This window comes from Pipistrellus hanaki (genome assembly GCF_964339955.1).
Source record: "Pipistrellus hanaki genome assembly, chromosome: 18".
NCBI lineage: Eukaryota > Metazoa > Chordata > Mammalia > Chiroptera > Vespertilionidae > Pipistrellus > Pipistrellus hanaki.
In genome coordinates this window covers 31,875,090-31,944,207 of record NC_140520.1, presented here as the reverse complement: position 1 = coordinate 31,944,207, position 69,118 = coordinate 31,875,090, and the positions used below count along the sequence as shown (strand labels likewise).

The window sequence follows — 69,118 nt, the reverse complement described above, 5'->3', positions numbered from 1 at the left end:
TGGGTGCAGGCTGGGACGGGGCTTCGTTCGGGAGGTTGTCTCTTGTTTGCACCCTGCACCCAGGTCTCCAGCTGCTCCCGGAGGTGAAGAAGGGAAGCTGACCCCCACCCTCCTCAGAGCACCTCTGGGCTGTGCGGGCGTCTGTGAGGGGTGTCTGAGGAGCTTTCCAGGGGGCCCCTTTCCAGGCACATCTTCACGTCTGAGCGGGAAAGGGGAGGAGAGCTGACCTTTTTCTGGGCGTCTCCCCGGGGCAGGTGCCATGTCGTGCAGCTCACGCAGCGTCTCCACGCACATGTCCTCTGGCCATCGGACACCTGCCCAAATCCCACTCCTCCCCGAGCCAGGCAAGCCCTGCTCCCAGCATTCCTCACGCCCATCCTCCCGGCTGCTCTGGCCCGAAGCCTCCGAGCCCTGCTTGGCCCCTGTCTCTCAGCCCAGGGGCAGCCCTTCTGCGCGGGCCTTTGGCTCCCCACCTTGCAGATGCCTCCAGAACCCCCCCCTCCCCTCCCCACCCCGCTGCTCCCACACTGACCCAGACTCCGCCATCTCTCTCTCTGGACCTCTGACAGCCTCCTGCCCACAGTCTGTTCTCAACCCTACAGCCAGAGGGAGCTCTTAAAACCTAAGTGGCTCGGCCATAATCCGTTTGACTCAGTGGATAGAGCGTTGGCCTGCAGACTCAAGGGTCCAGGGTTCGATTCCCATCTGGGGCATGTGCCTTGGTTACGGGCACATCCCCAGTTGGGGGTGTGCAGGAGGCATCTGATCGGTGTTTCTCTCTCGTCGATGTTTCTAACTCTCTATCCCTCTCCCTTCCTATCTGTAAATATATATATAAAATAAAATAAAATCTAAGTGGCTCGACTGGTGGGCTTCAATGGTTGAGCATCAACCAGAAGGTCATGGTTCGATTCCTGGTCAGGGCACATGCCCAGGTTGTGGGCTCGATCCCCGGTCGGGGGCGTGCAGGAGGCAGCCAATCGTTGATTCTCATCATTGATGTTTCTATCTCTTTCTCCCTCTCCCTTCTTCTCTAAAATCCGTAAGAATATATAGATATACTTTAAAAAGCAATATATCGTTGTAAAAAATTAAATAACATCTGAGTGGGATCATATCTCTCATCCGCTTGCACCCTCCCAAGTCCTGAGGGGCCCCAACGCGATCTGCTCTGCTCGGTGCTCCCCTCTGGCCTCCTCTCCAGCCAGGCCCCCACTTCTGCCTCAGGACCTTTGCCCCTGCTGTTCCCTCGCTCACCTGCTTCCCCAGATTCCACACCACCAGCCTCCTTCCCTGGCCTACTTGGAATTTTCCCAAGAAGACGCCACCGTCTCCGGGAGGCCTCCCAGCGGCCCCGCGTCAGGTCGCCACGCCCCAGCCGCTCTCACCTCCCTGCCCTGTCTCCTCCATCACCCCGACCACCACCCAACGTGCCCTGGTGGTGACTTTATTTACGTTTCTGCCCGCGCCCACCCTCCCTGCCTGGACTAGGACGCAATGAAGGGGGGGGAATGCATGTCTGTTTTGCTCACAAGACTCCTGGTGTCAACCACCGTTTCTGGCATGTAGTAGTAGTTGTTCGGTACGTAATCATAAAACGAGTGCCCAGAGCCAAAGCGAAGAATTCTATAACGTGACCGCCATCCTGCAGCCTGCTGGCGGTGGCACCCGATTTTAAGCCCGGGCAGGCTTCTCGTTCAGGGCGGGAGTGGGGCAGGCTGGAGGAGGAGAGAGCCACACAGCCTCGGGCACAGGGAGGGGGCTCGGGGACGGGTGGTGGGGAGCACGCCAGGTCAGAGACCACGTGGCTCCTTTCTCCTCCTCACGTGGCGACACCAGGAGGTTCTGAGCGAGTCCGTTCCCCTCTGTGAGCCTGGGGTCCCCGTGGCCAGCGAGGGGTCGGGACGGTGCCTGGTGCCCAGGTCCCAGGACTCCAGCCCTGGCTCCTGGATAGGCAGTGGCCTCCGGGTGAGTGTCCGTTTCCTCCTGGCCCCCCGCCTCCTTCCTCCTGTGCTGTCCACGCCTCCGGCAGCGGCAGGACGTTCAGGGCTGGCCGGTGTGTGCCCAGGAGGAAGCAGGAGACAGGCTGGGAGCTTTTCAGACGTACCTGGGCATGGGGCACAGGAAGGAAGGCCTGTGCAGGGCGCTCTGCCTGCCCCGCCCCACAGCTCCCCGCTCCGGAGGGGGCTGTGCCCCGTCCCCATCCCCCACCCCGGCCAGCACCCCTGGGCGCCCGTCTCCCTCTTGCCCTGGCACCAGTTGCGCGGGGACAGCCCCAGCTGGCTCCCTGGCCTGGGGACAAAGGCCACCCTGTGCCCGGCCCCGGGCTGGCCTCGGGCAGGGTCACACTGAGCCCTTCTGTCCCCATATGGGGGAGGGGGCGGACGCCACAAGGTGACAGGCCATTTTCCTGTCCCCCTCCCCCCCCCCGTGACCCCCACATCGGAGGAGCGGACGCTCCCCAGGGAAAAGCGACAGAGGCATCTTGTGTCTTGACCTAAGAAACAACAGACCATTCACTGCCCAGTCTGCCCTGTCACACCCAAGACCCTGCTGGGTTCAATGCCCCGATTGTGCCCCGCGGAGAGAGGCAGCCCCTCTCTGCCCTGGTCACCACCCTGCCACCTGCTCCCCTGCCGCCCTCCGGAAGTCCATCCCTGCCTCCAACCGCCATGGCGCCTGCCGCCGCGACAGCCACTTCCCCTCGGTCTCTCCGCAGGCCGGGGGCCACAGCCGGTCCCCATCCCTCCGCCTCGCCTGGGCCCACGTTCCTGCTCCAGTCAGCTGTCCCGGTCCCACCCGCCTCGGCTCCCCGTCCCAACCCCCCCAACCCAAGCGGGTGGCTCCTTGCTTTTGAGGGAACATGGGGAGGGTAGGTGCCATTCAGGCCTGGGCCTCCTTTGTCCTGTAGAAGTTGGGGGCCTCTCTTCCCGTGGCTTTCTTTTTTTTTATTTTTATTTTTTTTAAAATATATTTTATTGATTTTTTACAGAGAGGAGAAGAGAGGGATAGAGAGCTAGAAATGTCGATGAGAGAGAAACATCGACCAGCTGCCTCCTGCACACCCCCCACCAGGGATGTGCCCGCAAAACCAATGTACATGCCCTTGACCGGAATCGAACCTAGGACCTTTCAATCTGCAGACCGACGCTCTATCCACTGAGCCAAACCGGTTTCGGCTCCCCCCGTGGCTTTCAATGAGCCTCCCGCCCTCCTACACAGTGAGAGCAAGGACATGAGGGTCATGGTGGCGGATTCCTGAGCACACACGGCTTTATAGGGGGAGGGGGATTCCCTGTTTTCAGAAGGGGGCGTGGCTGGCCCTCTTGGCAGAGCTCAAACCTCAGGGAGCTCAGTGCCTGGCTCCCCCGACCCCTCGGGTAACGGTGATCGAGTCTGATCAGTTGTGCCTGGCAGACATTCCCTCCCTTTCTCCGGGGTCCTCCTGCTCCAATCCATGTGCTCTCCTCCCTCAGCTCCTCCCCAGATCTGAGGATACTCCATTGCGGCCAGGCGGGCAGGCGGGACCCGGGTTCGTCACCTACCCTTCCCTGGGCCTCGCGCTTCCACCGTGGCTCCTGTCAGATCCCGGGGAGGCTTTTTATTAAGATGCATTTTCCCGGTGCCATCCTCAGATCCTCAGTTCCAGAATCAGAGTGAGACCCAAGAATCTGAATTTTAAAAATATATATATTTTTTATTGATTTTTTACAGAGAGGAAGGGAGAGGGATAGAGAGTTAGAAACATCAATGAGAGAGAAACATCGATCAGCTGCCTCCTGCATATCCGCTACTGGGGATGTACCCGCAACCAAGGTACATGCCCTTGACCGGAATCGAACCTGGGACCTTCCAGTCCGCAGGCTGATGCTCAATCCACTGAGCCAAACCGGTTAGGGCTAGAATCTGAAAATTTTTTTAAAAAAACATATTTTTATTGCATTCCTAGAGGAAGGGAGAGGTAGGGAGAAACAGGAACATTAATGTTGAGAGAGAATCGTTGATCAGCTGCCTCCCGCATGCCTGCAACCGGAGCGTGTGCCCTGACCAGGAATTGAACCGTGACCTCCTGGTTCATAGATCGACGCTCCACCACCGAGCCACGCCAGCCGGGCGGGAATCTGAACTTTTTACAAAGCTTCCTGGTGATGCCCATGTCCTGCCAGCCTTGTAAGCCACTGACCCTTATCATGGAGCTGTCTCCATGCTCCCGTCATGCTGGGCAGTGAGTGAGAGGCAGGGTATGCCCAGGCCCCCTGTCACTGGGCCCCTAGGCCCCTCTAGCACAATGCCTGGCACATAGTAGGTACTCAGTCCTCGTTTGTTGAGCAGAACTGAGCGAGCTTCAGGGCCCACTGACCGAGGGAGGCTTAGCTGGCGGTGCGGACCCAAGGCCTGGGTTCTGGGAGGCACAAGCCCGAGGAAGGAAGCTTGGCCATGCCCAGGGTAGTGTCGGGGCTCCGGGGAGTTGGGGGGCCCAACCTTAAGTGCATTTGGGGGCAGCCAGGAACGTTCAGGCCCAGGGAAGGGAGGCACCCTTGGCAGGGTTCTTTCCGGCCGAGGACAGGAGGATGTGATCATTAGGCCAAGCAAACATGTTACTGACCCATAATCCCTTAAACCAGGAGGATTCGGGAGGGGCCTGGTTGCCTTGGCAACTGGGTAGTAGCCAGTGACAGGGCTGAGAGCATCCTCTGGGGACGGGCAGTGTCTGGTGCGTGGGTAAAGCTGGGAGGGGGTGCAGGACCGGCCCCCAGGCCTTCCTGGCAGATGTGTGGGTGGGGGGCCCTTGCGAGAGTCCTTGGCCCCGGCCCCACTGCAGCCGGGGGAGCGTGGGCAGCGCAGGATGAGGGGGCGGCCGCAGAGGGAGCTTATGAAACGGTGGCGGGAGGAGGGACTGCCCCGCTCTGGCTTTTCCGGGCAGGACGCGGAAGGAAGGGTCTGCAGGAGGAAGCAGTGCACAAGTCCCCTCGCCCGGAGGCAAGAGGGCTGAGGGGCTGCAGGGGGAACCCCTCCGGCTGGGGAAAGGGCCCCCAAAAGCCAGCAGAGCGGCCCACCCCTCCCCTGCTGCCCTCTGCAGTGGACGCCCTTCCCACTTGGGGCTCCTCGGGGGGCCTCTCTGAGTTTCCCCCGAGACCTTCAGCGGCTCCTGCCCTTCCCCGTTTCAGCTGCAGAGACGGGGCTGGGCCAGCTCAGGGGCACCCACCTCCTCCCTCACTTCCCAGGACAAGCCAGCCAGACCCTCCGGGATGAACGGGGTTTGGACCAGACTCTGTCGTGAGGGTGTAAGCCAGGCTGATACTTAGCGTGTAGGCATCCGTCCATGAGGCTGCAGACAGGTCCAAGCTCACACACACGTTGGTGAAGAGCTGGTGCCCTCCCTGCCACTCAGCCTTCCCTCCAGGACTCTCCAGACCTCCAGCCGCTAAAAGGTCCCCTCTGGCCCCGGGGAGGCCTCCAGGACCCCCTGGGCCTGTCCTGCTGCGGTGATGAGCGGTGCCGCCCGTTCTGCCGGGTCCTCCTTGTGCGTGTTTCCGGGGAGCAGGCCCGCGTCGGCCCCCAGGGAGGAGAGGCCTGGGAGCTGGAGCCTGTGCAGAGGCTCAGCCCCGCTCCCCGGGCCGGGCCACAGAGCCTGACGGAGAGACGGAGACACCCGTCCCCTGGGGCCTCCTTCTCACGCTGGCCCTCCGCCCGCTGCCTCAGGACCGCTGCCTCCTGCCTGCCTGCCCGGCCGATCATGAATAAGATGAAGAACTTCAAGCGCCGCTTCTCCCTGTCCGTGCCCCGCACCGAGACCATCGAGGAGTCCCTGACGGAGTTCGCAGAGCAGTTCAGCCAGCTGCACAGCCGGGACCAGGAGGGTGAGGCCACTCCCCAAAACCCTCCTGGCCCTGGACCCCGGGGGCTACACCCCACACCCCACACCGCACACCCCACACCCCACACCGCACACCCCACACCGCACACCCCACACCCCACACCCCACACCCCACACCGCACACCCCACACCCCACACCCCACACCCCACACCGCACACCCCACACCCCACACCCCACACCGCACACCCCACACCCCACACCCCACACCGCACACCCCACACCCCACACCCCACACCGCACACCCCACACCCCACACCGCAAACCCCACACCCCACACCCCACACCGCACACCCACCGCACACCCCACACCCCACACCGCACACCCACCGCACACCCCACACCCCACACCCCACACCCCACACCGAACATCCCACACCGCACACCCCACACCCCACACCGCACACCCCACACCGCACACCCCACACCCCACACCCCACACCCCACACCCCACACCGCACACCCCACACCCCACACCGCACACCCCACACCGCACACCCCACACCCCACACCGCACACCCCACACCCCACACCCCACACCCCACACCGCACACCCCACACCCCACACCGCACACCCCACACCCCACACCCCACACCCCACACCGCACACCCCACACCCCACACTCCACACCCCACACCGCACACCCCACACCCCACACCCCACACCCCACACCGCACACCCCACACCCCACACCCCACACCCCACACCGCACACCCCACACCGCACACCCCACACCCCACACCGCACACCCCACACCCCACACCGCACACCCCACACCCCACACCCCACACCGCACACCCCACACCGCACACCCCACACCCCACACCGCACACCCACCGCACACCCCACACCCCACACCGCACACCCCACACCCCACACCCCACACCGCACACCCCACACCGCACACCCCACACCCCACACCGCACACCCCACACCGCACACCCCACACCCCACACCCCACACCCCACACCGCACACCCCACACCGCACACCCCACACCGCACACCCCACACCCCACAACCCACACCGCACACCCCACACCGCACACCCCACACCCCACACCGCACACCCACCGCACACCCCACACCCCACACCCCACACCGCACACCGAACATCCCACACCGCACACCCCACACCCCACACCGCACACCCCACACCGCACACCCCACACCGCACACCCCACACCCCACACCGCACACCCCACACCGCACACCCCACACCCCACACCCCACACCGCACACCGAACATCCCACACCGCACACCCCACACCCCACACCGCACACCCCACACCGCACACCCCACACCGCACACCCCACACCCCACACCGCACACCCCACACCGCACACCCCACACCCCACACCCCACACCCCACACCACACACCCCACACCCCACACCCCACACCCCACACCGCACACCGCACACCCCACACCCCACACCCCACACCGCACACCGAACATCCCACACCCCACACCCCACACCGCACACCCCACACCCCACACCGCACACCCCACACCCCACACCGCACACCCCACACCGCACACCCCACACCCCACACCCCACACCGCACACCCCACACCGCACACCCCACACCCCACACCCCACACCGCACACCCCACACCCCACACCGCACACCCCACACCCCACACCCCACACCCCACACCCACCCCACACCCCACACCCCACACCCCACACCCCACACCGCACACCCCACACCCCACACCCCACACCCCACACCCCACCCCACACCGCACACCCCACACCCCACACCCCACACCCCACACCCCACACCCCACACCGCACACCCCACACCCCACACCCCACACCCCACACCGCACACCCCACACCCCACACCCCACACCCCACACCGCACACCCCACACCCCACACCCCACACCCCACACCCCACACCCCACACCGCACACCCCACACCCCACACCTGCACACCCCACACCCCACACCCCACACCGCACACCCCACACCCCACACCCCACACCCCACACCGCACACCCCACACCCCACACCCCACACCCCACACCCCACACCCCACACCCCACACCGCACACCCCACACCCCACACCCCACACCCCACACCGCACACCCCACACCCCACACCCCACACCCCACACCCCACACCCCACACCCCACACCGCACACCCCACACCCCACACCGCACACCCCACACCCCACACCCCACACCCCACACCCCACACCCCACACCCCACACCCCACACCGCACACCGCACACCCCACACCCCACACCCCACACCCCACACCCCACACCCCACACCGCACACCCCACACCCCACACCGCACACCCCACACCCCACACCCCACACCCCACACCGCACACCCCACACCCCACACCCCACACCCCACACCCCACACCCCACACCCCACACCCCACACCCCACACCCCACACCCCACACCCCACACCGCACACCCCACACCCCACACCCCACACCCCACACCCCACACCCCACACCCCACACCGCACACCCCACACCCCACACCCCACACCCCACACCCCACACCCCACACCCCACACCCCACACCGCACACCCCACACCGCACACCCCACACCCCACACCTGCACTGCTGGCCGTGGGGGAGGACAGAGGGAGGACGGGGACTCCCCCCGGGGCAGAGGGGCAGGGAGGGCAGCTGATGCCTCTCCTCTCAGATCTGCAGCTTGGTCCTCTTGGCAGAGACGCCCCGCCAGAGCCCAGCACCCTCTCCCCCACAGACGGCGGGGAGGAGCCCAGGCCGCCGTCTCCCGGCACGCAGTTCCGGCGGCCGAGCCAGCGCCGCTTCTCCATGGAGGTGAGGGCTCGGGCCGTCCCCGGGGGCCTGGCAGGACGCAGCCGCTCACGCGTGCCCAGCAGGGCGGCGGCCCTGGAGCCAGACCTCACGGGCTCTGATGCCAGCTCGGCCATCGATTAGCGCGGTGACCTTGAGCAAGCTCCTCCGCCTCTGTGCGCTGCGGTCACCTTGTGCTCACATGGGCACCCCGAAGATTAGATGAGCTCACGCATGCCACGCGCTTGGGACATTCCTGGTACATAGCAAGGGTTTGACAACCGGACTATTGTTCTTGTGAGCCAGGGACCCGAGTGTATGAATTACAGTGTCCGCAGGAGCCCCAGTGCACAGGTGGGGACACTGGCCAGAGAGGGGTCAGGCCTCCAGAGGACACACAGCCACCGGACTGGGTGTTCGCGGAGGCAGTTGGGAGCCTGGGTCGCAGCCGGGGGCTTGGCCCCGCTGAGTTGCTCTACAGGGAAGGCCAGGCCCAGGGTGTGAGGCACGGCTCTCACAGCATCAACTGCCCTGGAGCAAACACTGCCCACGTCTCGTCCCGGCCCCTGCAGGACATCAGCAAGAGGCTCTCCCTGCCCGTGGACATCCGCCTGCCCCAGGAATTCCTGCAGAAGCTGCAGCTGGAGAGCCCGGAGCTGCCCAAACCGCTGAGCCGCATGTCCCGCCGAGCGTCCCTGGTGACACCATCTCCCAAACATGGACACGCACATGGTTTGGCCTGTGCTGAGGCCGCAGCAGTTTCTAGGGACGGTCCTGGGCCTCTGGCGCCACCTGCTGGTCATAGCGGATTCCTACAGACCTACATCCTTGGTCAGCATTCACTCTGTGGGTGGGTCCCACCAGGGCTGGGGGTGAGCCTCTGGGCCCCAGGGTCTCCACTGGAGTGACATCAATAGACCAGCTGGTGCCTGCTCTCCAGTCCTGGCTGCTCTCGTATTTCCTTGGGAGCATTTTCCTCAACACCGACTCTGGTTCCCACCCTAGGTACCCACAGAACCAGACTCTGGCCCGGAGTCTGTATTGTGGAGGGTTGGGTATCACTGAGCTGGAGGAAGTGAGCTGACGAGAGAGGCTCCTGGGGTGGAGGGTTCTGAACTGGGCATTCGAGGTGCCGGGGAGGGAAAGATAGAGTCTCTGCATGACCTCACACAGACCGGGATAGACAGGGGACGGGGTGCTGAGGCAGTCAGTCCCAGGTCTGCACCCGGGGCTCCAGCCCTCCGCTGCCGGGAGGAGGGACCTCGCACTCCCACGGCCTTCCTCCTTTAGCCCAGGGGGAGAGGGGAGAGGAGAAGAGGGGGGGTCTGTGGCCTCCGTTGTCCTCTCTTCCCCATGGGGGCCTTGTTACCTTTCCTCCTGGGGAGGTGGCATGGGGGAGGGGTGGTGAGGCCTTCAGCTCACAGGACCCCACGTCTCTTCCTCTCAGTCAGACATCGGCTTTGGGAAACTGGAAACGTACGTGAAACTGGACAAACTGGGGGAGGTAAGAGGCTGGGTCCGGCCTTCTCAGGGCAGCCAGCAGGATGGTGAGGAGTGACAGGGTCTTCCCCCGCCCGCCCTGACCTATCCCCTCGCTGCCCCTGCCCACAGCGGCACACGGTCCCAGCTAGGCAGCTGGGCTCAGCCTTTGGCAGGTGCTGAGGGGCGTCCAGGTGCTGGAGGAGGGTGTGGGGATGGAGTGGCCCGTGGGCTCTGGGGCAGGATCCAGTGTATTTTTTAAAAAATATATTTTTTTTATTGATTTTTTTACAGAGAGGAAGGGAGAGGGATAGAGAGTTAGAAACATCTATGAGAGAGAAACATAGATCAGCTGCCTCCTGTACATCCCCCTCTGGGGATGTGCCCACAACCCAGGTACATACCCTTGCCCGGAATCAAACCTGGGACCTTTCAGTCCGCAGGCTGACGCTCTATCCGCTGAGCCAAACCGGTTAGGGCTCCGGTGTATTTTTTTTTTTTTATGCAAGTATTTCTCGTCTGAGTTCGAACCTGAACCTGACCAGGTACCGGCTCTGTGGCCTTGGGCCCGCCCTGCGCCCGCTCTGTGCCTCGGGTTCCTCCGCTGTCAGACGGGGACCTGACTGGCCGCCCGCACAGGCCTGCTGGGGGTTGACGCGGTGACTGTGGTCAGCACTCAGTGCCTGGCATGCAGCTAAGGGCTGTCAGCTGCTCCTGGGACCACAGGCTTCATGTGTGAGGCTGCGGGCGGGCGGAGGGGTGCAGAGAGGAGGAAGACGGCCCTATCCCTGCAGAAACCCAGGGACCTACGCAAACAGCAGCCACAGGAAGAACACACGGGCGTTAGGATGGGGGGCCCTGTGCGGCCGGCTGGGGGCTGGGGAGGACAGTCACTCTGAGCGGGAGGAGCTGGGGATGCTTCACAGAGAGGTGAAGGGAGAAGGGGGCAGGGTGCTCCCACTGGAGTCAGAGCCCCGGCCGGGGCACAAGTGGGGAGGAGGGCCCTGGGCAGAGGAGAGCAGCACCCGAGCGTTGCCGGGGCCACCGGGTGCTTCTCCCCAGGGCACCTACGCCACCGTCTTCAAAGGGCGCAGCAAGCTGACGGAGAACCTCGTGGCCCTGAAGGAGATCCGGCTGGAGCACGAGGAGGGCGCGCCCTGCACCGCCATCCGAGAGGGTACAGCGCCCCCTGGGGTCCTGAGCCCCCGGGGTCTCCGGGGAGGGGTCTGGGGGTGAGGTGGGAAGAGGGGGTCTGAGCGGCAGGCGGGGTGCTGGGACCCAGGTGGCCTGTCTCCCCAGTGTCTCTGCTGAAGAACCTGAAGCACGCCAACATCGTCACCCTGCACGACCTCATCCACACGGAGCGGTCCCTCACGCTGGTGTTCGAGTACCTGGTGAGCGGAGCCTCTCCCCCTTAGGGTGGGGGCGGGGGCGGGGGAGGGGGGGAGAGGGGATGTCCCAGGTCTTGTTCTAGAATCAGTTCTGCGATGTTCCAGGCCCAAGGGCGGCTTGGAGCAGGGACCTGTCCCACTCCTGGGCTTCGGCCTACACGGAGAAGGTGGGGTGGGGGACGGATGGGGGGTAGGGGGCTTCCAGCCGGTGACAGGACGGGGCATGGCTGAGGCGCTGAGCGGCTCTGTCTTCCAGGACAGTGACCTGAAGCAGTACCTGGACCACTGTGGGAACCTCATGAGCATGCACAACGTCAAGGTGAGCGCCTCTGGCAGGGGCCCCGCACGCACGCACGCACGCAGGCCCCACCCACCTCGGCGCCCGCCTGTCCTCAAGCCCAGCGTGGGAGCTCCTCCCCCCAAGGGCCCTGGCTGCCGAGGCTGCCGAGGCCGCTCAGAGCTTCCGAGGAGGATGGAGGGAGGGGCAGTGCCCTTCAGAGAGGACCAGGCACTGCGCTGAGCGCCTCAGCCCACCACCCAGACACACCCTCTGCCGCCATCTTCCTGTTGATATTCTCCGCCGCCCCCCCTCCCCCCATGAGTGCTCCCGCCTGTCAGATGGAGCAGGAGTCTCCTGGCAGGATGGGGCAGCTCAGAGGGACGAAGGACCTCCTCTGGTGTCTGTCAGAGAACCAGGCGCATCCCCCCATCCCCCCAAGCTGGGCTTCCTGGCCTAGGACTGTCCGCCTGCCCTCCCTGTCCTGCCTCCCCGTGTTCCTGTTCTCTTCCCCTAGTTGGGTTCCCTGGGGTGCATGGAGCCCAGGGGTGGGTGGTGCAGTGTGGGCAGGAGAGCCAGCCCCTCGCCCTGCCCAGTCCCTGTCCCCATCCGAGGCCCAGCCATGGTACACTCACTCCCTTTCACTGACACACACACACACACACACACACACACACCCGTCTCTCCCCTCCGCCCCAGATCTTCATGTTCCAGCTGCTCCGGGGCCTCGCCTACTGCCACCGCCGCAAGATCCTGCACCGGGACCTGAAGCCCCAGAACCTGCTCATCAACGGGCGGGGGGAGCTGAAGCTGGCGGACTTCGGTGAGGACGGATGGCAGCCCGGGGCGGCCGGGAGCCCGACAGCCCCCTCCGGCCGCGGGCGCCCTGGGGGAGGACAGGCTGCGGCCCCGTGACACGTGTGTCCCTAGGCCTGGCCCGGGCCAAGTCCGTGCCCACGAAGACCTACTCCAACGAGGTGGTGACACTGTGGTACAGGCCCCCCGACGTGCTGCTGGGCTCCACGGAGTACTCCACCCCCATCGACATGTGGTGAGTGAGTGTCACGGGGCCCGGGGTGTGTGTGGGGGGGGGCCTTCCACACCCCCAGACCCCCTCGGCCGCCCCACATGGTGGCATCCTGGCGGACGGGATGCTCAGGGGTGGAGCCCGCACCACATTGGGGTTCCCGGCCTCTGGGCAGACCCCTCCGAGCGGTGCTTCTGAAATATTTTCCTGGGGGTCCCCTGGCTCACCAAAGGGTACCCCCGGTGAAGATGATGATTTGCCCAAGCATCCGTTCTGCTGGATGTTTTGGAAAGAATATATCCCTTTAAACATTGACACGGATCTTATTTGCTATCGTATGAATTCAAAAGCCAAAACGGAAACACAGGCTTCCGATGATAGGCCACTGTGCCCAGGGCCTTGGGGGTCTGCAAGGGAACAGGGTGTGGACAGGGTTTGAGGCAACACAGCTTAAGGAACGGTCAGGGGGTGCTGGCCGTGCAGAGCAACCCCTACAGAGGGAAAGGGGCGCAGGCAGCGCGTCCTAGAGCCCGGGGACACCCCCATGGAGGCTGTAGTTGGGGCTGGGCCAGCCACCCCAGCGCCAGGAGGTACCTGAGCTCCCCCCTCCCCCCCGGGTAGGGCATCGCGGGGGAGCAGCCGTCCCTGACGCCCCCTGCCCGTTGCTCCCCGCAGGGGCGTGGGCTGCATTCACTACGAGATGGCCACGGGGCGGCCCCTCTTCCCCGGCTCCACGGTGAAGGAGGAGCTGCACCTCATCTTCCGACTCCTCGGTCAGTCTCCTGCGCTCCCCCCATGTGACCACCAGGGGGCGACAGAACTCTGTCCAGCCCATGCGCACCAAGGGGCCTGCTCCCCGCAGGGCGAGGACCCAGGGCACTTGGCCATTTTCCATCTCCTCCCTTGCAGTGCACCCCTCCCTGGCCCCTCACCACGCCCCCCCACCCCTTTTGTGTCTCCCTAGGGACCCCCACAGAAGAGACGTGGCCTGGAGTGGTGGACCAGCCTGAGTTCCGTGCCTACAACTTCCCCCGGTACCTCCCCCAGCCACTCATCAGCCACGTTCCCAGGTAGCCTGTCTCCCCCCCCCCTCTCCTGCTTGTGGTCCTGGCTGTCCCTCCTGGGGGTGCCCTCCTCCCACCCCCGCCCCCCAGGCCAGGCCTGTGCCAGCTCCTTCCTCCTGCAGGTTGGACTCCGAAGGCATCCACCTCCTCACCAGCCTCCTCTTGGTGAGTGTGCCCGCCGGGGCCAGGCACGGGCACCCAGAGACAGCCGCAGCCCACGACCCCGCCCGGGCCCTGCACCCGCCTCTGTGCTCACCTGCTCACACTCAGGACTGCCCCTTCCCCGCCACTGTCCACCCCACCCCACCCCACTCCACCCCACCCCCTGGCCCCAGAGAAGCACCATTTCCCCGCTGACTCGGAGTGGGCGCACTCAGAACCGAAAGCCATTTCAGACCCCCTGAGTGGCCGTGCAGCCTGGGCCGGCGGCGGCGGGACGGCCCTGTGCCTGTGTCCGCCATGCAGAGTGGAACCAGTCGGTCCTCCGTGCAGTGCACGCTGGCCCCGAGGCCAAACCGAGAGGATGGCACGCACACACTTAGCCCGGGGCGCGCCTGGACGGAAGCGCAGTGGGAGGAGAGGGTACTGGTCGGAGTGGCATACGCGCTGCCGTTGCTGTGAACGCTGCGATCGCGGTGGCTTTAGCTAAAGGCTGCATTCCCATCCCGAGAGGAGGCCACACTCCCCAAGTCCCGTTCCTGGTTTGCCTGCGGGTGGGACCTGAGCTGAGGCTGCCTTCGGCTGGGCTGAGCTGGGAGCTGGCCATGGACCCAGGGCCTCTCGGTTTAGACTTGGCCCCCTCTAGCTTAGTCGAGGGGGCATCTAGCTTAGCCGAGCGGGACCGCGCCCCAAAGGGGTCCCCGCAGCCCGCCAGCCCGGCCCCAACCGGCCCCTGTGCTTTCAGTACGAGTCGAAAAGCCGCATATCCGCAGAGGCAGCCCTGAGCCACCCCTACTTCCGGTCTCTGGGGGAGCGCGTGCACCAGCTTCCAGACAGTGAGTGGCGGAGGGGACGGGGATGGGGTGGGGGGGGTGAGGGGCACCCCGGAACCAGGAAAGGGGGCAGCAGGTGTGGGCAGAGGAGCTGTAACGCAAAGGCCAGGGGCCCTCTGTCCAGCTGCTCAGCCTGGGCCCAGGGCTTCCCCTCCTTCGGTTCTCATTGGTGAGCCAAGGGTCAGACTGTGGGCCTGAGACTGCCCGAGAGGCACAGTCCTAACGGAGGGGTTCCCCAGCCAGGGGGCGCTCCCAGCCCCATGCACTCTGGGGGTGGGACGCAGGGCCTGCTCCACCCAGCTCTCTCCCTGTCCTCCCCTCCAGCCGCCTCCATCTTCTCCCTGAAGGAGATCCAGCTCCAGAAGGACCCAGGCTGCCGGGGCCTGGCCTTCCAGCAGCCAGGTAGGGCCTTGCACCCCTAACCCCCTCACCCCCTTTAGGAGAGGAGGCAGGACAGGCTGCTCCTCCCCCTCGGGGGACAGGGATGGGGCCCCGCAGCCCCTCTGGTGATGGGAAACCAGCATGGCCTCCTGGACGTTGGCCTCCATTCCGGGGGCCTCTGGGGACAGGGAAGGACTGGTTTCCCTATCTCCAGCCCAGGCTTCCTCCTCTGCTGTCTCCCTCCCCACCCCCACCCCCACCCAGACAGACTGGCTCCTCTCACAGCCCTGAAGGCACACGCCCTGTGCATTCTCTGCTCGCTCCGAGCTCTCCGACTAGCCTGCCCCTTGGAGAGCCGTACTTGGTCTCGGAAACAGAAACAGCTGGCAGCACTCCCCAGGCATTTTCTCATTTAATCCTGAAAACACCTGCGGTTGGTGCTAGTCCTGCTCCCCGGTCCGGGAAACGGAGGCTGTGAAGAGGTTAGGTCTCGACTGCGTGCGGCTCCTAAGCCGCAGAGACAGGATTTGAACCCAGGATTGACTGGCCCCCACGTGCGTGGTGCCCTTGCTCGCTCTCCCCCCAGTTCTGGAGCACGCGCCTCCCTCCGGCCCGGCCTGGCTGCCTCACTGCACCCCCTCTTCCCCTCTGTGCTCCAGGGCGAGGGAAGGGCCGGCGACAGAGCATCTTCTGAGCTGCGGCCGGAGGGAGAGGGCGCGCGGAGCAGCTGTGGGCCGGTGGCTCAGGCGGCCTCGGAGGACGGAGGACGGAGGATTGAGGGGGAGGCCGGCCCGGAAGACCTCTGGCAGCCCTGCTGGCCACAGCCGGGTCCTGACCTGCTCCCCACGTCTCCCCCGTGGCCGCGGCCCAGACACCAACCCCTCCATCAGCTGCCCGGGAGGAGGGGAGAGGCACGGGAGGACCTCGGAGGCTTTTCCGTCCCAAAGCCCAGAGCCCACGCGGACAGGAGGACCCAGCGGCCGGTGGAGCCTGTGCCCCGGACACACCTCCCCCGGGGCCGGCCTGTCTCCCCCGTTCGGTAGATCCCCCTCATGGGCCCCTCGTTCACCGTCTCCCCCTCTGAGAGCAGGAAGCGACGTGGCGCCTTTTCCGGGACCTTTGTGAGCCAAAGCCCCTGAGGGGCAGGTGCCCCCTTCCCCCCAGGAACAAGACGGGAAATAGCAGGCCTTACCCCACTCCATTACCCCCGGTTCCCATTCCCCCTCCTCGCCAGAGGCCCCGTATGCTGCTGGCTGCCCGCTGAGTCCGGAGGCCTGGCACTGCCCCTGGCACTGCCCCTGGCACTCCTGCGCCTCCGCCCGCCCGTCTCCCTAGTCTGAGGGGCTGATTGCCTTAAGCTGGTGGGCGGGGAGCACACACTGCCCTTGAGCTCCGACCCGAGCTCTGACCTGCCCGGCCTTTCCCAGGAGCCGCTCCTGCTGGTCACCCCCCTCGTGCTGATAAGCCAGCCCGGGGCCAGGGCCCTGGGGCAGCGCCGAGATAGGCAGGGTCACCCTGGCGCCGGTGCCAGGCTGGCCTTGGCTCCATGGGCCTGGTACAGCCTCCCCGTGCCCTCCTCCCCAGCCCCCGTGGCCCTGTCCTTGCTCCGCCCGGTCCTGGCACCAGCCACCCCGAAGGGTGGTCATGAGAAGGACAGTCTGAGGCAGAGGACGGCGGGGTGGGCAGCACGGGGGGTGGCAGTCTGAGGGGCCTGGGCCCCTGGAGAAGGCCCTCCCCAGCCCCCCTCCCCCCGGAGCGTGCCCGCTGTGTCCCTGAGGGCATCTCCATGCGTGGCTGAACCTTGAATGCCAAGGCTAAGGGGAGGCTGGCCCGGCCTTGCTCTACCAGCCCCTGCCCCGCCCCGCCCCCGCCTGAGGGGCCGCCCTGGAGGGTCTCCGCCTCCCCTCCCCCACGGTACTGTGAACTGTGAACGGCCTGGGACTCAGCACAGAGACAGACGCCATATTTAATTCATGTGCAGAGAGGAGCCGCAGACTTGCAGAAAAGCTGAGTTGGACAGATGGATGCCAAAGACGGAGGCCTCCTGGGCCTCGGGAGTGGGTGTATGTGTGAGTGTGTGTGTGTTTGTGCATAAAGTGGAGAGAGCGTTCGGCTGTGTGTCTCTCTGAAACCCCGGGGCTGTGGGAGGATGGCCTGGGCCCTCCCTGCCCTATTCCCGGCGCCGCCGTGTTCAGGGCCAGGCCGGTGCCTGTGGGCGTGGAGGCCGGCGTCCAGCCTGGGCCCAGGCCGGTGCCCGAGGAGCGGGTCAGCCAGGGAGCCAGGAGCAGGCCCGGGGAGGGCTCTGCAGTTCAGGGTGCTGTGTAGCCTACCCGGTGCTCCCCCAACCCGCCGGCTCCCTGGCTCCCTGGGAGGGAGGATGACTCCAGAGGGCTGGCATGGGGAATGGCCTGGGCCAGGGAAGCAGAAACGAGGGTCCAAGGCTCTGTGACTCTGGCCCAGCTGTGACGGCCGCCCCCTCGGCTCCCTCCGCTGCCCGGTGGCCTCGGGCCTGGGGTCTGTCTACACCCTCTTTCACACACGTTGTCGTCCAAAGCTCCCTGCATTGTGTCTGTTTTCCAATTCCTAGATCAGGTGTGTTCTCCCCATGACCTCTGGGAGACTGTGAGGCCCCCTCAGCAACGCCCCGACCTCCCGGTCCAGGGGGCTCAGCGCAGGCAAGGACTTTCCGGGGTGCGGGCTGCTTTCCAGGGGAGGAAGCTGATGTGGGAGGTGGGGTGATGTCTCCCGGAGCCCCGGAAGGAAGGAAGGGTGGACCAGGGCTTGATTCTCCAGGTCAGCAGCCTGGACCCCCTCACCCCTTTGTAGACAGCCAGCCATCCAACGGCAGGGTGACTGCAGGAGGCGTCTCTCTCTTTCTCTCTCTCTCTCTCTCTCTCTCTCTCTCTCTCTCTCTCTCTTTTTTAATATATTTTATTTATTTTTTACAGAGAGGAAGGGAGAGGGATAGAGAGTTAGAAACATCGATGAGAGAGAAACATGGATCAGCTGCTGCTTGCACACTCCCTACTGGGGATGTGCCTGCAACCAAGGTATGACCGGAATCGAACCTGGGACCTTTCAGTCCGCAGGCCGAGGCTCTATCCACTGAGCCAAACTGGTTTCAACAGGAGGCGTCTCTTGATCTCCGTGTATCCCCGCTTTGCGGGGTGACAAGGCTTGTCTGGGGTCACGTAGCAAATCAGAATCCCGGTCTTCCTGCCACCCCAGCCCTTGGCCTCGAGGACAGCTAGGAGAGGAGAAGGGGGCGAGATAGACAGTGCGGAGCCCCAGGAACGAGGGAAACAGGCAGGGCGCCGGGCAGACGGCAGATGCTGGAGCACCTGGCAGGACCACCACGGAGGCTGGCCCCGGCCCCTCCGGGTCAGAGGCTCCTGCTCCTCTAAGAGTCTTCCCGGGGGCAGGGGCAGCTGGTCCTGGGGCCGCAGGTCCAGGTCTTTTGTGCAGGCTCCTGGGACTTTGCGCCTCGGCCCCAGAAAGCCCGGGGGTCCCGTGGACAGGCTCACGCTCTGTGGTTGGTGGAGAAACGATGGCCTCTGGGAAGGAAGCTGGAGGGACCACGTGCCAGAATTGCCAGGGCTGGTTACCCGGTGACCAGACGGCCACAGCCCAGGGCCTGTGGCCTGGCGCCCTCTTTCCTGGGCACCCCGCCACCCTCTCCTGCCTCCCGATGGCTCTTACAGGCAGGAGCCCGCCCCGTCCCGCTGGGCTATGGGCCAGAGCACCTTCAGGCGGCCGTCTCCCCCTCCGGCCTCCTGGCCGCTGCTCCTGGGACAGGTCAGGAATGCCCAGGGCCTCAACTGGCCGCTTCTTTCCTGTGCCCACAGCTGGGAGCCCTGCAGGGCCTGGCGGAAGGTCCTATTTGCAAGGGTGGTGGTGATGCCAGCTCACATGCCAGACCCTGCCCTGGAAGATGGGACCTGGCGCTGGCCCCCCTGCCCACCCTTGCCTTTCTGTGGGCTCCCAGTCACCCTGTCTCTACCGTCCGGTCTGGTCTGGGCCCTGCCATCACCTCCTTCCTTCTCGAAGCAGCTCGGCCCCTTGGGCCCATCGTTGCCCCGCCCCCTGCTCCCAGTCTTGGCCCCCACAGCACCCCGTGAGCCCCTCCGTCTCCAGAGAACAGGTCACAGCCAGGCCCTGTGCAGGACTCCACCCCCGCCGTCCAGAAGCTCAGCCCTGCTGTGAAACGGCCTTCCTCAGAGCAGGTGCTCATCCAGCGCCCCCCGTGTGCCAGGCACGGTGCTGGGCACCGAGGGCGGGGCAGGAATAAGTCCGCGGTGTCGCTCTCTTAGAGCTCAGAAAGGCCCCTCCCACAGACAGGCACGGCCCTTCCAGGGGTCCGATGGGCCGAAGCCGATGGAGCAGGGCCCGGGAGATGTGACGGCACGGGTCGGGGGGAGCCGTGGGGGCCCAGGGACAGCCAGTCCCAGCGAAGGCCCCAAGGGAGCGTGTGTGAGGACAAGCAAGGAGGCCGCGAGGCCGGGCACAGAGGCGGGCAGAGCGGCAGGTGGCTGGCTGCCGTCTCCCTCGGACAGTATTCTGCAGGCCCCCTGTGGGAGTGGGGGCCCAGGAAGCACCCACAGCCGGCTCAGGGATCCTGGCAGCAGGGGGTTTGCAGCTCCCGCTGGCCCTGATGGCAGGCCGGGGCGAGAACCGCTCAGGTGGGGCTGTCGGGCAGCGGGGGCTCCAGACTTCTTTCTGAGAAGGAGAGACACTGACCTCTGTCGTGAATGGCGCAGAGAGGCTGACAGATGTCAGCCCCCACGGGGACGGTGCTGGGGGGCGGGGGGACACCCCGCAGCCCTGCAGGCACTGGCGGCGGCTTTGGCCAGGAGCGGAGGGAGGAGGGAGGCAGCTCTGCCCAGGGCTGTGCTGAGACCTATCGTGGTGAGGGCTGAGGCTCCGGGTGAGGGACCCGCCTGGCCACGCAGAGGGAGGGGGACTGTTAGGACTCAACCCCGGGTCCGCGGGCCTGAGCAGTGCCCAGCTTCCTGCCATCCCGCCTGCCTCAGGGAGGTGTGGGCGGCCGCCACAGGAGGTCACCTCACTTGTTGGCTGGATTCCTGGGGACGGAGCAGCCCCCTCACCCTCCTAGCAGCAGGGCTGACAGCAGCCAGTAGGCACCAGAGGGTTACGTTGGTCATGGTGCCCCGCACACACACACACACACACACACACACACACACTGTGCCCCCTGGCATCACCCAGCCCCCTCCTCTGGACCCTCTGGGCCACATGTGTCAAACACAAGGCCCGCGGGCCAAATCCAGCCCGCCAGGCCTTGCAATGTGGCCCGCGCTGTCATCACTGCACTCCGCTGTCAGTTTATGACATTGTCAGTTTATGACTGTTCAGTAAACCATTCGGCCCGCGATTTAGGCTGGATTTTAGATTTTGGCCCCTTCTCTGATTGAGTTCGACACCCCTACTCTGGGCCATCCCACCATCCACCAACTCCGAGGGCAGCATTGGGCACTGGAGGCCCTGCTTCCTGCTCTACACAGTGCCCAGCGTCCTTTCTGAGGGTCGGTGCCAGCTTCAGTGACGGTGTGCCAGCTCTCCTCTCACAGGATGGAGGGGGGAGGGCAGCGCTGATGGAACAGCTGATGCCCTCCACCCCCCGCCCCTGCCTTCCACGCTCATCCACCTTTCCTCCATCCCTCCCACCCTCCGTCTCTTTTCTACCTTTCTCTCCCTCTTTCCCACCATCACCCCCTTTTCCTGTCCCTGCCTCCCTTCCTCTTCGGAGTGGCCCCAAGCAACCCCTGTTATGGCGACCCGCGAATGACGACCACCAGTCAGCCACATTGGAATTCAGGAAGCCTTTATTACGAACTCGAGTCCGGGCTCCCGTCTCAACTGACACAGCAGCGAGCAACGAGAGCCCCGACCCACTCTAAGCACGCTACTTTTATCCCCGTCTTAGGGACGCCTGGCAGATTATGATTGGCTAAAAGTTTTAACAAAGAAACGTCAGTTATAAGTTATAGAAAAATTCCACTAGTACAGTAACGTTTAAAGTTTGTACAACACCTGGGGAGGGGGTTTATTTTCAGCTTAAACAGTCTCTGTTTGACCTGGTTTGGTCTGTTTGTCCTGCCTTGCGGCTACTGGACACAGGACGTGCCTGCCTGGGGGTTGAGCCTTGCAAAAGAACTATTTTACGACTAAAAGTTATGCTACATTCTTTGTTGTGGGTCTGTTTGCTCGTTCCTTCCCTGGCCTGGAGTCCTGCCTCGACAGGGTGTTGCTGGCCATCTGGAGCCCTGCCTCCACCGGGTCTTGCCGGCCACAACACCCCGAAACCGGAGATCAAGCCTCTCTCCCTGACCTCTCCTCACGGTCCCCAGGCCTCACATCCCAAGAGTTCTCTTGGGGTCAAGCACCCTTCCCCTCTCCTGATCCGGTCCAGAGGATCAGAGGAGGGCGGGGACTGGGATGGGCAGGCCATGGAGGCCGTGCCCTGCGGGGTCAAGAGCACAGCTCTAGTGCCAGGCTGCCTCGGCTTGAATTCAGGCTCCACCACCTCCTAGGTATGGGGCACATGCCTCATTTCCCCTTCTGTAAGTGGAAGTGGTCATAGAGTGAGCGTGGGGATTGAGTGAACACATGGGAAGCTTCCAGAATCTACTGGCCTCATAGAAAGCACCACATAGGTGTTGGCTGTTAGGTCACCCGTCCTGGGATGTCAACTCAAGGCCCGGGGTGCAGTGGCAGCGGCTGTGTGGCCTGGGGTTCAACGGAAGAGTGGCAGACCTGGGGCCCCGCCTTCCTGGATGCGGCCAGCACCCCCTGCCCCTGCTCGAAGCTTCTAGCCCATTCCTTTTCCCCGACCCCCTGAGCCCTCCGGTCTCACTCACTCATCCTTCGCCTGCAGCTTCCCGCATGGGGCGTACGTGGCTCTGCCGTAGACCCTCCCGGCGGGTCCGGGAGGATGTGGTCTTTGCGTTCTCTCATGAGGTCTCAGTGACTTGGAGGAAAGGAAACTGTCCCCTGGCCATTCTTTTACAATTTACCGATTTTTTTGGGGGGAAAAAATTCAGACACAAACACAAACGCTCTGTGCCATCCTTACCTTCTCCCAGGAGGAGGGGCCGGCTGGGCCTGGGCTCCTAGGAGGAGTCTGGCACATCCAGGCCCCAAAACACACGGATGTGGATTCGAATCCCAGCTCTTGCCAGCTGTGCCCCCTCGGGCGTGTGACTAACCCTCTCTGTGCCTCAGTGCCCTCCTCTTTAAGATGAAGGTTTCTATGGGAGGGGGGGGAGGGCAATGTTAAAATATGTACACAGATAATAATTTAATAAAAAAATGTAAAAAAAAAAAAAAAAAAGATGAAGGTTTCAACAGCCTTTTCACAGGCTGTGGGCCCCGTCTCGGCGGGCGCTCCGTAAGTGGCAGCACTAACGTCCCCCTGCACGTGCCCACCCCCCTCTCCACCAGCAGAACTCCCAGCTCCGCAGCGGGCCCCAGTCCCGGCATCCAATGGGGTCACGCTTTTTCTTTTCTTGCTTTCTTCCCCCTCCATCAGACCTCAGTGAGCAGGAATGTACTAAGTATATCCTAACGAAAACACTGAGACATTAAGAGGATGAGCTCAGGGCCCTCGCCGGGTTTGGCTTAATGCTTAGAGCGTCAACCTGCGGACAGAAGGGTCCCAGTGCGGAGTGTGCAGGAGGCAGCCAACCCATGATTCTCTCTCCTCACCGATGCTTCTATCTCTCTCCCTCTTCCTTCCTCTCTGAAATCAATAAAAATATCTTAAATTAAAAAAAAAAAAAGTTGAGGAAGATGACCTCAGGCCAGAGCTTTATCTCCAGAGAGGTTCCAGTGTAGCTGGGGAAGGGAACACGGGGAGAGGATCTGCGATGAAGAGCAGGGGCCACGGGTGTCACCAAGCGCACCCGCTGTCTTCTGGAACAGGGAGCACTCGGTCCCTCGGAGCATAGCAGAGGCCGGGAGACCCCTGGATGGAAAACCAGGGGCATGCATACCACTGGGAGAACTTACCAGGTTTTGGGGGGGAAAAGGGGCCCGTTTGAGATCAGCCAGATCTGCCCCTGGTCTGACACTATTCCTCAGGGCTCCGCTTTACCCAGAGGCAGCGGGAGAGAAGTACTCCTCAGAGAAGCGGAGGGGGCTGTGGCCTCTGGGCTGGCAAACACCTTCCTTCCCTCTGATTCCAGAACGTGGGCTGGCAAACACCTTGCCTCTTCCCACTCTGGCTGCTCCCTCGGAGGCCAGGCTGCCCTGGCCTTTTCAGACCTGGGACTGACTCTGGGGCTAGGAGTAAACTCACCTGGGATTCCTAAAGCTGGAGCTGATGAGGGGGAGGGAGGGCTACCTCGGGGAACAGGGGATGGGCCCAAAGCTTGGGGCCCAGTTCTGTTTCTGGCCTTGGGTTACCCTCAGCCGCCGGTGGCCTAAACCTCCAGGAAGCACTTCACTTGGCAATGGAATTGGCTGCCCGGCTTCCTGGTACCAGAGGAGGGCGGGGACTGGGATGGGAGGCAATGGAAGCCGTGCCCTGCGGGATCAAGAGCACAGCTCTAGTGCCAGGCTGCCTCGGCTTGAATCCTGGCTCCACCGCCTCCTAGTTATGGGATTCATGCCTCAGTTTCCCCTTCTGTAAGTGGAAGTGGTCATAGAGTGAGCGTGGGGATTGAGTGAACACCTGGGAAGCTTCCAGAATCTACTGGCCACATAGAAAGCACCACATAGGTGTTGGCTGTTAAGGTCATCCATCCCCAGGTGGACGCAGGCATGGCTCACTAGAGGGAAAAGAGTTGTAGGGGGCACAGGAGTGAATGCAACCTCTTCTGCCTGGCCAGTGTGGCTCAGTGGCTGACTGTTGACCTATGAACCAGGAGGTCATGGTTCAATCCCAAGTCAGGGCACATGCCTGGGTTGCGGGTGGATCCCCAGTAGGGGGCGTGTAGGAGGAGGCAGTACATCAATGATTCTCTCTCATCACTGATGTTTCCATCTCTCTCTCCCTCCCTTCCTCTCTGAAATTCATAACAATATATTTTTAAAAACACCCTTGTCTCTGTGGGGACCACCCATCCTCCCACGCTGCCACAAATTCTGAAGCCCCTAATCCTAGCCCCGTGGTCGGCAAACTGCGGCTCGTGAGCCACATGCAGCTCTTTGGCCCCTTGAGTGTGGCTCTTCCACAAAATACGGCCTGGGCGAGACTATTTTTTGAAGAAGTGACGTTAGAAGAAGTTTAAGTTTAAAAATTTGGCTCTCCAAAGAAATTTCAATCGTTGTACTGTTGATATTTGGCTCTGTGGACTAATGAGTTTGCCGACCACTGTCCTAACGGGTATATGTGTTAGACAAAGTGCTGTGAACCTAACCAACATTATCTAAATTTAGGGGGGAAATGTAATTTAATAAACATTTTAAAAAGTCTCCTTGTCCCTAACCACTCTGTGAAAACTACAGATTCAGAAGTAAGTCAGCAGTGCTCTCTGCTCAGGAACTCAGTCTGCTCAGGGACAGAGAAGTCAATTGCAGAAATAGTAACAATAATGGTTTCAAAGTGGGCTCTGGTACCCGCATTTCCCAGATGCTCAGCAACAGTCACAGAGGGTGTGAGCAGCCGATCCCGGGGCTGGCTCCCCTCCGCCTACCTCCCACCTCCCGTGCCCCTCCTCAGCCTCTGCAGTACCGGCCTCGCCAGCCTCAGGAAGTGACTTGGACCTCCACCCTCTTGGCCCAGTTCTAAGTTCTGAACAAAACAAATCAGCATCAAAATGAGACATCTGATACCTCAGGAACCTTCCCCAATCCCTCCCTTCTCTTCCCCTGTCTCTTCACTTTATTTTTAACATATATTTTTATTGATTTCAGAGAGGAAGGGAGAGGGAGTGAGAGATAGAAACATTAATGATGAGAGAGAATCATCCAGCAGCTGCCTCCTGCACGCCTCATACTGGGGATCGAGCCCGCAACCCAGGCATGTGCCCTGACCGGGAATCAAACAAACTGTTACCTCCTACGTCGTAGGTCAATGCTCAACTACTGTGCCACACCGGCCAGGCACACTCCAGCCTCTTTAGCTGTGAGGGCCCCTTTACAGTCACATGGTCTTATTTCTAGGCTTTACCAAACTACACCTCCCCAGCCCATATCTTCTCCCAAGAATACACAGAAGAATGTGGCCCCCAAGCTGCAAAGGAGTTCAAGGCCCCTCATTGACTGTCCACTGTCATCCCTAAGGGGCAACCCCCACTAGCCAGGTGCCCATGGCCTTGTGCCCAGCCGGAACCGCCTCTCTCTCCAGCTCAGGGTCTGGCCACCCGCTGCACGCTCTGCACGCTTCCACCAGACTCAGGCCCCGCCTCTCCCTGAAGGCGCCTCCTCCCTCAAGCCATTGCCCCTCCACCTGTCCACGCTCCCTCCGCCTGGACTTCCCTCTGCAGCTCCACTCAGTCCGGCTCCCTGGCCGTGGGCAGATGCTGGCCCCTTGCTGGGACTCAGTGCTGCTGTCCCTGTAATGAAGGGGGCGGCAGATGACCTCTGAGTGTCCCCCCTGCTCCCGTTTGACATCACCCTATCTGTTCCCACTTTGGTGTTTTGTAGGAACCATTTCTTTCTCTTCTCTCAAGCATGCCTCAAACCCTCCTCCTCCAGGAAGTCTTCCTTGGTCAACTGCGCACACACTTGATGGGCTGGTTCTGTTGGCACCAAGTGGGCTTCTTCCAATGCTGATGCGAGGGGATCCATGAGGTCTTAGACCCTCATAACCTCCATCGTCCAAAAGGCCGCCCAGGTATACACACCCTAAGTAAAAACAGAGGGTTTGGTAAGGAAATCTGAGTTCTAGGTCAGACCTCTACCTCACCCCGCCCCACCCCTACAACCCTACCCTCAAGCCCTACGATCTAGAAATTCTAACCATCTGTAGTCTGCACTCGAGCTTTGCAGTATCTACTAGGTTCTAGGGCCCAGTGGTTGGCAAACTCATTAGTCAACAGAGCCAAATATCAACAGTACAATTGAAATTTCTTTTGAGAGCCAAACTTTTTATTTTTTTATTTTTTTATTTTTTTAAATATATTTTTATTGATTTTGTACAGAGAGGAAGGGAGAGAGATAGTGAGCCAGAAACATCGATGAGAGAGAGTCATTGATCAGCTGCCTCTTGCACACCCCCTACCGGGGATGTGCCCACAACCAAGGTACATGCCCTTGACCGGAATCGAACCCGGGACCCTTCAGTCCCCAAGCCGACGCTGTATCCATTGAGCCAAACCGGTCTTGGCGAGAGCCAAACTTTTTAAATTTAAACTTCTGCCAGAACCTGTTTAGCTAAGTGGATAGAGTGTCGGCCTACAGACTGAAAGATCCCAGGTTTGATTCCTGTCAAGGGCATGTACCTTGATTGCGGGCACATTCCCAGTGGGGGGTGTGCAGGAGGCATCTGGTCGATGTTTTTCTCTCATCAATGTTTCTGACTTTCTGTCCCTCTCCCTTCCTTTCTGTAAAAAAAAAAAATAAATAAATAATAAATAAATAAATAAATAAATAAATAAATAAATAAATAAATAAATAAAATATATTTTTTAAAAATAAAAAAATAAACTTAAACTTCTTCTAACGCTACTTCTTCCAAATAGACTCGCCCAGGCCGGGGTATTTTGTGGAAGAGCCACACTCAAGGGGCCAAAGAGCCGCATGTGGCTCGCGAGTCGCAGTTTGCAGACAACTGGTTTAGGCTGACAACTGCCTGGGTTGCCTCTTGAGTGTGATCTCCCCCAGGTGCCCCCCGCCCCCCCGTTGCTTTGTTAGCAGCAACACCAGTTGGTGATCAAGTAATTCCTTTGTCATCAGGGAGACACGTTGGAGCCCAGTAGCCTATTTTGCTCTGTAACAACCTGTGAGATGGAGCAAGCCTGTGCAATCACTCTCCATGGACACGGGAGCGGAGGCCCCAGGAGGCTGAACACCTTGCCCTGGTCAGTTAAGTGGCAACACCAGGCGACCCACCACACCACCTGCCTGCCTGCCACACTGCCCTCTGGCCTGCTGTTTGCCAGCCCAGGTTTGACTCCGCTCCGGGGACAGGCTGTGGAGCAGAGGCCGGGCTGGCAGGGGAGCCAGAATAAGCAGATCTGACTTCTAATCGGACTGGCCCAGCTGGTTCAGAGCGCAGCCAAGCTGGGGAAGCCGGTCGCGCTCCCACTCCCCCCCTTCCCCTGGTGCACAGCTGCTTCCCCCGCCCCGCCCCTCCCCAGCCCCGGGAGCCCCGGGTGGGGTCCCAGGAGGATGTGAGCCCAGGGACGGGTGGGATGTTTTTTCTGCTCAGCATTGTTCTGCCCTTGCCCGAGGTGTGGGCTGGGAGCTGGGCGTCACCAGGCGGCCTGGCAGGCTCTCGGAGGCGGGCCTGGGAACATTTCCGGAGGGAACTGACCCGCTAAGAATGGCTGAAGCTTTGCAGCAGCTCTGGCCTTCCCCACCAGCCTGGGGAGCCCAGGACAGGAAGCGCTTGGAGGCTCTGGGCTGCTGCAGCAGCTACTGGGGGCCTTGGCAGACCCTGTGCTGGCCCAGGGGGGCCTGGCCCGTCAGCATGAGGGTCTGGGAGTGTAACGTGGAGGGGAAGTGGGGGCAGGAGTGGGAAAGGGCTGGTGGGTGCAGGGTTTGGGTTGGGGCCATTGAGCCCAAATGGAATGGTGTTTTGTTGACAACATTTAACTCCAGCTTGAGATGGCTCATCCCTGAGGATGGGACGGGACCTGGAATTGAAAAGCTTCCTTGTGGTCTCCCCGGAGGAAGGCAAGGTCGGAATTATTTTAAAGCAGCCCATTGGCTGAAACCGGTTTAGCTCAGCGGATAGAGCGTCGGTCTGCAGACTGAAAGGTCCCAGGTTCGATTCCGGTCAAGGGCATGTACCTTGGTTGCGGGCACATCTCCGGTGGGGGTGTTTGCAGGAGGCAGCTGATCTATGTTTCTCTCTCATCGATGTTTCAAGTTCTCTATCCCTCTCCCTTCCTCTCTGTAAAAAAAATCAATAAAATATATTTAAAAAATAAAAATAAATAAAAATAAAGCAGCCCATTGTTTGCCTCGGGTGAGTATGCTCTGTGTCCCAATGCCCTCCCCGGCGAAGGCATGAATTGTGCCTCCCTCTCGGCACCCTGCGCCGGGTGTGCCCACAGAGGGCTCCTGGGTGCCATGTGCATCCGTTTGCTCCGGATTTCACTGCATCCTCAAAGCAGCACGAGGAGCACGGGGCCCCATTTCTCACAGACGAAGAAACGGAGCCTCCAGACCACACAGCCCATTTCGAGGCAGATCTGGGGTCGGAAGCCAGGCCCGTGACTCTCCAAAGCCCATGCTGCCCGGCAGGGTTCCTCAGGCGCTCACAGGCAATCGGCATCGCCTGGGGTGCGGGCTCAGAATGCGGACCCCGCGTAACACCAAGGGGTGGTACCCGAGTCCATGTCCCTAGCGCAGGGAAAGCCCTTGGAACTGCCTGGCACATGTTAGATGCTCAGGAAGCAGGCAGGCTGCTTCTTGGTGGAAGGACTTTGAACTTGGGGAGATGTTCTTTTTGTTGTTGTTGTTGTTTTTAAAATATATTTTATTGATTTTTTACAGAGAGGAAGGGAGAGAGATAGAGAGCTAGAAACGTCGATGAGAGAGAAACGTTGACCAGCTGCCTCTTGCACACCCCCTACCGGGGATGTGCCCGCAACCAAGGTACATGCCCCTGACGGAAATCGAACCCGGGACCTTTCAGTCCGCAGACCAACGCTCTATCCACTGAGCCAAACCGGTTTCGGCGGGGGAGATGTTTTTATAGTCTAGACTTCACAGGTCTGCCAGGGTCCATCCAGGGCGTGTGCCCACCACACCCAAGGTGAGCTCCGGCTGCCCTCGCCGGCAGGTGCTGTCGATGGAATTCCGTGGCCGGGGTTTATCCTCTGGGCAAATCTCCTGGAGAATAGGGATAAGAATGAGTGCCTCAGCAGTCGGATTTTTTTTTTTTTTTGGGGGGGGGGCGGGGGACAGGGAGGGGCTGGCTGTGAGTACCTCCTAAGCCAGGGCCCAGCTGGACAGAAAAGGAATGTGACATCTGCTCCTCTGCCTTTGCCTCTACGGCTTCCACGTGAGCCGGGGGTAGGGCTTGGAGAGAGGAGGGTGGGTAGCTGGGAGCCCCTAGGTCTGTGCCCTGAGAAACTGGGAAGGAGTGGGGTTCCGGGGGAGCTCTGCCTTCTGCAGGAACCTGCCAGAGGGCACAGCCCCAGTCCTCCTGGGGAGGGAGGTGGGTGGTGGGGTCTGCGTTAGTCCCTCCTCCAGCCCCGTCTCCTCCCCTTCTGGCTACTTTCCCTCTGGATATCAGCAGGCTGTTATCCTGCTAACGGGGCGTTGGGGGTGCAGGGGGCTGTGAAAGTCTCTGGGGGACATGCCACCTCATCTCCCAGCCCCACTTGCTCCCACAGACATGAGGGAAGGACCCCTTCTCCCCTCTTCTCCCTCCGGCAGACCAGCCGTCCTGGGAGAGCACTGGGAGTTGGTCCAGGCAGGTCCTGGTTTGGAAGATGCCACCGTCTGATGATGCCGCCAGGTAGAGGCCTGGCAGGAGGGAAGCAGGCCTGCAGCCAGGGCAGGCAGAACACCAAGATCACACCCCGGCGCTCCAACAGGCAGAAAGGGGACACCGAGTGATGTGAGGCCCGCCGCCAGCAGCAGCTCGGTTAGCACCTCCGCCTCGCGGTGGGTGCGTGTGGGGGGGGTGGGGGGGGGCAGCCGGAGGCCGCTGGGCCACATGGTCCCAGCCTTCATCCTGAGTCAGGGCCTAGGCCACCCCGAAAACTCAGTGACTCCTGAGGCAAGGGCCACACATGTGAGGCATCCCGTCCGGAGGAGACAGGTGTCACCTGGGCCGAAGGAGGAGCCACCGATTCTATCTGGGAGGGACATTTGAGCCGGGCAGCGAAGGCCGGGTCACATTTCTGCAGGTCAGTGGAGAGCAGCCAGCAGGAGGCCTGTTCAGGGGTCACAGGCCCTCCCGTGGGGGGCCCGGGGGGATGATGGGTGAGGATGGACATGCAGACAGGGGCCTTGACAGGCACACGGACGGGACTGAGCTTTTCCCTGGGGACGGCGAGAGGAGGTTGCATATATGCTTTCTTCTTGATTATCAGAAGCAGCATGTCCTTATCCTAACCACTCGGGGGGGGGGGGGGGGGAGAAACAGAGAAAGGATAAAAAAGAAACTTAAAACCACTCATATGCCAACTACCCAGAAATAACCACTGTTAACATTTTGCTGTTTCCCTTTCCGATCTTTTTTATATTAAAAAAAAAAAAAGGACCTTTAAAAAGAGTATATATGTAGGATAAATGCAATTTGGAATATATAGGCATAATGGCATAGCAAAACGCATCTCCAATATTAAAAGGTTTTGTTATATTAGAGCAAATGAATTCAGAGAATCTACAGAGTAACATACAAGTTATTTCACAGGGCTGGACAAAAGTAGCTTTGCAGTTGTGAGTAGTACACGAAACAGTTTATTCTTGTGTCATTATTTATTAATTATTGTATTATTTGTATTACAACTGTGAACCTACTTTTGCCCAACCCTGAATAATAACTTAGCACAATATATGTGCTTACTTAAAAACAACACTGAGCCGAAACTGGTTTGGCTCAGTGGATAGAGTGTCAGCCTGTGGACTGAAAGGTCCCGGGTTCGATTCCAGTCAAGGGCATGTATCTTGGTTGAGGGCACATCCCAGTAGGGGTTGTGCATAGAGGCAGCTGATCGATGATTCTCTCTCATTGATGTTTCTAACTCTCTATCCCTCTCTCTTCCTCTCTGTAAAAAAACAAACAAACAAACAAAAAACAACAACAACACTGAGATGCTACGAAGGGAGAGTTTGAAATTTTATTTACTTATTTTTTAAAATATATTTTATTGATTTTTTTTTTTTTTTTTTTTTTACAGAGAGGAAGCGGGAGAGATAGTTAGAAAGATCAATGAGAGAGAAACATCAATCAGCTTCCTCCTGCACACCTCCTACTGGGTATGTGCTTATAACCAAGATACATGCCCTTGACCGGAATCAAACTTGGGACCCTTGAGTTCACAGGTCGACGCTCTATCCACTGAGCCAAACCGGTCAGGACTTATTTACTTATTTTTAATAGACAACACATTTGTGCACTCCATAATTCGAAAGGCTCTGGAGTGCATATAGTGAAAATACCTCCCACCATCTGGTTTGCCTCCTTAATATTGCTGTAATGTTCTGAGAACTTAATGAATAGCCAAGAAGATAAACATATTATTTTCTCCCCCTTTGCACAGATGCCATGAATGTGTTAGCCAGGTGTTCTGCATCCTTTAGTTTTTTTACTTAATAGATCTTAGGAGCCATTTCCTATTAATATATAAAGAGTTTTATCACTTTTATGGCTGCATCGTATTTCATTATATGGATGTCTTGTCAGTTATTTAGCAAGTCTCTAAGGCCATTTTGCACAAGTACAGCTCTATGAGCAGGGTAACCTCCTGGAAGTGCAAAGGGCAGATGCGGTTATAATTTCAGTGGATATTGCCAATGACTCGTGGGATGAGAAATAAAGATACACTTATGTTCCTTAAAACAACAGAGTAGTCATCAGATTTATTTTATTTAGAGGAAGCTAAATGGAAACAGCTATTTAACCATGTTGGGAGTAGGGTGGGGGAGGGTTGTTTGGGTGATATGTGTGAATTCAGTCCTCATCTGTCATAGTGATAGATCAATGAAGGATGTTTAACATGGAGAAATCCAGAAACAGCAACATAAGCACGTTGTTTAGAGAGATGGAAGTCCCTCCCAGAGTGAGATGCTAAAGGCGTTTGAGGGCTCTGCCTCTGGGGAGCAGGACTGGAGGAGGGAGCGGAGAGGCAAGACAATTCGCTGGAGGAGCTTCTGTTGTATTTTATTTTTAGAAAATCTTAAGGACATCACCCCCTAGAGGGGAAGGCAGATGGTGAGAGCTTACGTGACTGCCCATGAGTGCGAGGGGCCCGATCCAGGTGAGTTAGACACCGGAGTCAAGAACTACCTTGCAGGTAGGACTGAAAAGCAACCCGGATAAATGAGGAGGACACGGGAGACGAGAAAACGTCCTGATTTCCACAAAGAGACAGAAGGTATTTCTGGAAACTATAGACCAAGCAGCTCAATATAGAATCCTGGCAAAATGCTAGTGCAGATTATTAAACAGATGGCTTGGGAGTGCTTTGTGGCTTACCCATTTATTTATTTATACTTCACCTCACTCCAAAAAGGAGGATTTTCAGTGGCTTACAGGGATAAAATGCAATACAATAAAATGAAAAGAAATTTTAATAAGAAAAGATGATCAAAAAGGTGAATAGAGTTCCTTATATGACCCAAGAAATCCGAGCATTGAGGTACCGTACCCAAGGGAGTGGAAACATGTTCACACACAAATGTGTGCACACGCGTTTCATGATAGCCAAGAAGTGGAAACCCCAAAGCCCACCAATGGATGAAGGGATAAAGGAAAGGTGGTTCATCAATACAATGGGACATTATTCAGCCATAAAAGGGAAGGAACATGTATGACTACATAGGACAAGCTTCCATGTATATGAAATGACCACAGATACAGGAAGTAGACCATTGGTTACCAAAGGCCAAAGGGAGGGGGCAATGGGGTGTGTCTACCAATTGGGTATAGAGTTTCTTCTTTGGGGGAAGAAAATGTTCTGGAATCAGGTAGTGTGATTGATGGTCACAAAACCTAGTAACTGGACTAAATACCAGTGAACCGTCCTCTAAGGGTGAATTTTATGATGCACGAATTATATCCCAGTTAAGTAGCATGATTGTAGGGGGAACAAAGAAAAGAGGGTGGGGAGAAAAGGACGGAAAATATAGACCAAGTCTGTATACAACACACAGACCACACAACTCTGCCCAGGCCATAAAGGTGGACCGTGACTTCGGCCATGAGCTTTCCAGCAGCCGCTATGAGGTTGGAAACAGTGTCAGTCCAGGATTCCCAGCATCCTTAGGGTCAACATGAACTGGTTGCTCAGGAGAATCACAGCTTTCCTGATGCTGATGTCCAATCGAAAGCTGTCCTGTGTATCTTCACGAAGGGGCCCCATGGCCCCAATATCTTCACCGTTAACTCCAGTAACACATCCTATGCATGTGGTCAGGAAACTGCAGCTCACGAGCCACATGGGGCTCTTCCACAAAATACCACGGCCTGGGCGAGTCTATTGTGAAGAAGTGGCATTAGAAGAAGTAATTTGGCTCTCAGAAGAAATTTCAATCGTTGTATTGTTTGATAGTTGGCTCTGTTGACTAAGGAGTTTGCCGACCACTGTTCTAGGCCCACACAAGCGAGGGTTGAAGCCCATGCGTAAGTCAGTAAAGGCACCTTAATGAGGGGCCCACATGGCGCAGGGCAGGTAAGTACTGGTAAGTCTCCGATGGTAAAAGGTAGGTTCTCGGCAGCAGTGGTTCCCAACCTTAGCCGCACATTAGAGAGCCCTGGGGAGCTTTTGCAAAACATCCAGGCAGGATTCCATCAGCCAGAGAGTCTTTTCTGAACCTTGAGATGGTGTGAATAGATAGCCAAGTCTGAGACGCGCTGGTGAGACGGATAAATTGTACGTTCCTCGTGAAATGCTTCAGAGGTTTTCATAAGTTCAAGGTTAGAGTAATTAAACACAGGTGTGGGAAGGCACTGTTTTCTGAGTGCCTGCTGTGTGCTAGGCAGGTGCTGTGCCAGGCCCCTGGGATAAAAGGATTAATGAGTGGCCCAACTCCATCCTCAAGGAGCTGACGGTTGATCTGTGTCACAGACACCCCAGCTGGGGACCACAGGAAGGGTAGTACGTGAGGAGGTAGCCGGCACACGAGGCGGGCTCCTGGGCAGCTCTGGGTGGGTGGGGCACTCCCAGCAGAAGGGATAGCTCACGATGCTCCAAAGGAAAGCTTGACCAGGAAACAGAGTCAGGAATTTTGGCTCAAAATTCAGCTTCAATATTCCCTAGCTCTCTGACTGTGTGCCTTCCTGAGCCTCAGTTTCCTTGTCCATAAAACAGAGCAAAATGATGCTTCTCTCACAGGATCGTTGTGAAGATTAAAGATAATGTAGGTACAGACAACGAGGAGGTATGTACAATGAATGAACTGAAAAAGGACTCATCCAGAATATATCCAGAACTCCTAAATAAGTTTAAAAGAGTGACAACCCAATTTAAAATTTTTTGTGTGTTTTTATTTTTTAAAGGCAAGAGAGAAACATCCGTGTGTGTGAGAAACATCAGTTGACTGCCTCCCACTCGCACCCTGACTGGGATTTGAACCCACATCCTTCAGTCCACACAGAACGACATTCTAACTAATTGAACTACACTGGCCAGTGCAAGACACACAATTTTAAAGGTAGATAGAAGCCCCATCAACATGGCTCAATGGTTGAGCTTTGACTTATGAACCAGGAGGTCATGGTTTGATTCCCAGTCAGGGAACATGCCCAGGTTTCAGGCTTGACCCCCAGTGTGGGGTGTGCAGAAGGCAGCCGATGCTTCTCTCTCTCATCATTAACGTTTCTTTTTACTGAGGCTAAACCAGTGGTCGGCAAACTGCAGCTCACGAGCCACATGTGGCTCTTTGGCCCCTTGAGTGTGGCTCTTCCACAAAATACCACGTATGGGCACATAGGTACAGTGCAATTGAAACTTCATGGCCCATGCGCAGAAATCAGTCTTCGGCCTGGGCGAGTCTATTTTGAAGAAGTGGCGTTAGAACACTCAAAGGGCCAAAGAGCTGCATGTGGCTCATGAGCTGCGGTTTGCTGACCACTGGGCTAACCTTACATATATTCAAGTGCATACGTGCGTACGTGAGCTGCTTAGACCAGTGTTTCCCAACCTTCTCTCATGATGAGAATCCCCTGGTGGAGTTGTTAAAACACAGATTCCTGAATCCCAACTAAGAAGTGCTAAACTATTGTAGAATTTTTGGGAACATATAGGTAAAATTGCATACCTAACTTAGTGCTCTGTATATAACATCTGTGTTAGAGCACTAGTTAAGTATACAATTTTACCTATATGTTCCCAAAAATTCTAGTTTAGCACTTCTTAGTTGGGATTCAGGAATCTGTGTTTTAACAACTCCACCAGGTGATTCTCATCATGAGAGAAGGTTGGGAAACACTGGCTTAGACTACTGGGAACCCTGCTATAGTGCTAGGAGTCACCCTTTATTTTTGTTATCCTCACCTGAGGATATTTTCCCGTTGATTCTTCTAAACAGTGGAAGGGACAGGGAGTCAGAGAGAGACATGGATGTGAGACAGACACATGGGTTGGTTGCCTCCTGCATGCGCTCCGACTGGGCCAGGGATCGAGCCTGCAACTGAGGTATGTGCCTTTAATGGGAGCTGAACCTGAGATCCTTCAGTCCACAGGCCAACACCTGAGCCAAACCGGCCAGGTGGAGCCCCCTTGTTAAGAGGGTCACTGACGATGAAAGCATGACCCGATGGTGAGAAAATGCCAGCAAAGGGTCTGGAATCCACGGTAAGTGAGGAGTGGCTGAAAGAGGAGGAGAGGGTGCTGGTGGGAATAAAACGGAGGAGGAACACGAAGAATGTTTTCAGATAGCGAAGGGCTGGCTCTCTGTAGCACGGGAACTAGACGTTGCCCTTTGTGGCTCTAGAGCAGCGATTCTCAAACCCCAGCTGCCCTGGGGCCCAGGAGGGTTTATTAGCCTGGCTCCAGCTAGCGCTTGAAAGCACTAACACGTATCCAGCACCAACTAAATGCCAGGCATTATGTAACACTCCCTGGGGACATGTGTGGCCACCGAGCTCACTCCAAGATGCTTCGGTGCGTCTCGCCTGCCCCTGCCTCTCCTCTCTTCCTTGCCACCCGAGTGACCACCTCCACACTCTCCAGGCCGGCTGGAAACTCGGTTCATCCGGATATTTGAAAAGGAGGCCCTTTGTGCACACACCCAGATCTACTGTTTGCCTTCATGTGGGGCAGGGTGGCTGCTTCATCCGGGTGCAGTCCTTGGCACCAAACTGTCTACCACCTGCCCTGTGCCAACCTTAGAGAGAGCATGCCAATCCACTCTCCACACCCTGGGCAGCAAGGCAGTGACGTGGGGGCCGAGAAGACCAAAATCTGGAGGTGGAGGAGGGGCGGCCTCGCGCCCCAGAATGGCCAGGGGAACTGCAGAATGTGCTTGGTGACCTTGAACTAGAGACTTCACTCTAACTGCTCCTGCCTGGCCTCCTGAGAGTCTCTGGCAAGCAGCGACTCACTCGAGGGTCCCGGGCTCTTTTTTATATTTAAGGTTTTCAATTCTAACAGCATCAGCGAGAGAATAAAATGGACGTGAGGGGTTTCCCCACGAAGGGATTTGGGCAGCTGGGTTGCATGTAAAAGGATCTTGGTGAGGTTATCCGGCTCCTATTTCGCTCTGTCTTCCATTATCTTGTTTGCTTTCTCCCTGAGTATTTCCAGGATGTAGATCACCTGTTAATGGCCCAAGATTTGAGGCTGCTTTATTGCTTCTCACAACTTCCAGGTGTAAGTGACAGCGCCTTTTTATACTGCAAACGCCTCTCCCCCAGCCGTCACCTCCCACACCCTGGCCTGGCCTGGCCTGGCCCGGCCCGGCCCGGCCCGGCCCGGCCCTGGCCTGGCCCGGCCCGGCCCGGCCCGGCCCTGGCCTGGCCCTGGCCTTGGCGGGGCAGCCGGAAGCATCACCAGCAATGGTTCAGGCTGGCAGCCCCACGGAACGACCCTGGGAAGGTGGGAGAAAGCTTCCCAGAGGAGGTGACCTTTGAGGAAAAGGAATTGATTTCAGTTGCCAAGAGTTGAGGACCCTTCACTCCTACAGCTCCTTTCCGCCACCCCATTCGTGTCTCCATAGTTGGGGTCTCAAATGCTCTCCGGAGCTTGAGGGGGAGGGATCTTTCCCTTCCAATTTACAAGGAAGGGACTCAGAGTATGACAACGGGACTGTGCAAGGTTGTAACTTTAAAAAATATTGTTATTCTCACTCGAGGATATTTTTTCCATAGATTTTTTTTATGGAAAAAAAATAAAAAACATATGAAAAAATTGAATAGTAACCACAGGTGCCCAGCTAATGGGCTAGAGCAGTGGTTGGCAAACTCATTAGTCAACATAACCAAATATCAACAGTACAGCGATTGAAATTTCTTTTGAGAGCCACATTTTTAAAACTTAAACTTCTAACGCCACTTCTTCAAAATAGACTCGCCCAGGCCACGGTATTTTGTGTAAGAGCCACACTCAAGGGGCCAAAGAGCTGCATGTGGTTCTTGAGCCGCCGTTTGCCTAACACTAGGCTAGAGATTTTGATACAAAGCACAAGGGAAATATAGGGCAGCCTCTGCCCTTAGGAGACATGCTTTCATTGGTGAACAAGATATGTCAATAAAGCAACAAGAACAATTGCAAAAGTGCTGTGCAAATAATTCACTTCCCCAGCTATTTATCCAGCACTCTAAGTGCAGGTATTTTGTGAGACAGGGGCAGGGGCAGGAAGTGTTAGAAACAGGTAAATGCGGTCCCAGCTCTTATGTACTCACAGGGTAACTGGCCTCGGGGGAGGCAGGGTGGCGGGAAGAGGGGGCTAACAGTTGGTGGAATCCTGGATGAAGCATAGTAGGTTTACACTTGTGAGCTCGTGAAACAGTTTACTCTTGTATTCTTATTTATTAATCACTAGAGGCCCAGTGCACGGATTCGTGCACATTGAAAGCTAATTAATTAGGAGGTGGACGGCAGGGTGGGACTGGGTGAGATGAGCAGGACACGCCCTGGAGCCAACCTCCCACGGTCCCTCCCAGCCAGCCACACCTGGGGAAGCACTGGGGCTGGAAGGGCATCTGTGTAGTGAGTGGGGTCCCTCTAGCAGGTGGGGTCCCTCAGCCTGGCCTGTGGGGATCAGGCCAAAACTGGCAGCCAACATCCCCGGAGGGGTCCCAGAGTGCAAGAGGGCACTCTGCAAAGTTGCTGTTGCTCGGCAGCTCCTGCATTGAGCGTCTGTCCCCTGGTGATCAGTGCGTGTCATAGCTACCGGCTGGTCGGCCGGTCGGCCGGTTGCTTAGCCTTTTATATATATATATATATATATTATTATTTTCCAAATGAACCACTGTACGCTTACTTCTGCCCCACCCTGTATGGTAGCTGACATTGTGAAAACAGTAGGGGGGCAAGAAGTAAGTCTGGAGCTCCTTGGAATTTGGGGTTTGGGAAGAATTTTTCTGGGAAAAGTTCCTGGGGGAGGTGGACCATGTGATGATGCTGGAAAATAGTGACACAGGGAAAGAGAAGGAAAGAGAAGAAACAAGACTTTTTTTTTTTTAATCTATTTCTCCTTCAGATCCAGTTCAGTAATCACCTCCTCCATGAAGCCTTCCCAGGCAACATGGGACCTTCTCCAGGAACTCAAAGCACCCCTAGTACAGGATGTACCTCATTGTTGACCTGGCTGGGCGCTGCACCTGCCATAGTCTGCTTACAATTTTATTGGAATGTAATTCACTTACAGGAAAGGGCACCGATCCTAAGCATACAGCCCAGCGGACAATGCAGTATGCTTACCTGGGCGAAACCCCCGCCCAGATGGAGCCACAGGACGTTTCCAGTGGCCCGGACACCGCCGGGTGGTCGCTGCTGCTGTGGCCGGAGGAGCTGAGCCAGTGGACAGCCACAGGGAATTATGAAAGGGTTTCAGGAGTCGGGGTTGCAGGTCATTATTTGTGAGGACTAACCGGGCAAGAGCCACTAGACGTCCTGTAGGTGGCAGTAGGGAGCCACAGGAAGGTGCCTTCCCGTTAAGCCTGAAACCCTTCCTACCACAGTGGCTACCCTCAGGAAAGGATTAAGTAAGGTTCCCATTGATACAAGGTACCCTCTGGAATAGGGCTGACAAACCTTGATCACTGATGATTGGGGGGGGGGGGGGGGGAGGGGCTTACTGGAGATGGCTCCCTCCAACTCTGAGCTGCTGATTCCGGAATTCTGTGACAGTAGCTCAGAAGATTCAATCAAATGCTGTGGTTATGAATTATTCTGTTTTTTTCAGAGGAGACGTTTTATTTATTTTTTAAAGTATAGTTTATTGATTTTTTTACAGAGAGGAAGGGAGAGGAATAGAAATATCATTCAGCTGCCTCCGGCACACTCCCCACTGGGTATGTGTCTGCAATCAAGGTACATGCCCTTGACTGGAATGGAACCTGGGACCCTTGAGTCCGCAGGCCATCGCTCTATCCACTGAGCCACACCGGTTAGGGCAAGAGGAGACGTTTTTAAGCACAAGTACTGGGAGGCCCACCATTATCGAGGCTGAATAAGTATCACCTACAAGCCAACTGAGCCAGAGACCTCAGGGCTCCCCTCCCTGGTGCTCAGGGTCTGGGGGTGGGGGTGGGGGGTGGAGCAGATGCTGGGGGCACTGGGACAGGGGGCCAGCACCTGCAAGAGAAGGAGGTTGTCTCTATTTCATTCCAAGTTGTCACTGGGCACCACAACCTCCTCAGTCCTTTTAGCCCTGCCCCCCCGCCCCCCCACCCCGGTCCAGTGGGCTTGAATAATGGCTCCACCACCACCACCAGGACACGGGGCAGGGGTGGCAGCGCAGGGCTTACTGCTCTGCTTCCTGAGAACAATGCAGGACCAGAGTCCAGGCCCAGGGGCAGGCCACATGGGCACCACCTGTGACCGCCTGGGGTGAGGGACCCCCCTGTGCAGGAGGCAGGCCCCCTGAGGGCTCCCAGCCTGGAGGCTACCATCCTCCCTCCCACGCCTTCCGGCTTTTCCCAGCAAAACAGGAATTTCCCCCAGAACTCTCTTCTCTCCTGGAGGGTTATTTCCAGATTCCTCCTGGGATTCCCCCAGGTCACCACCCTCCCCTTTCTGTCCCCTCTGCTCCCCCAAATAGGAGGAGAAAGTCTGGACCAGCATCCCCATCTTCCCCGCCCCCGGCACCTGTCCAGGGAGCAAGGGGCGCGCTGCAGGTGAGGATGGGCTCCAGGCCCTTCTGCTGAGCTCAGGACCAGGATGGACAGCTTCTAGGGCTTTCTGTCCAAAGGGTTCTACTGAAAACCATGAACAAATATATGCAGGAGAGCTGAGACCGGTTTGGCTCAGTGGATAGAGCATTGGTCTATGGACTGAAAGGACCCAGGTTTGATTCTGGTCAAGGGCAAGTACCTTGGCTGCAGGCACATCCCCAGTAGGGCTGGTGCAAGAGGCAGCTGATTGATGATTCTCTCTCATCAATGTTTCTAACTATCTATCCCTCTCTCTTCCTCTCTGTAAAAAAAAATCAATAAAATACACACACACACACACACACACACACACACACACAGGAGATGGAGATGGTGCCTCCTGTGCAGAGGATGGGAGGCGCTGGCAGACTCTGAATTCCGCCTGCGAAGCCTCTAGTTGGGGAGGGAAGCTGGGGGCTCCCAAGCCCAGGCCCGCTGGCGCCTGGGGAAGGCGCTCTCCCAGCCCCGGGCCTCAGTGTGCCCGGCTCTGCAATGGGCACTCGGGGCCCTTCGGACCCGGGGGCTGCGTAGGCAGCCGACAGGCCCGGGAGCGGGCGGGAGGAGGGCGGGGTGGAGAGCGGCTCCTGGTTGGTCTCCCGACGCGGGGGAGGGAGGGAGGCCGTGGGTGCGGGGAGGATCGCCGCGGCCGCAGACCCGCCCCCGCCCCCGCCCTCCCCTCCCGCGGCCTCCGCCCCTCCCGGGCGCCGGCTCCGGCCGGGCCCTCGGCGGGCGGGCGGGCGGCACTCGGCGCGGCGCTCGGGCAGCAGCAGCCGCCACCGGGGCCATGGGCTGCGACGGCCGCTTGTCGGGGCTGCTCCGCCGCCACCTGCAGCCCACGCTCACCTACTGGAGCGTCTTCTTCAGCTTCGGCCTGTGCATCGCCTTCCTGGGGCCCACGCTGCTGGACTTGCGCTGCCAGACGCACAGCTCGCTCGCCCAGATCTCCTGGGTCTTCTTCTCGCAGCAGCTCTGCCTCCTGCTGGGCAGCGTCCTCGGCGGCGTCTTCAAGAGGACGTGAGTGGGGCCCTGCCCGCCCCTGCCCGCCCCTGCCCTGCGCATCCCCGCGACCCCTCTCCCCTCCGCCCGCTGCGCGCCCCCCATGCCTGCACCCACACCAGCTCCCGGAAGACTCTCCCCCGAGACTGGATTGTTTATTGGCCGCCGCTCACCCTGGAGGGGGTCAACCAGCTCTCAGCCGCTCCCCCACCCACACCCGGCAGCGGGGAGAGGGTGATGGAGTTTGTAGGGAGGGTCCCTCCTGTGCGTGGCTGAGGTCCGCCCTCAGCCTCTGCCCCCGGGGACTGGAAGTGAGGTGGAAGGAGCGTGGGAGGGTCCCCTCCGGGCCCGCGAGGTGCCAGAGCCGGCTGAGGCTGGACCGAGCCCCCGGGGCAGCGAACTCTGCCCACGCGCACGCCATCAGTTCAGATCAGCTGTCGCGGGTCCCAGGTGGCACAGGCTGAGGGGCCAGCACTGGGGGAAGAGGGCACCTGGAAGCAGAGCTGGTTCACCTGCGAGACCTCCCTCCAGGGCCTGTGGGGCAGGGGCAGGTGTCCTACCCAGAGCGGGGTAAGGTGGCCCTGTCCCTGTGCCAGGTCCCCTCCGCTCCCTCACCCCGTTCCTCCTCCCTGGCTGGCCTCTGCCCAGCACTGGCCCGGGAGTACCTGGCATGGCCCCAGAGACTTCCTTTTGGGTTTCAGTGAAGAGCTGCAGCCTCCTGCTCCGATTGGATGGGGCTGCCTCCCGGGAGCCGGGTGGGAAGGTAGCAGGATGGCTCTCCGGTGCAGCTGGGAGAGCAGAGCCAAAACAGGGGGTAGATGGCTTGCAAGCCAGAAGCTGCTGGGAGATTTTCCTAGTCCCGGCGCGGGCGGCCGCGCGGTTTTCCGAGTTGCAGGGGCTGGCGCAGGCCCACAGCCTGGCAGCAGAACCACAGCAGGGCTCCCCCAGAGAAAGCTCGGGGGGCCGTGCTGGGCCAAGGGCTACCGCTTTGGGCTCATTCCTAGAGGAATCCGTGGAGGCAGGTGTTCCTGTCCACCTCGCTTCCAGAGCGGGTGGAGAGGGCACAGGTGTCATACAGATGGGCCCCGTGTTAAGCCACTCAAATGGCAAAACGTTGATCCGTTAGGGAGCAATTAACCCCACTGCGAAATTCTCTTGTAAACGGAAGAATTCTTCTCTTAATAAGCGCCTCTCCTTGTGAATACTAATGTTTCTGTGGGTTTTGTACAGGATATGGTGTATAGGAGAGTCAGAAAATCTTTAAAAGCGTTAAGATCCATTCTGATTCTGCCTAGAGGTGTTTTTTATTTATTTATTTGCTTTTAGAACCGCATTTGACATACAATATTATATTAGTGTGAGGTGTACAACATAGTGGTTAGGCGTTTATATACCTTGTCAACTGATCGCCCTGATAAGTCTCTTACCCATCTGGCACCGTACGCAGGCATTAACATATTCTTGACTGCATTCCCTGTGCCGTGTTTCACAGCCTGTGCCTATTCTTATAACTGCAAATTTGTACTTCTTCATCCGTTCATCTTTTTCACCCATCCTCCTCAGCCTCCTTCCCATGTGGCAACCATCAGTTTGTTCTCTGTATCTGTGAGTTTATCTCTGTTTTGCTTGCCTTTGGGGTTTTTTAGATTTCACCTGGTATTTGACTTTTTCTGTCTGACTTATTTCACTTAGCAACGTAGCCTCTCGGTCCATCCAGGTTGTCACAAAAGGCAGCTGGTCAATGTTTCTCTCTCATCGACCTTTCTAGCTCTCTATCTCTCTCCCTTTCTCTCTGCAAAAAATCAATAAAAATATATATATTTTTTAAAAATGGCCTGACTTCACTCATCGTGTGTGGTCGAGTAATATTCTGTTGTATTTACATACCACCACGGTGTTTGATTGTTTGTTTGTTTTAATATCTTTTATTGATTTTACGCAGAGAGGAATTGAGAGGAACAGAGAGTTAGAAACGTCGATGAGAGAGAAACATCGACCAGCTGCCTCTTGCACACCCCCCACTGGGGATGTGCCCGCAACCAAGGTACATGCCCTTGACCGGAATCGAACCCGGGACCTTTCAGTCCGCAGGCCGACGCTCTATCCACTGAGCCAAACCAGTCCCGGCCGTACCACCACATTTTTACCCCCTGGTCTATGGATGGGCACTCGGGCTGTTTCCATAGCTTGGCTATCGTAAATACGGCTGCGGTCCATGGAGGGGTGCATCTGTCTTTTCAAGTTAGCGTTTTCAATTTCTCCCAGGGGTGGAATTGCTGGTCCTAGGGAAGTTCTACTTTTAATTTTTCTGAGGAACCTCCGTCCTCTTTGCCAACGTGGCGGCACCCGTTTGCAATCCCGCCGATGGTGCCAGGCGGGCTCCCTTTTCCCCGCGTCCTTGCCAACACGTGCTTGTTGGTTTATTGATGGCAGCCATTGTGACAGGTGTGGGGCGATCTGCCTGGACTTTCATTAGAGGTCGGTGGAGGTGTTTTTCTGGCTTTGTTCTTGTTTTCTAAGTATTTTGATTTACAAACGCTCCCTGCCTGAGCCGAAAGGGGAACGAGTGTGGTTCTAAGCGGCTGGCTGTTGTGCCGGACTTTGTGAAGGGGCAGGTACATGTCCAGGTGGGCTGTCTCGTCCTCGCTGGCCCTGCACCTCCCTCAGGTTCCTTCCTCAACAGGGGGCTCTGAACAGGCAGCGGGAAGGGTCTTGCAGCAGAAAGCCTACTCGCAGAAAAGAAAAACGATCGTGGCACTAATAATAACTAACTTTACTGAGCGCTTACCCAAAGCCAGGCACTGCCCTCAGCACCCCACTTATATCAACTCATTTACCCTTCACAGCAACCCGGAAGCGTTCTACTGTTGGGAAGGGAGCCGAGGCACAGAGAGGTTAAGAGACCTGCCCCAGGTCCCCCAGCTGTGAAGAGGCCTAGTCTGGGTGTGAACCCAGGCATTTATTTGTCTCTAGAACCAGATACCGTAAAGCGCCTCTATGAGTAGGTTCTTTTCAACTCTGTGGGGTACAAGGCATATGTCCCCTGTGCTCCTGGGCCCGCACGGCCGGCTCTCCCAGAGCTGACACCCCTGGGAAGGAAGCTGTGGGCCTCGGGCTTCCTGCTGGGGGCAGAGGGGTGGGGGTAGGGCAGGGCGGATGGGATGGGAGGGAGCGGGTGAAGGGGAGCAGGTCCAAATTCTGGACCTCAGTCCTTCCACCCCCAGGACGAAATGTTGGGAAGAACCCTCCCCTTTGGTTTAGAGTGAAGCCGTGGAAACGGAGTGATAGCACAGGCGGGCCGGTCTGTAAATGGCAGTCACCAGCTGGCCGGAGCTGGGCAGCTCATCATGGTTCCCCATCCACCCCCCCCCCCCCCCCCGCCCCCAACAAACACAACCTCCACCAGCCCTGAAACCAGCCTCTAAAGCTCGATTCCGCGGGGCCTCCCCGTCTCTCCGCCTCTCCGTTAAAGTGCTAATGCCCTGCCAGTGCTTTCCAGCTTAAGTGATTACTGGCTTCTGCACAGGCTCCTGCTTGTGTGTGTGTTGGGGGGGGAGGGGGGTGGCTGAACCTTGCAGAGGGCCAGCTGTTGCAGAGGAGTGGAGAGATGCAGAGCCTTGGAGAGGAGAGTCCTGGCAGCTTCTTTCTCTGGGATTCCTGTGCAGTTCTGCCTGCGGCTGGCCCCAGACCCAGGGCCAGGGCTGAACCATTTCTGGATGCTGCTGCAGAGACATGCATTGGAGGGAGTGGGTGTGGAAAGCCTTGGGTGCTAGAATGGGTGCAGGGGAGGAGCCGGTGTGCATGCTGTGTGTTCTCTCTCTCTCTCGCTCTCTCTCTCGCTCTCGCTCTCGCTCTCGCTCTAGCTCTGTCTCTCTCCTAGCAGAGAGAGTTGTTGAGGAGGCCACACATGCAGGAAAAGAGGGAGAAGGGTGCAAATGAGGGCCAGAAGAATGGGGACTAGACCTTCCGTTGGAGAGCAGGAAATAGTTCACATAAGGAAGGAGGAGGGGGTATTTGGACAAAAGTTGAGAGTTTCTTTCCTGGTTCCCCGGGGACCTGTCTAACCACCCTGGGCAGTTTAGGAGACCCCGTTATCTGAATGGGATCGGGGCAGGTGAATGGCTTTGCAAGCTTCCTGTCTCCTCCCGGCCTCTCTCCTGGATCCACCCTCCTAACCAAAGCCTATTGAGTGCTTCCCCTCTTTGCCCCATTCACTATCTCCTTCCCTCCCTTCCTTCCTTCTCTCCCTCTCTCTTTCCCTCTCCCTCTCCCTCTCTCCCTCCCTCTCTCTTTCCCTCCCTCCCTCCCTCTCTCCCTTCCTTCCTCCTCCCTCTCTCCCTCTCTCCTTCTGTCCCTCTCTCCCTCTCCCTCTCTTCCCCCTTCCTTCCTTCCTTCCTTCCTTCCTTCCTTCCTTCCTTCCTTCCTTCCTTCCTCCCTCTCTCCTTCTTTCCCTCTCTCCCTCTGTCCCTCTCTCCCTCTCCCTCTCTCCCTTCCTTCCTTCCTTCCTTCCTTCCTTCCTTCCTTCCTTCCTTCCTTCAATTCCTGCCCTGCCCATGATCCAGCTCCAACTCCCTCCTGCCCTTGCACAGGATCCAGCCTTCTGTGCAGGACGCCCCGGGCCACTCTCAGACCCGCTTCCCCGGGGGCTGGCCCCTGCGGGGACACAGTACACAGCCAGTTCCTCCCTCCGCTCTGGGCCCTGGCTGGTCTCCGTGTCTTTCGCCAGCGGCTTGTTCACCTGGCGAACCCGGGGTCGCTGGGTCTGTGGTGACCAGGACACCACAGCGGGAGGCAGGACAGGCCTGAGTCGTCCTTGTTGTGAAGCCCAGCAGCCCCTGGGCCGCACGAGGCCAGGTCAAGGTGAGGGATCACGTGTGCCGTCTGGGCGAGGTCGAGCACTTGGCCGACAGGGTCAGCGTCTGCTCAAGGTCACCCAGCACCCTGGCGGGGCTGGCACCTCCGGGAGAGCCACCACCAGGCACGGGGCTGGCCTGGCTCTGCGCCCTCCCTCCCTGTTCTCTCCCACCTTCCCTGCGGAGCTGGTAATGAGTAACTTGGACGTTTCCCAGCTTCCTAAGGAGCGCTCCCTGCGCTGCCCACACTGGGCCCGGGCCTGGGGCTCTTCCCAGAACCGGCCTGATTGACCCCGAACCCGGGACCAGGGGAGGGCAGAGCAACGACTCCACGCGGGCCCTGCCAGGATTGCGAGTCGAGAAACTGGATCCGGGCTCAGTGTCACCCGGCCCTCCTTCCCTGTCGGGCCCGGTTCCTGATCTGTAACATGAGGGAGGCCTCCTGGGCCCTTGTCACTCTAGCTGTCCCCGGACCAGCCTCAGGGCCACCCAGAGGGTGCTGCCGCGGGGACAGCCCAGCCTGTGCCCTCCTGTGGGGCGTGCTGCTCTGGGCCTGGCAGTGCTCTCCGGGGGAGCCCGCAGGGAGGGGGCGCCCGCAGGGAGGGGGCGCCCGCAGGGAGGGGGCTGCAGGGCCAGGGGAAGAGCTGGATGAGGGAGCACAGGAGGACTGGCTGGAAGAGCACTGACTGCCCAGCAGCATTGTGAGGCAGAGCCTGCTGCCCCCGGTGACAGGAGGAGACTGAGGCGCAGAAGCCACGGGTACGGGGCCGCCCCAGGCCGCCCACTGCGGAGTGGCAAAGGTGGAGGCCAGGCCAGGCTTCCACTGACTAGTACAGATCCCACCGTACCCGCACTGCCAACGCCGTTTCAACATTTTTATTTTATAATTTTCAATTATCCATCGTCCTAGAAGGGGCCGTTGACCAAACCATTAAGTGGCCAAGCCAGTTTGTATATTTCTTTCTGGCTCTAGGGTGTATCTGAGACTCCTTTTTCTTGGCTGGAGGGGGTGGCCAGCAGGGAGCACGGGGGAGAGTGTGGGAGGAGGGTGGCCAGCAGGGAGCACGGGGGAGAGTGTGGGAGGAGGGTGGCCAGCAGGGAGCACGGGGGAGAGTGTGGGAGGGGTGGCCAGCAGGAAGCACGGGGGGGGGGGGGGGGCGGGGGAGAGTGAGGGAGGGAGGGCCAGCAGGGAGCATGGTGAGGGGGGAGTGTGCAGAGCCTGGTCTCGGGAAGCAGACGGTGCACAGCTCTGGCCGCCAGAACATGAGCCCCAGGGGTCCCTCTCTGTTCCAAAGAAATTGGTTCCGGCTGGTTTGGGAATGCCCAGGAATGGCCCTGCCGACCAGCGGGAGGACCAGCAGGGAGGACGGCAGCTGCCCCCATTCTCTGGGAACAGTCTCCATCCCCTCATGCCCAGGAGCCCAGGCCCAGATGGGTCAGCTCGCCTCGGCCTCGGCCAGTGGTGACAAGCCCCCACCGCTGCCCAGCAGGGCCAGGCGAGGCAGGCAGGGCACTTCCCGGGCAGGCTCCCCCGCCTCCCCTTCCTGCCCGCCTCTATGCCTCCCTCCTGCCTGGCACTGGGCCTGGGCACAAGAAGCCCCTGTGGGCATCAGGTGTCCTTCTCAAGAATGACAGGGTGAGAGGGTCCAGCCTGGACAGGGCAGCCCGCCGGCCACCAGCCTCCCCCAGCCCCTTTCCTGAGCCCCTGCTGTCTTACTCAGCACCTTCCTGGCATCTCTCTGCCGCCCCCTGCAGTCCCCCACCAGCCTCCCAGTCCCCCATGCTTTCTCCTTTCTCCGAGCCACCATCCTGAGCGCTGGGGTGAGACAGACCTTCCTCAGGCCCTCGTCCCATTTCCCAGCCACATTCAGCACCTCCTCGGGCCGAGCACAGTGCCAGGCCCGGGGTCCCACAATGCACAGCGGCAGCGGATGCCTGGCGGGGAGGAGGGGGCGAGGAGGCCAGCAGTGCGCCTGGAGCTCCCAGACATCAGCAGAGGGACCTGGGCTCCTGTTCCAGCGACTGTGGCTGTGACGTTGCTTCCTGAGACCAGCCTCTGCACAGGCTCCCTCATGCTCCCTGCTGGCCACCCCCACCTGGCTGGGACTGCGGCCCAATGCCAGCCTTCCAGCCACACACACACACACACACACACACACACACACATACACATGCATGCATGCCCTCCTCCATGGACGTGGACCATGGCATGCAAGACCTGGGGTTGAGTCCAGGCTCTGCCAGTTCCTTTCTCAGCCTTTCTCAGCCTCAGTGTACTTTGGGTCAACAATGGCAAAGTCGCCAAAACCGGTTTGGCTCAGTGGTAGAGCGTTGGTCTGGGGACTGAAAGGTCCCGGGTTCGATTCCGGTCAAGGGCATGTACGTTGGTTGGGGGCACATCCCCGGTAGGGGGTGTGCAAGAGGCAGCTGGTCAATGTTTCTCTCTCATCGACGTTTCTAGCTCTCTATCCCTCTCCCTTCCTCTCTGAAAAAATCAATAAAATATATATATTTTTTAAATGGCCAAGTCTGCCTCCAGGCACGGTCACGTGCAGGTGTCTTGGACGCTAAACAAGCGTTAGTCGTTGTCGTGTGAACTTCCTCCAGCGCCCCGGCACCTTCCCGTCTGGTGGCTGAGCCCGGCCGGTCCCTCCGCCTGCCCCAGGACGGAGACCGAGCGCTCACTCAGGGCTCCGGGCAGCTGGCCACGGGCCAGCTCTTCAGGGAGCTCCTGTACCCGGGCACCTGTGCTTTCCCCAGGTGGCGAGAGAGTGGTGGGGATGTCACCGAGTGTCCTGGGTCAGCGCAGGGGACCTTTGAAGGAGAGAGGGACCCTCTTGGGGTCCCTGAAGTCAGGCCAGCCAGGAGGGGGCAGCATCGGGGCTCCTTGAACATCTGTGCAGGGGAAAGAAGGGGAAGGAGAGCTGTTATGAAAGTCCTGCGTTTTTTGTGCCCCGTGGGGGGTGGGCATCTCCTGTGTTGGCATCAGAGGCAGCTGAGCCGCAGCCTCCAGGTTGCTGGAAGCAGAAGCTCCGTGGGCAGCCCAGGCTGCCAGCGCCGGGGGCCACAGAGCAGGGCTGGCGGGGCCGGGGCCGGGCGTCCCTGTTCTCCTCACAGCGGCCGGCTGAGCCAGCTTTCTCACGCCCCTCACACCGGGCGGAGTGGGAACAGGCCGGGGTCACAGTCGGTAATCTGGCAGACCAGCCTGGAGACAAGAAAGAGAAAGCAACGGACTGCTGCGGCCCGCAGAGCCCTCTGATAAAGGGTTTGATCAGAGATGGGCGAGATGAGAGCGGAGAGCCGGGGCGCAGAGGCCGGAACCTCCGGGGGAGGCGGCGGCAGCAGGGTCTGGGGGAGCTGCCGTCTCAGGCACATCTTGCCGCGTGCCCTGCGCCTTCCCACGCTCGGCAGCCAGAGGCCGGCAGGGCCTCCCAACGCCTCGTAACTCCACAGCTTCTCCCGCCCAGAACCTCCTGCTGCCCCGTCTCCTTCCTCCCCACCTTAGCCTTGCAGGCCGGTCCCAGAAACACGGGGCTTCCTTCCTCCCTCCGAGAGGGGCTGTCGGGCAGGGCGCACTTTATTCTGTGGTTCCTGAACGGCAGTCGGCATTCTCCTCGGGTGGCGTTCCCTCGTCAGGGCACTCCGTTCTGTGTCCTTTCTGAGACCGCGGCCTGGGACATCTTCTGCGTCCTCTAGTTGTTTCTCCTACATCCATGCTTCAGGTGGGAAGAGGAGCGAGGAGCACGTATACTTCATTAACTTATTTTAGTCAAGTGCAATTTGATTTTCTTTCTCTTCATTCGGTAGAAATTGCTCTGGGCCGAAACCGGTTTGGCTCAGTGGATAGAGTGTCGGCCTGCGGACTGAAAGGTCCCAGGTTCGATTCCGGTCAAGGGCATGTACCATGGTCGCAGGCACATCCCCAGTAAGGGGTGTGCAAGAGGCAGCTGATGGGTGTTTTCTCTCTCATCGATGTTTCTAACTCTCTGTCCCTCTCTCTTCCTCTCTGTAAAAAAAATCAATAAAAATATTTTAAAAATAAAAATTGCTCTGGGGTGCTAAGACCTGGATAGAGCCTTGGGCGCCCCATTCATTCCCTCTCTCATCCATTCATTCCCTCGCGGGGGATAGGCCCTCCGCCCGCCTGTGGTGGGCTGCTCCGGGGGATGCCTCTCAGTGGGGGTGCCCACAGAGCCCCCCATCCAGATACTTGCCAGATGCAGGGCCCAACAGCTCTGCCCGTCGAGGGGTCACCAAATCGCCCCGACACCTCACTGTGGGGCCTTGGGTTCAGGCGATGGTGCTTCATGCATGTGGCCCAGTTCCCTTGAGATACTCAAACCAGACTCCCCTCTAAGCATTTAAAGGTAAACAATATAGACTCGTTGTTTACTGCTAATAAAATAATAGCAGTCACACTATATTAAGGCCCACTTGTCCCTGCACATCCTCTCCGCAGTACTCCCAACACGGCCCCTGAGGCCTGGGCTCCTTAAACATCTTGCCTGCAAACCCAGAGCCTCTTCCCAGCGCTCCTTCCTTCCACCGCCGCATGGGGGGCCTGCCCCGCGGGCCCCGGGCCCCTCCCTGACCGCGTCCTCCTCCTCCTCCCCGCAGCCTGGCCCAGTCGCTGTGGGCCCTCTTCGCCTCCTCGCTGACCATCTCCCTGGTGTTCGCCGTCATCCCGCTCTGCCGCGATGTGAAGGTGCTGGCCTCCGTCATGGCGCTGGCCGGCCTGGCCATGGGCTGCATCGACACCGTGGCCAACATGCAGCTGGTGAGGATCTACCAGAAGGACTCAGCCATCTTCCTCCAGGTGAGCCCGCATGGGCACGAGCTGGGCACGGGGCGGGGCCTGGCCCTCTGTCCGTCCGTCCCTCCCAGCCCCTCTGCCCGGGCTTCGGGTGGTGATGCAGAAGCGGCAGCGGGTGCAGTTCAGTGTGACCAGCGGGGCCAGCGGCTCTGGATGTCATAACAGCCCTGCCTGCAGGGTGGTCCCGGGAGTCTGGACACCAACCAGGGAGTTTGCTGTCCCTGGGAAGTGGCGTGACAGGGCTGTTTGCCTCCTGTCTCCTTCCACTCTCTGCATTCCTTTCTTTCTTTCTTTCTTTCTTTCTTTCTTTCTTTCTTTCTTTCTTTCTTTCTTTCTTTTAATATATTTTATTGATTTTTTACAGAGAGGAAGGGAGAGAGATAGAGAGCTAGAAACATCGATGAGAGAGAGACATCGATCAGCCCCCTCCTGCACACCCCCCACCGGGGATGTGCCCGCAACCAATGTACATGCCCTTGACTGGAATCCAACCTGGGACTCTTCAGTCTGCAGACTGACGCTCTATCCACTGAGCCAAACTGGTTTCAGCTGCATTTCTTCTTGTTTCCTCATCCTCCAGTTACCTGGGCCTCCAGCCTTTCCCTTTCCCAAATCCCTTCCCTTTGGTGGATGCTAACGGGGGAATAGCCCCTCACTGGGGGTGAAGATTTGAGAAAGGAGGGAGAGCAGCCATCCCAGGACACGCGGTGGCTGGGGAGCTCACTCCCTCTCCTTCCCACACCCTCGCTCCCCCTGGGCCGGGCAGGGGCTCCCCAAGGGGACGCAGACGCGGGTGGGGTATGACGCCTAAGCCATCACCCCCATCCCACCCCTCCTCCCCCAGGTCCTCCATTTCTTTGTGGGCTTCGGGGCTCTGCTGAGCCCCCTTATCGCCGACCCCTTCCTGTCGGAGAACAGCTGCTTGCTGGCCAACGGCACCGTCAACGTCACCGCCGGCAGCCACCTCTTCCACGCCTCCCAGGTCCTGGGCCAGCACCACGCGGGGGCCCGGCCTGGGGCCAACCAGACGCTCCCCGGGCCGTCCCCGCCGGACGGAGCAAGGACCCGCGTGTCCTACGCCTTCTGGATCATGGCCCTGATCAACGTGAGTGCCCGGGGAGGGGCGGGCGGGGCAGGACTAGCCGTCAGTCACGGCCGTGAGCACCAGCCCATCCCAACTCCTGCTGGGGATTTTTCCGATTCTGAGAAATGGGTTGAGGCTGAGAGTGCCCTCGAGAAAGCAAGCGGATGGGGAGAGCTGACCCCCAGGATTTACCTGAGCACAAGGACGGCTGCAGAAGCTCACCTCTAAGGCCTTCAGGGGGGCGCCCTGTGATGTGACTGCAGTTCTCCGGGGAGACAGGGCAGGGCAAGGGTTGGCCCAGTGGAGGCAGGGCCCACCTGCCAGTTGTCAGGGAAAGGAGACCCAGGGCCAGAGGCTGCAGACCAGGCGGGCTCTTCTCTGGGCTCCTGAATGGAGACTGACTACCTCACTGGACTGGGTCAGACACTGAGCCCCTCTGAGGCCCCAGCTCACACCCTCCCCGTCAGCACAGACTGGTCTCTGGCTGGAGACCTCCTCTGCAGCTCTGGGACCCAGGCCGGGTCCTCCCAGGGTAGCCTGGGCTGGGGCGGAGAGAAGGAGAGTGGGGAGATCCCCCCACCCCAGCCTCTGGCCTGCTCCGGGGAACACAGGAGCAGCCCTGGCCTCCCGGTTTGGGCCCAGCAGGGGCTGGGAGTGGGCAGTGTTTCGGTGGCCACTGGCCTGCTGACGGGGGTGGAGTCCCCGCATGGCTCGTCACTCTGCCTTAGAGCCTCTCCTGCACTAAGCGGACTTGTCACCCCCTAGGCGGGCCAGCTGGGTTCCTGCAAGACTGGAGGCTGCCAGCTGCCACTGGGACCCGGGGTGCTGCCATGCACGTGGCACTGAAAGGGGCTCTGAGCCTCGGTGTCACACCGTCACGGCTCAGCGCCATCATGGGGGCCAGCAAGAGGCCAGGCCAGACTGGAAGCCCGACTCTTAGCCCAACCTCCTGCCTGCAGTCACTGCTCAGGGGCCTTCCCCCTCCTCTGTAACCTCCTGCTCCCGGAACAGAATCTTCCCGTCGCCCTCCGCTCCTTCCCTCTCCTGCCTGCCCATCCCTGCTTGGGAACAACGTGCGCTGGGCCGCATTGGGCCATGATGTCCGAGGAGACCTGCACAGGGAAGGAGCGGAGCCATGTCAGCCGGGGCTCTGGGGCCAGGAGGCTGGAGGTTTCTCCTGCCCCCAAGGTGCAGGCTGGAGGCGCTTTGTTTGCTGTGGGGTTTTCGTACCTTTTCCATCACTTTGTGTCTGAAGGTAAACCGCCCACAGAGAGGGAATGAGGCCGTGCAAGCGAGCATGTGGGCAATGGTGGGTGGGTATGCGTGCACACACACACACACACACACACACATGCATGCACACATATACACATGCACACATACATATATACAGGCGCACACACACACTGCCCACCTGGCGCTCTCTGACGTCCAAGGTGGCTTCTTCTGAAGAGGCAGTGTGTTCCTGTGGCAATGCCAGGTGTGACGTCTCCCCACCACCCGCCTCCCTGGAAGCCCCGCCCGAGTGACCCCTCCGCAGCCGTGTGCCCTGGCCCTCCCTCGGGCATCGGGCCCTCTGCACCCGCGGCCTCGCGTGGGTTCCCGTGTCCCCATCAGACCGGAGGGAGAGCTTCGTCACCCCAGACCCGGCCTCCTGAGGGCGGGAGCTGTCTCCCTCCGTTCGGCCCCACTCCGGGGCTCTCACTCTCCGGGCAGAGTCTGACCTTGGACTTGCTTTGGAGGGCGGGGGAGGCTGCCACGGTGCCCGCAGGGAGGGAGGTGCCAGCACAGGCTGGTGCGCAGGTGGCTTGGAACATGCTGGAGCGAGCCGGCCTGGCTGCGGGCTGGGGGAGGCTGGCTCCACACCAGGCACACTCCCCCTCCCCCCTCCGTCAGCCGGAGGAGCCCGCGGCCTCAGGGAAACCTCCAGAGCTCCCGAGCCGCCTCTTTCCCAAGAGGAGGAGCTGGTGGGATGCGGCAGCAAGGGCAGAGGCCGGACTGGGTGAGGCCCTCCTGGCAGCAGGTGGTTAGACACATGCAGGGCACCCGAGGGAGGTGGCAGAGGCTTCTCCGGGCACCTCAGACAGGAGACCCTTCTCCCTGCTCTGGGCGTTCATAACGCCTAAGCGGCCACTGTAACACTGGGCGTGGGTGTGTTGCTTGTGGCAGGCATTGTCATTTTCATTTTTATTTTTTAGAATATATTTTATTGATTTTTTTTTTTTTTTTTTACAGAGAAGAAGGGAGAGGGCTAGAGAGTTAGAAACATTGATGAGAGAGAAATATTGATCAGCTGCATCCTGCATACTCCTTACTGGGTATGTGCCTGCAACCCAGGTACATGCCCTTGACTGGAATCGAACCTGAGACCCTTGAGTCTGCAGGCCGACGCTCTATCCACTGAGCCAAACCGGTTAGGGCTGTGGCAGGCATTTTTAAATCAAAAGGAGTCCGAGTCTCTGTTTCCCATTTAGACTCCAAGCCCCTGAGGACAGCCTCTGCCTCAGGGTGAAACATCACCCAGACAACTCCCGAGGTGGCGACGGCGCTGGGCAGAAGCAGGGTGCCCGGGGTGGGGGTGGGGGGGTGTCGGCCCTGCTCTTCCCTGATCAGCCATGTGACCCGCGCTAATGCCCGCTGGGTCTCTGTCTCACCTCTCAGGTCTCTTCCAGTTCCAACAGGTTCTGACTAAGCGATAACCTTGAGCCTCCTTGGTCCCATCTGGGAAATGGGGATCGTAACCCCCCCAGCACGGTTTGTAGAGCCGAGATGAACCAAAGCGGAACTTCTTTAGAAACGAGTTTACCTGCGGCACCTCTCCTGGCCCGCAGAGGCCCCGGGCGCGTCTAAGCTTTGCAGGTGGCACGTCCCCGTCTTCTCAGGGAAACAGAGGCAGGTCAGGCTGGGCAGCAGTCCCAGCAAACCTGCGCGGGGTCAGGGTCGAGGCTCTCAGGTGGGCGCCCTCGGAAAAGAGCCGTCTTCTCCCAGGACCACGTGGACCTGTGCCCACGACCGACCCACCGACCGACCGACAGACCGTGCAGGCGGATGCCACGGGCCAGGCGTGGGACGGGGGGAGCCTGATGGGAGCACAGCTGGCCTGACCCTCTGCCCACCCCCAGCTCCCGGTGCCCCTGGCCGTGCTGTACCTGCTGTCCAAAGAGCGGCTGCTGACCTGCTGCCCGCAGAGGAGGCCGCTGCTCCTGTCCGCGGACGAGCTCGCCCTGGAGACTCAGCCTCCGGAGAAGGAAGCCGCCGCCTCACTGCCCCCGAAGGTGCAGGCGCACCCAGGTGGGGGCCCTCACGGACCTTCACGCCACCGCCCCGCACCGAGGCCTCTCCAGGAACCCCGCCCCCTGGGGTGACGTAGGTCACGGGCCATAGAGGTCAGACAAGGACCTTGGCACCCGTGGTCTCAGGAGGCGGGAGGTGGATGGAGCAGCCTGGCCGAGGGACCCGGGAAGGCAGACTTCCGGCTGCAGCCTCCCTTCTGCCTAGCCTTGCTGTGTGACCTGGGGCCAGTTACTTGACCTCTCTGAGCCTCGCGTCCACGAGGACTGTGAGGTGGACAGGGGCTGATTCTAGCGGGTGGCTGGTTGAAGCTAGAGAAGAGAGGAGGCAGGGAGTGGTCCTCCACGCTGGGCACGCAGGGGGCTGGGGCCGGGGCGGGGGCGAGGCTCAGCCCTGCACTTCTGTCTCATCAGCCCACGAGGACCTGTTCAGCTGCTGCCAGAGGAGGAACTTCAAAGGGGCCCCCTACTCCTTCTTCGCCACCCACGTCACAGCCGCCCTGGTCCTGTTCGTGACCGACGGGATGACGGTGAGCCTGCCCTCGGGGCGGGGGTGGGGCACCTCCCTGGGGCCCTCGGCCCGAGACTCCGATCTGGGGGTGGCAAGAGCGGGAGAGGGGCAGGGAGGTTTCCTGGAGACCCCACCTGGGGTTCAGTCGATCCGAAACTTCAAATGAAAGTTCTGGGGTGACTGTCTCCAGAATCGCTCACAGCCCCTTGGTAGGTAGCACGGTCTTCTGTCCCAGACAATGGTTTCCATGTTTGTGAACTCTGGAGAGAGGGGCCTGTCAGTTTGCTACTAAGGGCAGGCTACCCCGATTTTGATTTTATTTTAAATATATTTTACTGATTTTTTACAGAGAGGAAGAGAGAGGGATAGAGAGTTAGAAACATCAATGAGAGAGAATCATCGATCAGCTGCCTCTTGCATACCCCCTACTGAGGATGTGCCCGCAGCCAAGGTACATGCCCTTGACCGGAATCGAACCTGGGACCTTTCAGTCCACAGGACGATGCTCTATCCACTGAGCCAAACCGGTTTTGGCTCGATTTTTTTTTTTAAGGAGCAGAGCCCTGTTCTGCCAAGCAGGGGTCATGCCCAGTGAACACGGGGGGCACTCCGCTCCCGGGAACACAATTCGCACCGGAGCTCCCTCACCCTGTCCCACAAACCAGCCGCAGACGGACCGGGGCCGACGGTCCATCCGCCGGGGACCTCTGTCACACTGTGTAACTCCTTTTCCTAGAAATCTCTACGGGTTAGACGGGGACGGTGCGAGAGGTTGGTTCACGGATGGCCACAGGAGGGGCGCTCCGGGGAGGAAGTCCTGGCGGCCGGTGCTGGTGACCCACCTCGCGGTGCTGACCTTGCCTGCTAGGAAAGTCACCCGGGAAAGTCGCTGCTCCGCCCTCATCTGTCAAATGAGATGCTTGTGCACACACACACACGTTAGCAAACGTCCTTCGGCGAAAAGCTTTCTGAGGAATCGGGACACACAGGACACGCAGTGGGCCGGGATCTGGCCCCGGAGCCTCCGCCCTCCCTGGGCCCCGAGGCCACGCAGGTGCCGTCCGGGAGCCCTGGCGCCCGGGGTCTGTCCTCGGCTCCTGCCTGAGTACTGGGTGATCTTGGACCCTCAGCTAAGGTGATCAGACGTTCCATTTTTAAAAAAAAGATATATTTTATTGACTTTTTACAGAGAGGAAGGGAGAGAGATAGAGAGCTAGAAATGTCGATGAGAGAGAAACATGGACCAGCTGCCTCTTGCACACCCGCTACCGGGGATGTGCCCGCACCAATATACATGCCCTTGACCGGAATCGAACCTGGGACCTTTCAGTCTGCAGACCGACGCTCTACCACTGAGCCAAACCGGCTTTGGCAAGACGTCCCATTTTTAAAAAAAAATATATATTTTATTGATTTTTCACAGAGAGGAAGAGAGAGGGATAGAGAGTTAGAAACATCGATGAGAGAGAATCATCAATCAGCTGCCTCTTGCACCCCCCCCACTGGGTATGTGCCCGCAACCAAGGTACATTCCCTTGACCGGAATCGAACCCGGGACCTTTCAGTTCGCAGGCCCACGCTCTATCCACTGAGCCAAACAGGTTTCTGCCAGACATCCCATTTTTAACAATTTGTCCCGTGGCGTTTTAAAAAAGTCCCGATTTAAAAAAAAACAAAAAAAAAAACGCCGTGGGATGCGGGACAAATTGTTAAAAATTGGGACTGTCCCTCCAAAAGCGGGACATCTGGTCACCTTACCCTAAGCCCGCCCTTTGTCCGCCCCCACCTGCCCGGCCAGGGCGTCCCGTCCCCGCGGTCTGGCCCGGCCACACCTCGGGGTGCTCAGCGGGCCCGTCTCCGCAGGGCGCGTACTCCACCTTCGTGTACAGCTACGCCGTGGAGGAGCCGCTGTCCGTGGGACACAAGACGGCGGGCTACCTCCCCAGCCTCTTCTGGGGCTTCATCACGCTGGGCCAGCTCGTCTCCATCCCCGTCTCCTCCCGCGTGAAGCCGGCCACCATGGTCTTCATCAACCTGGTGAGTGGCCTCCGCGCGCTTCTCGGAGCCTCGGGAGAACCATCCGCTCCTGGCCCTGCCATGGCGGCCCAGGCCTTCGCTCAGGACCGAACGCTGCCCACGGGTGGGTGTCATGGTGGAGGGAGGGAGATGCTGGTGAAGAGGGATGGAGATGCAGGAGGTGGAGCCTACTCTTGCACCTTAGAGGGGGCACACAGTCTGTCTAAACCTCCAGGGATGGGAACTCACTCCCTGCCCATGTAGCCCCATCGATGCTCCCTTCCTCCCTCCGCCCTCCCCCCATCGGTGCTCCGACAAGGAAGGAGGGGACTCCTGTTGTGTGTGGGTAGGTCCCAGCTCACAACCTAGCTGCCCGGGAAGAGGTTCTGGCGTTGGTCCCGTGCCCTCCTTGGTGCCCAGCTGGCAGAGCCTTGTGACCAGTGGAAGCCAGGGAAGCCCTGGCCTTCAGAATCGCCCGCCCTGGGCCGGAGCCTGGTGTTTGCATTTTGAAACTCAGGTAGCCAGGCTGGCATGTGGGCCGCCTTCCAGGAACTGGTCTGCCCAGGAGGCGGGAAGTCGGGGCCTGGGGGATGGGTCTTAGCTTTCACCCTGAAATGTATCTCTGCCACCACCTATGACCGAGGGTCCGGATTCTGGATTCCAGAAAGGTCTCTACCCAACCTCCTGGGAGGGCCGGACTGCCCTCCATAACACCCCTGCTCGAGGAGAGACACCAGGTCTATTCAAACCTCCCTTTAAGGGACTGGAACTCCCTCCCTTCCCACGTAGCCCCTCTCTTGTCAGAAAGTCCTCTCCTGGGTTGGGTTTCTAGCAGAGTGGGGGGGCTAGGAAATACTGTTGGGGCTACACAGACCGAACGTGATGAGTCTCAAGCAAGGTTTTGGATTTGCCTTGTACGGGTTTACGACCTTCCAGAAGGAAATTTCTGTTCAAGGCAGACGGCAGAAGCCACGCTCAGGAGATGAGGGTGGGAGGGGAGGGGGTTGGAGGTGGAGGGGAGAGCATGGCACATACTTCTGAGTGGAAGGGAGTTCTGTTGGGCAGGAGGCAGGGTGAAGTGAGCCTGGTTGTAGGCAGAGCTGAAGGGTTGGGGCCTGTGAAGACACCGTTGTCAGAGAGGAACTGAGGGAAGAGGGCCCCGGGAGGGGGAGGGGAGGGGTGAAGAGCAGCGGGGAAGGCAGTGGGGAGGTCAGGGAGCTGCGGAGACACGGTGCCCGGCAGGAGAAGAGGTGGAGAGCAGTGAGGGCACAGGCCCTGCTGGTGGCCGCCCCGTAGGCCACGAGGGCAGCTGCGTAGCGAGGAGAGGGTGGGCATCTGGGTCTCAGAGAAGGAAGAACGTCTGAAGCATCCGAGGCACGAGAGGCACGGCGATGAAAGCTCACGCACGGTGAAGGTTTTTATTTTTATTTTTTAAATATATATTTTATTGATTTTTTACAGAGAGGAAGGGAGAGGGAGAGTTAGAAACATCGATGAGAGAGAAACATCGATCGGCTGCCTCCTGCACACCCTCTACTGGGGATGTACCCGCAGTCAAGGTACATGCCCTTGACCGGAATGGAACCTGGGACCCTTGAGTCCGCAGGCCGACACTCTATCCACTGAGCCACACCAGTTAGAGCAGAGTGAAGGTTTTTAAAAGGGAGAATCGGATTCTCGGTCCTCCCCCTCCTGAGTTCCTGGATTGCGAGAGAGCACAGGCCAGGCATAGGGACCCCACTGGTGCATGATTGATGCTGGGGAGGGACCTGGGAGGGCTCCAGGGTATGGCTGGCCTGTCTCGCTCAGTCTCAATTGGCCAGACCTCAGCAGCAAGCTAACCTACTGGTCAGAGCGTCTGCCCCCTGGTGGTCAGTGCACATCACAGCGAGCGGTTGAGCTGCCTTAGCATAACATTAGCATATTACACTTCGATTGGTTGAATGAACGACCAGACACTTAGCATGTTAGGCTTTTATTATATAGGATCTTACTTTATAGAAACAGATGCACTCACCCAGGAGAATGTTACCTCAGTGCTCTGGGGCTTGCAGAAGACCCGTATGTCCTGAGACATTAGGAAAAGCTCACACAGACTCCGGGAGTGACACTTGTCTAAGCTTTGCCCTTGAAGAGCCCGTGTCAGCTTTGTGTCCTGCTACTTCTTGGTGAGGCTTTGTGGCCCCTTGCAGAGCAGAAGGCTAGGGATCAGAGATCAGCTACTCTGAGGCCCAACAGAGGGCACTTACACCTGGGCCTTCTGGCTGCAAATCGCTGCTGCCTGGGCTTCCTCCCATATGCTTTTCTAAAATAAATAAATAAATAAATAAATAAATAAATTAAATTAAATTAAAAAGTTGATTTCAGAGAGAGAGGAAGGGTGAGGGATAGAGAGATAGAAACATCTGTCAGCTCCATCAGCTGACTCCTGCATGTGCCCTGACCAGGAACCCAGTTGGTGACCTCCTGGTGCCCGGGCTGATGCTCAACCACTGAGCCACACCAGCTGGGCCCAGATGCACTTTGCATAGAAATTAGTCAACATTGACGAACACATTTTTTATTTTTTTAAATATATTTTTATTGATTTCAGAGAGGAAGGGAGAGGGGGGAGAGAGAGACACAAATCCATGATGAGAGAGAATCATTGATCGGCTGCCTCCTGCATGGCCCACCCTGGGGATCGAGCCCACAACCCGGGCATGTGACCACAACGGGAATGAAACCTGGGACCCTTCAGTCCACAGGCCGATGCTCTATCCACTGAGCCAAACCAGCCAGGACGACAAACACATTTTTAAAAGAAATTTTTGAAAGGTTGTTTTACCAAAAACATTCCCATGGGGCGGTCCTCTGACTGAACTAGGAGGATTGCTGGCCCCCTAGCACATCGCAGGGGCTACCATCTGCCCGTGGAGTCTGAGCCGAATCTGGGGGGAGCCACCCTGAGCTGCCACAGCCGCTGACCCTCTGTGGGCGTCCTGCCGGGACTCCTGGGCGCTGGGGACCCTGCAGCCACCACCGCCTCTCCTGCTTCCTCTGCGAACTTGGGGCCTTTAAGGTAAGGTGACCAGATGCCCCGCTTTTGGCGGGACAGTCCCAATTCTTAACAATTTGTCTTGCATCCAGCGGCGTTTTAAAGCGCCTCGGGACACGGGACAAATTGTTAAAAATCGGGACATCTGATCACCTTACTTTAAGGAAGAAGCAGTTCCTCCTCATGAGGAGTGGGGGACCCCTGCCTCCAGCCAGGAGGCACAGAGCTCATGACTTGGATGGAGTTCCCTGTGCTGACACACAGGGCCCTGGGGACAGTCAGGGCCCCTCTCGAAGCACTTCTTGGGCGTAGGCAGTAGGCCATTTATTGGCGATGGCTGGGTGGGCTCACCTTCTCCTGGCCTCACATTCTCTGGGCTCCGTTGGCAGCTGGGACCACGGCAGGTGCAGTCCCCACGTCTTCCACCGGGTGGCACACTAAGGCCTCCCTGTCCAGGTCAGGAGACCGACTCCTCCAGGTGGCTCCTCTGATGGACACTCCGTGCTTCCCAGCCTCTAATCACCTCTGTCCCCACCGTGACAGGTCGGTGCGGTGGTGACGCACCTGGTGCTCCTCGCCTTCTCCTACAACGTCGTCTTCCTGTTCGCGGGCACGGCCTGCCTGGGCCTGTTCCTCAGCAGCACCTTCCCCAGCATGCTGGCCTACACGGAGGACATCCTGCAGTACCGAGGTGAGCGTGCACGCGTGCAGGGTGAGCGCGGGGCGGGCTGCTCCTTCCCGTCCCTCCCCCCCATCTTCTGTGATGGTGGGGACAGGCTCAGCAGGGGGCTGCTCTGATCCAGAGGGCTCCCCTTTCCAACATGGTACCTCAGTGTGTGATTTCAGGCCTCAGAGGAGCCGCACGCTTCTCTCGCCCACTTCCTTTCCCCCGCAGTGATCTCTCCTGACCCCCCAGCTGGCGTTGTGTGTAACATGCGTGGACATTCCACAGCACAGGAGCCGCAGCCCGGGAGAGGTGTCTGACACCTGCCCCCTCACCCCCCACTTGTCCCGTGGCTGCTGCCCCACACACAGCACTGGAGCAGCGCCCACCGCTGCTGGGGGTGGTGACGCAGCCTCTCTGATGTAGACACCTCGAGTTCTCGTCACTCGTTTCCTGCTCGTTCTGTGCCCTCTCAAACGCTGGTAGCGAAAATCGTTGGAAACTAGTTGTGTGTTGAACAGGTAACATTACCGTTAGAACAGCGGTCACCAACAGGGATGGTCCGCGGACCACGGTGGTCCGGGAGGTCCGAAAGGCTGGCGACTGCTGCTGTAGAAGTGCCTGGAGATGCCCTAGGCCCGTGGTCGGCAAACTCATGAGTCCACAGAGCCAAATATCAACAGTGCAACAATTGAAATTTATTTTGAGAGCCACATTTTTTAAACTTAGACTTCTAACTCCACTTCTTCAAAATAGACTCGCCCAGGCCGTGGTATTTTGTGGAAGAGCCACACTCAAGGGGCCAAAGAGCCGCATGTGGCTCGCGAGCCGCGGTTTGCCGACCACAGCCCTAGACTCTAGGCCTAGAGTGTCGGGAAAGCAGCATTAAAGACGGATGGTTTCTTTTGAGGAGGAAGGGGGGAAATTGGTGTAGTGGGGTGGGGGTGGTGTCAGAGCCATTAGAGCTGCTAGTACATGGCCATGAGATGATCCTTGAAATCTAAGGATAATCCCCAAACCTCAAGCGAGTAAATGAAGTCAGGAAATAATGGTGATGTAGGTCACACACCGCATCCCACAGAGTTTTACGTGATCAGCAAGGGCTAGAGTTTAACAGTAATAACAGGAGGTCCAGTGGTTGGTTCTGCAAACGATCCCTCAGACCCATCTTCTCCTCCTTTCTCCCCACCCTGCCTTGGCTCGGGCCTTCGTCACTTGCCTGCTAGGACGAAGCACCCAGCTTTCCCCGGATCTGGTCGCCTCCTTTGCTGCCTTGGCTTGTCTCCTGGCCTTCACCTTGGCCCCCATCAGAGGTTCTCTGTGCCGGTTCCCCATTGGAATCACCTGGGGCACTTGTTACACAGCCCAGCACCTGGGCTTCCTCTCCTCCGGGTCTGATGCCATTGGTCGGGAGCTGCTGGGTGATTCTAACGCGGAGCCAGGGCGGGGGGCCCTCACGCAGCCGTCCCAGAGCTGCCTCCACAGGGAGACCTTGGCGTCTTCCCATGGAGCTCTCTTCCTTTCCCGCCTTCTCCCACCCTTCTCTCCCTTGGAGCTGGCATTCCCTGGCACATGAACCTTCTGCATGAAAACCTTTCGGCTCTGACTCCATCCCTCCCGGAAGCTTCCTTGATCCCCACGGAAAGGTACCCCCTCCTCTGTCTCTGCTTCTCACGTCGGATCCCCTCAAGGCTTCTGTACCTGGCTATCTGCATCTTCTTCCTGACAGCACACTCCCCGGGGCACCGGCCGGGCACAAGGGCCGGGCGAGGGCTGTGAGGTCAGCAGACCCGAGTACCCGTCCGGCCTTCCTCTCTCTGGCTTTGTGGCCTTCTGTGACTCGATTTCCTTCCCCTCCGAGCCTCAGTCTCCTCCTCTGGAAAGTGGGGGTGCCAAGACTTCGCTGTGAGGATGGTTTGCGCATTAGAGGAAATGTGAAGCTTTTGACTTAGCAGCTTGACTGGCTCCCAGGGGCCCAATATCTATGTTAACTCTCTTCATCAGTGCTCATCACAGTACCTGATGCACCTGGGAGGTTTTCAAATGAATGGGAGGAACAGACATGAGTGGGATTCAGAGAAGGGAGTGGCCAGTGGTAAATCTCGACGTGGCCTCCTGGGAGAGATGGGACTGAGCTGGCCCGGTATTTGGAAAGGCAGAAGGAAAAAGGAAAGGCATTCTGGGGAGGGGCGGGGCAGGGCGGGAGGGCTGGCCAGTGTGAGAGAAAGGGCAGAGACAGGGAGGGACTGCTTTATTCAGAAACACCGTCTTCTGTCCGTCGGCCACAGCGCATGCAGCAGTGATGCACCCACTGCACTAACAGCCAAGGCACGTCCTCGCGGGGGCTTGACCCCAGTGGGCGAGGCTGGGAGGGGAGATGCTGGTGAAGGGTGGAGACCCAGGAGGGGTGCGAGGACATGAGAGGGATGAGGGAGCTGAGGGAGCACAGAGGAGCAGCGGCTCACCCAGGCTGAGGGATGGGAGGAGGAGAGAACAGAAGGAAATCCAGGCAGGACTGGAAGCTGAACAGGAGTTTGCCAGAGGAGGAGCGGGGAGTGCACGTGAGGGACCAGGGGGTGAGTGTGAGTGAGCAGGCAGGTGCGAAGCTGATGGTTCCTGCCAGCAGGGGTGAGAGGAGTCTGGCTCTCCACAGGCACAGGCTGTAAAGGCCCTGGGAGCCCCGCCTGGCACTCGGGCTCGATCCCGAGGCCAGCTGGAGGGTGTAAGCAGAGCGCTGGCCTGGCTCCGGGGCTTGCTCTGTCCAGGACTGTGCTAAGCACTCCATGGCTCACCCTGGAGTGACCCACACAGCACCCTGGGGTGCCCATTTCACAGGAGGGAACCGAGGCCCAGAAAAGGGAGGGAACTGGCCTCAGGTCACAGCGCCGCAGGGACACGGCGAGGCGTGGGACCAGGCTGACTCTGAAGTGTGGGCTCTGAACGTCGGTGCCAGGCTGGCGAGCGGTGCGCTGGCCAGGGCAGTGCCAGGACACCATTCTGCCCAGAGTGGAGGGGCCTGGGGTCAGGAGGTCCTTGTGGAAAGGTGGATGGCGGGCAGATTGGGAAGGGCCCCAAATGCCAGGCTAAGCGACTTGGAATTTCCCAAGAAGACAAGGAACAGTTGAAGGTCTCAGAACACGGGTCGTAATGCCAGCAGGACCCGAGCGTCCCAAAGCCCGGTTGGGAGCTAACGTCTGAGGAACCTTAGGAACGGCAGGTCCTCCTGGGCAGCCGTGCTGCTCTTCGGCCCTTTCCCGAAACCACCGGGTCAGGCCTGCCGCCTTCTGTCTCCGGACTTGTTCCCGCTAAACCGAGCCTCCTCTTTCCCAGGCTGTGCGACCACCGTGCTGGTGACAGGGGCCGGCCTGGGCGAGATGTCCCTCCAGATGCTGGTCGGCTGGGTAAGTGGAAAGCTCGGGGGGCGGGGGGAGAACAGGAGCACTTGGGGTGCGCTCCTTCAGGCAGGTGCGAAGGCAAACAGGGCACCCGTGGTGTGACCTGTCCCGGCTGCTGAGCCAGCCCTGGAAGCTGAGCCTCCAAACGGGGAACCTGGAGCTGGGAAGGGATGTGAGCGTCCAACACAAACACAAGTCCTGTCTGGGAGCGGGGCCAGGGGGCCCCGTGGGAGCACTTAGCTCCCGGGCCTGGGATAGGCCGAGCCGCAGAGTTCTTTGTCCGTCGCTTCTCCACTGGCCACTCCCTCTGCCTGCCTCCCGGAGCCTCGGGCCACCTGCAAAGGGCCCGGCTTTCCTGCCCACACCCTGCGCCCGCCCTGGCCCCGGCCAGCTTTCCAGTTCTTGTCCCACCCCCACTGGGCATGTGCTCTCCAGGGGAAATGAGCCTGCTGTTTACTGAGGACTGGAGTGTAGACACTGCCACCCCTTTCTGCAGCAGAGCGTACGGTAGCCCAGGTCAACTAAGCAGCTCTCCTCGGTCCTCACCCTTCTAGGGACTGTCCGGACGACTCCCAACCCAGGTCTTTCCGTCTCCGGAGTCCCCTCCTCACTGCTCCCCTGCCCGCTGCCCTGGCCTGCTGGGCGGGGAGGAGCTGCATCGCCCAGGGCCCTGTGTGTGCAAACAGGGGGACTCGGATGGGCTTCCGTGTGGAGGCTACAGAGGAAATGTGCTAATTGCTTTAGTTGGTGGTGGGTCCATGGGCATTCCATGTGCTGCTTTGACGCACGTGTGTGTGTGTGTGTGTGTGTGTGTGTGTGTGTGCGCGCGCGCGTGCGTGTCCATGTATCCTCTGCAAAGTTCTGGTCAGGCCCTGTAGGGAGAGGAACCCCGAGTGACGGGTGGTGTAAGGAAGAGAGGGATGTTTTCAGAAGGCTCCAGGCCCAGAGCTGAGAGGGACGCCGGGTCCCCGGGTCCGACCCCGGCTGCAGAGCAGGAGTTCCGTCTCCTCCAGAAACATGACCTTGAGACGAGAGGCCAACACGTTTCTGCGGCCCACGCTCCTGTCCGTTGGGGTGGCGTCCTCGGCGTGGCCAGAAAGCCTGCCAAGGGCCGCTTCCGCCCACACATCTCCGCGTGAGGCCCTGACGCCCGCGCCTCTGTGCCTTCCCCTTTGGCAGGTGTTCCAGGCGCGGGGCAGCTACAGCTTCCTGGTCTGCGGCGTGATCTTTGCCTGCTTGGCTTTCGCCTTCTACATCTTGCTCCTGTTTTTCCACAGGATGCACCCTGGACTCCCATCAGGTAGGGAAGAGGCTGTTTCCACACACGGGGAGGGAGGCGGAGCCGGGGAGGACGTGGGAGGGAGACGTCTGGCCCTCAGCACGCCACCAGGGCTGTTCGGTTCCAAGAAAAATGCAAGGAAATGTTTGCTTTTCCACCGCTTCCTCTCCCCTCTTCCTGCTCTGCCGGGCGATTGTGTGCGCTGCGCTCTCAGGCCCGGAGCACCAAGGAGGGGCTGGCTCACGGTTTCTCTGCCAGGAGAGGGGCATGGACGTGACCTTGGCTTCCTGCGTCCCACGGGCCTCAGGACCGCGGGCCAGGGCTCGCCCGGCCTGCACGGGGCCCCGAGAGGCGGAGCCTGCCTCCTTGGCTGGAACTCAGCCCAACTGGCCCTCTCTCTGCAGTTTAGGATTTTGACTCGAGTCCAAATCCTTTTGTCAAAAAGAAGTGCTCAGGCCAAGGGACAAAGAAAAGCTCCTCAGGACAGGCACACCTAGCAGTCTCCCGGCCGCAGGACCCGGCTGGGGGAGTCCCAAGGCTATTTTCGTTGCCTGAGCCCTCCCCTGCCTTCCCGCCCAAGCCCCCTACATCCCCACAACTGCTTCAGCCGTGCCCACGGCCGGGTCCCCAGAGCCCTCGTCCTCCCCGTGAAAAGCTAAGTCTGGAGGGACGGGCAGCCACAGCCCTCTCTCAGCAGGTGGGCACGTGCCCGCCGTAAGCAATCAGTGTAAAGCCCAGGAGAGCAATGGGGCCCCCCAGTCAGCTCTAATGACAGTCGTGCTGTGAGGTGCCCGGTACCAGCAGCCGTCTGGTCCAGCACCCAGCACAGGGCCCTCCCTTTAGGCCCCACGCTCAAGCTGCGTTTGCTGAAGGTGCAATGAGTAACACCTCACTAATTCCCTAATCAAGGGAGACAAAAAGAAAGACATGGTCCCTAAGCTCCAGGCACTAGTCTCCACAAACTGCCTCCACCTACAGCTGCCAGAACCGGTAAGTCTAACTTTTCCACCCGATTCACTAAGGAGCCACGAGCGGCAGAGAGGCCAAGGCTGGGGAAGCTCTCAGAAGCGGCGCCACCTGCAGCTCCGTCAGAGCCGCGGAAACGTGCCGCCTGGTTTTTATTGTTGTTGTTTCAGTTCCTCCCCAGGACAGACTACATGGGACGGAAAGCGCCGAGCACTACCAGAGATAGAAGTGGGGGAAAGAGGCAGGCCAAGACCTCCAGCCTCTTGAGCACCAGCAGAGCCCAAAGCGTGGAAGAAAGCTGGGTGGAAGCGGAGGCGATCGGCCCCCCAGGAGCCGCGGGTCAGGTCTTCTCCACTAAACACCGGCTTAGAGGAGATCAAATCCAGTTCTGGTATCGGGGTGCTCCCTGGGCAAATCATTAGGACTCTACCCGGCTCTTCCGGTGACTCTCCTCCTCCCTGGGGACACGAGGTCAGAGCTGTCCGGGATGCCCGCCCAGGGGCGGGGGGATGAGGACGATCCTCACTCCTCTCCACTGGCCGCCTCCCGCCCGGACCGCACCCCGGGTTTGACGATCACTCTCAGAGGACTTTGAAAACCCAGGTTGAAACTACAAAGCTTGATGATCACTGTTCTATGTAGATCGACTTTAAGTTAATCAGAACAAACCCCAAGTTATTCTGTGGCATGCTCATAGGATTTGTGTGCTTTTTCCTGATTCCTAGTCCAAAGTCCCTCAGATTCCCGCTGCTGGTATCAGTAGCTCATCCGTGATCTGAAACAGCACAAGGAAACGTCGAATCTTGCTTTCTTCGGGACACTAACTCAGTGGTATGCTGGGCTAGCTCCTACCAGTTTATAAAAAATAAAATAAAGGCTGTTTGTTAAAATTTCATTTTGAGAGCTGTTTGTTAAATGCAGCCATTATTAAAGTTTAAATTATAGAAACTTTAAAAACAAAGGTAATGCCTACTCAAAACTCATCACTTCCTGATTTTTCTCTATCTGTGCTCTTGGAGGAACTGATGACTGTTGTATCGGTATTGGTATTGTAGAAACGCTATCACTTTCAGTGATAAGGTGTTGCTGACTTGAGGTCAGCCAGAGCGGGAGCATTTACACCACAGCAATTGGCAAAAGCTACAAAGCACGGCTTTTCTCCCCTAGAGGTGTTGAACATTTGCCAGCACACCACTGCTAGAAATCAATGCGGATTGGCCTGAGAGAATGAGATGGATGTTCTGTATTTCTTTACTGACACTGACTAGAGCTTATAAAAGGTGTAGCAATGGCTCAAAAATATCTAAGTTAAACTTGACTCCTATAGAGAAGACAACTCTTTACAGGCATACCTCGGGAATATGGTCCAGTTCCAGACCATCGCAATAAAGCGAGTGTCACAATCAGGTGAGTTGCAATCTTTTTGCTGATGGAGGCTTTCGCCTTCAATTTGTAAAAAAAAAAAAAAAAAAAAAGGCAACATCTGTGAAACACAATAAAGCAAATCCCAATTAAATGAGGTATGCCTGTGTACCAATGTCAAGTTCTTGGACAAAAACGGGACTTCTGAGCAATTCAAGCAGCGCAATACCCTGAGAGCCGTGCCCGCCTGCCCGTCCAGAGCCAGTGCCGTAGCTCTCCACGCCCGGCGACCGGAGAGGGGTGAGCCCTGCGGCCGTAAGTCATGATGTGCTGTCACAGTGACTTCATTTCGTGCGCCTGCTGTCTGTATACACATGTACACTATAAAAAGGAAGTGGGTCATGGTTCGCAGTGACCTGTCCAAGGAAGGCGGTTCGCGTGC

General features: G+C 58.9%; 2 protein-coding genes across 3 annotated transcripts; both read left to right on the top strand.

Annotated features, from left to right (window-relative positions):
• Window positions 1–5,392: 5,392 nt before the first annotated feature.
• Window positions 5,393–17,394, top strand: CDK18 (cyclin dependent kinase 18). 2 transcript variants are annotated; one of them, XM_084865892.1, is made up of 15 exons: window positions 5,393–5,861; window positions 8,558–8,697; window positions 9,246–9,371; window positions 10,121–10,177; window positions 11,215–11,329; window positions 11,452–11,546; window positions 11,800–11,862; window positions 12,520–12,643; window positions 12,751–12,871; window positions 13,523–13,620; window positions 13,812–13,917; window positions 14,034–14,076; window positions 14,816–14,906; window positions 15,228–15,305; window positions 15,944–17,394. In XM_084865892.1, the coding sequence occupies exons 1-15, from the start codon at window positions 5,738–5,740 to the stop codon at window positions 15,976–15,978; spliced, it is 1,416 nt and encodes a 471-aa protein (XP_084722018.1). In that variant the 5' UTR covers window positions 5,393–5,737; the 3' UTR covers window positions 15,979–17,394. The 2 variants fall into 2 exon arrangements, with proteins under 2 accessions (XP_084722018.1, XP_084722017.1); XM_084865891.1 differs by having other exon boundaries at window positions 5,612–5,861; window positions 8,621–8,697.
• A 23,698-nt stretch (window positions 17,395–41,092) lies between these two features.
• MFSD4A (major facilitator superfamily domain containing 4A) lies at window positions 41,093–68,209 on the top strand. The gene is made up of 10 exons (XM_084865887.1): window positions 41,093–41,424; window positions 50,877–51,075; window positions 51,917–52,177; window positions 55,279–55,447; window positions 55,861–55,976; window positions 57,821–57,994; window positions 61,554–61,701; window positions 65,005–65,075; window positions 66,249–66,369; window positions 67,485–68,209. The coding sequence occupies exons 1-10, from the start codon at window positions 41,195–41,197 to the stop codon at window positions 67,538–67,540; spliced, it is 1,545 nt and encodes a 514-aa protein (XP_084722013.1). The 5' UTR covers window positions 41,093–41,194; the 3' UTR covers window positions 67,541–68,209.
• The last annotated feature ends 909 nt before the right edge of the window (window positions 68,210–69,118 follow it).

Bases quoted from the DNA above. Each gene is read 5' to 3' on its own strand.
- CDK18 (XM_084865892.1), top strand. From the start codon at position 5,738: ATGAATAAGATGAAGAACTTCAAGCGCCGCTTCTCCCTGTCCGTGCCC. The intron at 8,698-9,245 runs GTGAGGGCTCGG...CGGCCCCTGCAG, and splicing joins AGCGCCGCTTCTCCATGGAG to GACATCAGCAAGAGGCTCTC. The intron at 15,306-15,943 runs GTAGGGCCTTGC...TCTGTGCTCCAG, and splicing joins CCTGGCCTTCCAGCAGCCAG to GGCGAGGGAAGGGCCGGCGA.
- MFSD4A (XM_084865887.1), top strand. From the start codon at position 41,195: ATGGGCTGCGACGGCCGCTTGTCGGGGCTGCTCCGCCGCCACCTGCAG. The intron at 41,425-50,876 runs GTGAGTGGGGCC...TCCTCCCCGCAG, and splicing joins GGCGGCGTCTTCAAGAGGAC to CCTGGCCCAGTCGCTGTGGG. The intron at 65,076-66,248 runs GTAAGTGGAAAG...CCCCTTTGGCAG, and splicing joins TCCAGATGCTGGTCGGCTGG to GTGTTCCAGGCGCGGGGCAG.